The sequence below is a fragment of the Podarcis liolepis genome (genome assembly GCF_965112155.1).
Source record: "Podarcis liolepis genome assembly, chromosome: 11".
NCBI classification, from domain to species: domain Eukaryota; kingdom Metazoa; phylum Chordata; class Lepidosauria; order Squamata; family Lacertidae; genus Podarcis; species Podarcis liolepis.
Window position 1 is genome coordinate 23,746,243 of NC_139565.1, and position 72,089 is coordinate 23,818,331.

Sequence of the window (72,089 nt, forward strand, 5' to 3'; positions counted from 1 at the left end):
CGCGTCCAGCCTCTGCCTCTTCCCTGGCACCGTCCAGAACTTGGCGCTCTGTGCCACTAGCCTCTATGAGTAAGACGCCCCTGGTGTAATAATAATAATAATAATAATAATAATAATAATAATAATAATAATAATAATATATTTATACCCCGCCCATCTGGCTGAGATATAGATAAGATAGCTACTTATTTCCTTCACATCTGAAGGGAGGGCGTTCCACAGGGCGGGCGCCACTACCAAGAAGGCCCTCTGCCTGGTTCCCTGTAACCTCACTTCTCGCAATGAGGGAACCACCAGAAGACCATGTGCTGGATCTCAGTGTCCAGGCTGAACGATGGGGGTGGAGACACTCCTTCAGGTATATGCTCCAACATATCCAACAATATCCTTATGCTCCAACAGGGTCCAAGAGCCCACCTGGCTTTGGGAACTAGGCAGCAGGGCTCCAGCATCCTGTCAGAGGTTTGGTGCTTCCTTCCCAAAGCCCCAAAAGCTTCTGCCCATGTTAGGGAGGCATGAGGCTCACACGTGCAATGTCAGGACATCACGCATGCAACGTCAAAATACCCCCCCCCCCATTGCCCTTCTAAGCTGGCGCTTCTGGCCCTAGCTGTTCCCCTACGAAAAAGTTCCTCACACACCGCTGTCTGTATGGGAGCTTCACTCAACAGCTGAGTCAGAATTGGGGAAACAGGAACCAGTGACACAACTATGCCTAGACAACAAGTCGCAGGTCTGGGGTCCTACAGCCCAAACTCCTCAAGCAGCTACAACCTATCAGTGGCAATTGCTTGCAATTTCTTTCCTTTAAAAGAAAGAAGGGGGAAAGAGGAGTCACACTGCCCTGTCGCAAAACACCAGGGCTGGGTATAGCAGCATGAAAACCCTTTAAAAGCAACATAGAACAGCCAATAAAATGGCTGTCTTTCTTCTCAAAAAGAAAACAATTCACAACTGCATGGACCTGTCAACATAAAAAATTATTCAGGAGACGTGTTGTTAGGGACTGGGCAGAGGAGGAATGGTGGAGAGAGCCTCCCCATCCTGACCCTTCCAGGGAGGAGGAAGAGGAAGACAGAATAGATTTACAACAGGAGTTTGAGGGAGGTGGAAGCTCAGAGGCAGATGTGGGGGAAAGTTGGGAAATCATGGGAGAGCTAGAGCAACAGCTGCCTGACACAGTGTCTTTAGAAAGCATTCCAAACCCACCATCTCCCAGAACCCGGAGAGCCTTAAAAGTAGGAGAGCAAAGAGCTCAAAGAGGAGGTGATGAGGTTGATGAATGAGGAAGTGGGAGAGAAGTGGGGTGGAGATTCACTCAGGACAATGCTATTATCCAAGAGGCTGGGTTCTATAGCCTCCCTCTGTAAAGTCTGAAAGAAAAAAGGACTGTAAGAAACTTTTCCTAGTCTTTATACTTTCCTGTGCAACCAGTCAGGAGCTGCTGACAGCATCCTGACACGTGTGGAAATCAAAAGTGAGGGTGCCTGTTGAATCTTTGCTGGAGGCGTGTTCCACAGCACATGACCAGCAACACTAAATGCTAGCTTTCTGGTTGAGGCCATTCGAGGCTCTGTAACATGGGGAACAAAGCACAGCATTCTCCAAGAATATTTGGCCACCCCCTCATTTTACTGCCTACAAAGAGCTTGGAGAATTCTAGGAGGGCATTTTCACCAAGCCCTGGTCTTAATGGCCGCTTACCTCCCTTGCAGGTGAGCAGTGGTTGTGGTCCAAGACGACACCTCTTCTGTTGGCCTGGGCGCAGCATGTCATTTTCTCTGTGTGCGTCCCCCTCAGCCGCCACAAAGGCTCACAAGTTCCCACCAAACCCAGATTCAAATTGGCCAATCCGCTGCAGCCTTGGGGGGCGTGGCTTGGCGAGCAGACCTGAGTCAGGTAGGCTTCACTCAGGTCCACCTGCCTACTGTATATCCAGTCGGCCAGGAGCATCACCCACCCTTCCCCTCCCTCCTTTATTTTTTTGCTGCTTTAACCATTTTCTTCTAGGAGGGCTTTGCTTTGGTCTGATGACGGTTGCTGTATTTGGGGCCAGCAAGGAATGTTCCCTGCTCTGCTCTGCAGGTTTCGCCTTCCCCTTAGCACTAGTCATAACTTGGTGGTTTGGGCCTTGGGCAGAATCCTTTAGTCTTTATCCAATTGGGGTGCGGTGAAGCGGTGACTCACCCACCCCCTGTTCTCTGTGGCGGCCATAACAGGGTACCCCATTAAAGGGGTTTGGAGGGAAGTCTCTGCCCAAAGAGCTAGTTGCCTAGGGCCAGTGGGCCATAGAGCTTCCCTAGGCGTTTGGGAGCCATCTGTGTAAACCTGAATTTTGCGATGGAGCCACCCCGAATAGACCCTGTCATGTCTCAGTTCCCCCTCCCCAGTGTGTGGGGTGGGGCTGAGAGGGATAGACGCCCAGCGCCTGTGCCAAGGCTTCCTACATCTGAAATCAATAAGATTGCGGCCATTTTAAATCCCAGACTGTTGTTGTGTCCATTCATTTCCCCGCTTTAGCAGTTAGGAGCACCGGGAAGGTAGACTCTGCGGCTGGGCACGCAATTCCTTCCTAATTCCTGGTACAGAGGTCGCTGCCTTGGCGTAGCAAATTGGACTGGAAGAAGTGACTGAAAATATTCTCCAAGGATGAACAAATGGAGATGACAGGAAGCTTGGCTTCTTATCAGCCTCAAATGGTGCTGCTTATTTCCCACAGATGGGAGAACAGGCCTATCTTTTCAGTCGCGAAAACATGCACAGAACACATGACTGCTTCCTGAATTAAGTGAGGGAGTTCAAAAAGCACCAGCTCACCGTTTCTTCAGAAAGACAACTTCAGCGTTAATGCAATTGCTCAGGAATTGCTTAAGTCTTCTGGAAGGCTTTTGCCACAAGTTTCAGAGAAAAGCAGGCCTCAAATAAACTTGTAAAATTACAGCTACACACTCCACTGCAAATTATAGTATAGCAAAAATTCAAGGAGTGCGTATAATTTTTATATCTGTATATATTATCCTCTCCCTCCTTCATTAAAAATAAATAGAATTTTTATTACTGAGCTAGCCTGCTGTCACAAAACATAAATTACTGCAGAGGACTGCAGAAGATCCCCCCTCCCCACCCAGCCACCCCCAGATCCACATGCTCAACGCAGACTGATATATGACAGTGATGGATACACGCAGTTGAGGCTGGTTAGAAGCTGTACAGGTTAGCAATAGCCTGGGATGCAATTCCTCTTTTTTGTCAACAGAACTGTTGCCACGGAAGGGATCATAAAACCTACAGAACGGCTCATTGATCTTCTGCTTTATGAATCACACCATGAAAAATATGACAATTAAGCATGCTTAGTGTCAATCTATTATTAATTGGAAATCAAAATCACCTTGTCTTCAACCCAAAGGGACAGGCGGGAGCATTTGTACTTCCATAAAACTGACAGTAGGAATCAGGAAGCTGTAAAAGACTACGGGGGCATTTAACATATAATTCCCCAAGCATGAGAATTCACGTGTGGCCATTATTATTATTATTATTATTATTATTATTATTATTATTATTAAAACCCACCCCACCTCACTTGATTATCTCCTCTACCTGCCTTGAGGATGTTCTGAGTTGTTTAAGCTGAAGCGTTCAAAATGAAGAAGCGCTTAACCAGGCATTTTGGTGCGTTTGCTTGCTCAGTGAAATGCAATCGAGTTACAGTAGGCAATGCTTTGTGCGCTTCCTGTAATGGTTTTTATGAATCCTAAGTGCCCTTTCTAGTTGAGCTTTTCCTGCTTTGTCCTTGCAGTCTCCCGGGGCTGGTGCTGTGCGCGTGGCGGGGGGAGAGAACCCTACACACACAGCTCTGGAAATTATGCTGCTGCAGCAGATACGTGTTAGATTTCCCCGACAAGCCAGGACTCTGTGTCCCCTCCTCTCTCTTCCCCCCTCCTCGCCCCGCCGATCCCATTGACCTTTTTGATGACTGGGTTGACTAACACTTCGCTTTGGCGGAAGACGGATGCAGCACACAGAAGAGGAGCGTGAAGGGACTGAGGCGAGAGTGGCCAAAGAGGTGGAGAGAGAGAGAAATGGAAGGCCGCCCGGGCACCGATGCCAATTCCCTTTCTTTCCATAAAGCTGTCTGATGAGATTTTTCAGGCACAAAATTAATTTTCGCCCCATTCTGCCAGCTTCTGGGAAAGAAAGGATTTATTTACAATATTGTCAGATTTTATTTATATTTGCAATAAAGGGAACTAGAGCCGTAATGAAGGCTTTTATTAGTAATAATGGGAAGCAGACGCGTGCACACAAGCCCCCTAGACAGATGCCTGCTGCTGCCTGCGGTGATAAATTAAACATGAGATATTATCCCAAGAAAGGCAGCCAAGCCAATCAAACTGAAAAATGCACCCCTCAAAGACCTATATTTTATCGCCTGTCTGATATGTCACTGCAATGGGTGAGAGTCTCAAAAGGAACACTGTTAATATGTAGGCCCAATAATTGCAAGCTACAATGGCAGCTTTCCTTGACTGTGCGTTGAGTAATTACTATTTACAACTTCGCCAGCCATTTAGCTTGTACCCGATGTGTTCCTCAAACAGAAAGGGAGAGCGTCTCCATTGCCATCGTTCGTGGATTCAAACCAATTGAGAATGTGATAATGGTTCTGGAGTGCAGCAGCAGTTGCTGCAGAACACACTGCAGAACTCATCATAGAGTTGTAAAGTTACCTAGCTTATAAGTAAGGATGGGGAACTAGATTAGGCCAGAGGGTTGGATCCAGAAGTCGCCAGTCCTCTGCAGGCCACTTTGACAGGTGGGCAGGGCTGTCCACCTGTCAAACACATGGCATCATATAAGATGTCAGGTGACTGAAAGTTCAAGCTGCAACTGCAAAAGAAGATCCTCAGCTTGAATTTGGCACTATTTGAATTTCTCACCTTTTTCTATTGCCATGAGAGGAAAAGGTGCCAAAGTTAAATGCAGTTTGAACTTTGCTGGCAGAAAGCAACTGTCAGGGCTTCTTACTGATATATTTTAACCATCATCTCCTGGCTGCTTTGGGTTTTCCTTTGAAAAATGTGTGGGAGAACCAGCCACATATAACCAACATGTTTATGTCTAATTAATGCATGAAGGGGTTAATGTCATAGAGTAAGCTGACCTGCCAGCTTTGACTATGTCCACTTCCCCTCACCTTTGAAGGAACTAGATAATCAAACCAAATGTAGGTTCTTCCCAGCCTACATAAGAAGTTCAGTCTATATTTGAACTTTGGTGTGTGAACTCTGAGCTGTTCTCTCCACCCACATGGCTTTAACAAGCCTCCTTTGCATTCTTATACTAATAATCTAGGAACTTTCTCCACTTTGTAACTAAACCAAGTTTTACTGCCTGTGCAACTATTCTGAAGCACATGAATCTGACATGTGGTCTTTTTCCTATGCTGGGGTGGGGGGAGAGTGAAACTTTGGAAAGAAATCTTTTAAGGGGACATTTTGGAATTCACTTTAAAGGGCACATCTTAATGTTTTACAGCCTATATTTCCATGCTTTGCTTTGCTGCATATTTTGTGATTTTAAATCTCTCACAAAACCTGGATCTTGGCATCTGGGAATTCTCCTTTCTATTGTATTGTATTGTATTGTATTGTATTGTATTGTATTGTATTGTATTGTATTGTATTGTACTGCATTGCATTGTATTTTGTATTGTATTTATTTTATTTTATTTTCACATCAACATGAAGGCAGAATATAAAAATATGATTTTTATAAGTGTCATAAGGATTGCAATATCCCCAGATACCAATTTACTTCTCGTTATTGTTGTTATTGCTTTGAAAAGACATTCCAAATAAGCAAGTCATACAGCATTTTCACAGAATGTTCAAGTGTGAGCTCATCGTCAGAGTAAGCATGTTATCATTGTGAAGCAGACCCCAGTTGTTTGCCAGGCTGATAATCCATTGGTGGTCACTTGCAAGCAGCTCAGGAAACCTGTGATCCCCCAGATGTTGTTGGACTCCAACTCCCTTCTGTCGTCCAAGAATATCTGGAGGATCACAGGTTAGCGACCCCTGCCTTAATCACTTAATTCTCATCATGCTGCAGTATTATTATGCTGCTGGCTGAGTAACACACACACACAAGCACACACGTGTAGAGACCTGGGGCGGAGAGGGCTTGTATTTGACTCCCAGGCCTGAGGTTCCCCACCCCAATCTATAACAGTTCCTTGCACTTACTGTATGCAAAAATCATTGGTAGGAAATAAAACCTACCCACCCTGATGTTGAATTGTTAGTGGCTCTTAGATGTCTCATAAAAGGTAAAGGGACCCCTGACCATTAGGTCTAGTCGTGACCAACTCTGGTGTTGCGGCGCTCATCTCGGTTTACTGGCTGAGGGAGCTTCTGGGTCATGTGGCCAGCATGACTAAGCCGCTTCTGGTGAACCAAAGCAGCGCACGGAAATGCCGTTTACCTTCCTGCTGGAGCGGTACCTATTTTATCTACTTGCACTTTGACGTCCTTTTGAACTGCTAGGTTGGCAGGAGCAGGGACCAAGCAACGGGAACTCACCCCGTCACAGGGATTCGAACCACCGACCTTCTGATCAGCAAGTCCTAGGCTCTGTGGTTTGACCCACAGCACCACCCGCGTCCCATAGGTGTCTCATACCTGCATATAAATGTGGAGAGAGGCAGGGCTGGTGTACAACGGAGTGGGAGGAAGTATACAGAGTTGCTCTGATGAGGCGGAGCAAAGGGAGCCATGTCATGTGAGCCATTCATTCTTTTCATTGGTATGACGCTTTTCCACCAAAAGAAGCCTTCCTCAAAGCGGCTTACGACAAAGTAACAGGGGTGTATTTCAAACAAATGCTACAGAAGCAATTCGATGATAACACAGGGCAGATCTACACTCATGGTTTATAACGTTTAAAATGTGTTATTGAAATGTGACACCAGAGGGCAAAGGGAAAATGGATTCGAATGTTATAGAATGCTATACCTAATATCGTTAATGCAAATCAATGTAGATCCAGCCGTAGCCAAACAAAAATATAATAGCATACAAAAAATCACCACATTTCAATGCTTTGAATATAACAAGAATATTTAAGCAACATACAGCATCCAAAAGCAAAAGTAACAAGTAACAAGGGAGCCTAGTCCTAGAAACACCCATTCCTTGATGTTGCTCAATATCCCTCTCCTGCAGCAGCATCTTATAAGGCTTCCAAGGGCAAAGGGTGGTGGGATATCTGGAAACTATCCTACTTAATATTACTCTACTGACCGGGGCTGGATTAACCATAAAGCAAAATATGTGCTTAGGGCATCAAGCAAAAATGGATACCACCAAAGTGTTCCATTGACCATGGAACAGCAACTGCACTTTTCAGTTTACAAATTCTGAGACAAAATCTTTATTAATTAAAGCACGAACGCACAAGATTCAGCTGTAAGCTGGTAATTAAATTGTTCGTGTCATGGAATAAAGTGGAAATATACAAAAGTAAACATCATTTTCCATCTTACTATAGGTTTTGTTTCATTTTGAAAAACAAAATTTAATTTTATGTTTTATTATAGATTATATTTTGAATTAGATATATATGGGGGCACCAAAATCTTTCAAGTGCTTAGGGCCTCTAACGGTCTTAATCCGGCCCTGTTCCTGACTTCTTCCACCTGCCACTCTGTTCAATCTTAAACACTCTCAAACATTAAACAGCAGCAAAGTATCAGATGTCAATTACTGCCACATATCAAACCCTGATGGTCAACTATCAAATCCTACCAAATAGCAGATACCTTTGGATGTCAAATATTGACATCAGACATATCGTGTCCTCCCTAAAAGAGGGCACGTGTTGCAGTGAGACCTGGAGACTGACCTCCTGGTTGTGGGTGGGTCTATTGGGTAGCCACAACACCTGATTGGTAGGTCCCTTATTGGTGGGTGCAATCTGTCCAATGGGGCGCAGTCTAAATGGATTGAGGGACCTATTTATACCCACGCACGTGACCCAGAGCTTCCTCTTTCGGCTCGTGCATTGGAACACCCGCCCACCTCTCCGTAATTTTAGGGCATTTTGTGATTGACCTTGCTATGCCGCTGTGTGTCGTCTGTCGTTGAGACAGGGGCACGGCAGGAATTTTCCCCACTTGGCTGATTGGCTGTGGCCATTTGGGTTTCGCCTGCCGCATAGCAAATCGTCACAACTTGTAAGGTTGAGGATAGGCACTGGTTCATGTGATAGGGATGGGAGAATGGTCTCGCAATCCCTATGTAAAGGGTATTCTGTTAAAGGAATCCAGGGACTCAACTTGGTTTGGTCAACCCCCGAAAGGGGTTGTGTCTGTGCCTGAGTCCAGGGGAGCATCTGGGGAGTGAACAGAGTCTGTTCCCAGGCTTTTCACCTGCCTCAGGTGTTCACCCTTGGTTGACCTATGATAGAGCTCTGGGTCAGCGCTACCTGCAAGGGTGTAGGGAGCTAGTCAAACCAGAGCCTATGCAACCACTCACTTTTCTGTAATCATTAAAGTTGTGGCCGAAATTCTGCCAAAAACCCAAATCTAAAATTTGAGTCAAATGTGTCTTTATTTAAGGCGGAGGTCTCCGGGTCTGCATACGCATCAACATTCACACAGGGAATTGATTTTTAGAAGGGTTTAGGAGAGCAAATTTGCTATTCCCTGAAGGAGAACTACTTGAAAATGATTTATAGGTGCTATTTAACTCTGAGTAGACTTGCTAAGATGTATAAAACTGAATCAGATAAGTGCCGGAGATACAATGAGGTCGAGGGTACGTTCTTTCAAATGTGGTGGACCTGTAAAAGGGTAAAAGAGTATTGGGAAATAATTTATAATGAATTGAAAAAAATGTTTAAAAGTACCTTTCCAAAAAGAAAACAGAGTCCTTTTTGCTGGGGATAACTCAGATGGAAATTTCCAGGTGTCAAAAAAGGCTATTTATGTATGCCACTACAGTGGCCTGTGTTTTGTTAGCCCCAAAATGGAAAATGAGCGAGGTCCCAACCAAAGAAGAATGGCAACTTAAACTGATGGAATATGTGCAGCTTGTGGACCTAACGTCTAGAATAAGAGAACAAGAAGAACATTCATTTAAAGAAGATTGGAAAATGTTTACTGAATATATGGGGGGGGGAATTGTGTACACTTGAAAACGTTGGCAGCATTAAGATACTGTATATTCAACAGTGTAAATAGGTTTTGATGGAAATAATAATGGAATACTGGATGGTTTGGTTTATATAAAATACGCAGGGATTTATGCTATGCAAAATGAACCACGGAAAGAGAAAAAGGGAAGTCGCTGATATTTTAAGGTTGTGTAAATGAATATTCTAAACTGTAAAACAGAAATTTAATAAAATTATATTTTAAAATCGGAGAGCAAATTTGTTTCGGCTGTAAAAAGAGAACATACAGTTCTGTAGAAAAGAGCCATCTCGGTGTACCTTCGTCATATACTGTTTATAAGCAGCTGGAGACAGAAAATGGTTCAGATCCATCCCTCAAGCTGAAAATGGGGAACGGGAATGGATACACTAGAATGCCCTAACATAACTGCTCTTCTGGCCACTAGGGCAGTCATTGACCAGCTATCCATGCATCACACAGTCTCTTCCTAGAATTTAATGAGCTCCATTCTATCACACAACAGGGACTCCAAGTATCATTCCTTGCCTGCTCCTCTCCATTTCTTTCCCAGCTCTACCCAGGGAGAGATTCCATTCCATTGCTGCAGCTCCGTTTCTCTGCACCTCCTGCTATGATTAGGTGGATTCTATCCATTATGAATGAATGAATATATTTGGAACCAATAGAGAATCAGGTACCTAAAAAGTACAAATAGCATCCAATTTTCAAAAGCTCATTTGGAGAAAATTACAAGCAAATTATTGCAAAAAGGGGGGGGGGGAGAGAAGAAGAGATGATTAAAAGCAGATGGGATTTTCTGCTGTTATCTTTGCTAGATAAAATAGGAACAATTAAAACGAGGTCTCCCAAGAATTCTCTATCTGTGCAAATACGTTTCACGGCCAATTCCCTGGAACCAGAGAGAATTAATTGATAAACACATTTCCAGATTTGTTGGGAGCAGCGATGATGAGAAAATAATACGTGAATCAGCGTAGTTTTTGAAGATTTGTGACCCTATTAATAGGCTGCACCACTGAGTAAGCTAATTTCAATGTAGTTTGGATTGGGTCAAAGAGAGAAAAAGGAACTAACAGATACAAAGTGAGGGGAAAGGTGGTGAATTTCATTAGGATCAGTAGATGAAGCAGCTCCCCCTGGTTAGCTAACAAATAAGGTTTCGTCTATTTGGGACACATCCTGTAGTCCCCATGTAGGCAAGATGCTTACTAGAGCACTAATAGATTTCATAGGTTCCTAGAAGGTACAGGGGAAAAATTTGCTCTCAATATTGCTAGCAATCTAATCAATGGTGTTGTTCTCTAAAAAAGGAAACTGGTAAAGGCAAGTAGTGGTTTTGTTCATGGGTGCCCTGCCTTAAGGCTTTGGTTATGAGTAGGTCCTTGGTTTACCAGGGAGATAAAGGAGCTTAAATCTTCTAGATGGGTTGCTAGAATGTAGGCAGAATCATGGCAAGAAAAATTGATGGGCTATGCAGAACTGGCAAAACTGACACATAAGCTACGGGACAAGGATAACTCTGATTTTAAAGATGAATGGGAACCCTTTACAAAGTATTTGAAGACGCAACAAAGTGAACTGGACTCTTTGGCTGGCTTTGAATAAACATTCACAAACTTTTTATTGATAATAATCAGCTAAATAGTTTGAAGATCTATACAACTGTGTAACATGCAGAAAACAGCATTTTCAGAGAAATCAAAGACTGGAACTGAGGGAAGCCGGGGTGGGTGGGTTTTGTGTGGGAGGGTGGGGGGAAGGAGGAAAAATGGGGGAAAAAATAAGGATGATATGTTTCTGGGTAATATGTTTTGTTTTAATTTTGAATAAAAATGTTTTTTAAAAAAATAATAGAATGTAGGCAGTTGCATGAGCATAGCCAGTGGGGGTGGGGCAGCTCCCCCCTCCCCGATCAAGTAAAACAGTAGAAATTCTTAACTAACTGACCAATCACATAGGTTCTGCGCCCGCCCCCCCCCGCAACAAAAATCCTGGCTACACCCAAGGGCGGTTGGAAACGTGGGGCAAATTTGATGAAGGGTGGCACAGAGGACATGTATATACCAAGGAAGTCTATACTTCTTATACCCAGCTAAATCTTCAAAATACCATCCAAGGAAGCTGTTTTGGATTATTAGGGGACCATGGCAACGTACCAAGTCTCCTGGTATATGTACTGTAAGAAAGAGGATTCTGTTGCCCACTATGGGCTTGGCCACGCTTTCTATTGTCCCTTCTGCTTTCCCTCGAGGAAGACCACTCTTTCACACTCATTTGGAGCAAATGGCAATTCCAGTTCCCCCCGGATTGCAATTTGTTCTGCTTTATTGCTAAAGAGTGGGATTTCCCTTGGAAAAGGATGTCAGTGTTTGTAAAAAGCAAAAAAAAAAAAAAAAAAAAAAAAAAGGTTCTGGCCTCCCTTTGTCGCCTCAGCCTGGTCCTCGGACCCTTGTCGGCACAAAAGAGTCCATGAGAAAAATATCCTTGCAGAGTACTTTCTGCCTTTATTATTAAAAGTCTTTCTGCAAAAGCGACTGACCAACTATACACATCAACACTACCAGCTTTCACTAACCAACCAACCAACCCAACCTTTCTCACTCTATATATACAACTCGGTGCAGGCCGCTGACTCATGCTGACCCAGCTTTTTTAAGCATTAAAGAAACAGCGGCCATTTTAGCCATGACAAAGGAGTGGGGCAAGGGGGAAACTGCTTGGACAGGGCCCAGGAAGTGTGGGCCAAGCAGAAAACCGTGCCTTCTAGGCAGAAATGGGGATGAGCCCTAAAACAAAATGGCTAAAGGTCAACCCTGACATGGATTGGTAATTTCTTGCAGAGTCGGAGCTTAACATTCGTCGCTCAGTGGCAGAGCACGCGCATTGTGTGCAAAAGGTCTCAGGTTCAAGTTCCAGCATTCCCTTGGAGGGCTGCGAATGCCCTCTACCCTGGAGAGATGCTCCTGGTCAGAATAGGTGTTACTGAGTTAGGCAGACTAATGGTCTGACTCAGCGTGAGGCTGCTTCCTTGGTTCCTGTGCCCACGGCTACTGCTTACATCAGTTGCTCAGATGGACCACCTTTGCTCGCTATCGCCTGCTGATACAGATATGATATTTGGAAAAATTCAGTCAGCTTGCAGGCTCAGCCCATCTAAATCCAGCTTGAAGAGGCTACTTGGCACTTCTGGAAGTTGTGTCAGCTAACAGGGTCCTCCAGCACTGAAAGAAAGCTCCATTATTGTAAAGGTTATAACTGGACCCAGAGGAGTTGAAAAACTACAGGCTTCTTTCCAATTAACATTTACTGGGCAAAGCAATTAACGAGGTGGTTATTCTGGGGTTTTTTTGGGGGTGGGGAACAGATTTTTTGAAAAATTGTACTAATTCATACCAATGAACTGTGGGAGTGTGACCCTTTTAGTGGCTTTTGATATTTATATTTTATAGGAAGGACATAAATATACCCCACCCTTTCTCTGAGGTAGCATACACAGTTCCTATTTTAACCTAACAGCACTTCTGGGAAATAGCTTAGGCTGAGAAATAGTGACTGATCCATTGTTTCCGAAACAAATCACTACACCACCCTGGCTGGATCAAATCCTCCTGAAGGGTTGAGAGTTGAGTACAGATTTGCAGTGGCATTTCTGCAGGGCTCCATCTCATTTATATTTATGTAAAGCTACTGTGGAAGTTCACATCGCAGCATAATGTCCTCAGTGCGCTGAGCGGCATTGACATCCAACAATCTTTATCAAATCCAGAATCGGGTGCAAATTCTTTGATCTTCTGCCTAGGCACATTCTTACAGAATCGGTGAGGGATAACAATTTTGAAACTAACTATGAAAATGGTGTACAGGTGGTACATGACCCCAGTCAAGTTAGCAAAAATTTATCATTTGCCTGATAATAAGTGTTGGAAATGCAAAGAAACTGAAGGTACCTTCTATCACCTTTGGTGGACATGCCCGAAGATTAAGGCCTTCTGGGAAATGATTTATAATGAAATGAAAAAGGTACTTAAATGTACTTTCCCTAAAAAACCAGAGGCCTTCCTCTTGGGCATTGTCGGTCAAATGGTGTCAAGGAAGGACAGAACTTTTTTTATGTACGCCACAACAGCAGCAAGAATACTCATCGCAAAGTATTGGAAGACACAAGATCTACCCACTCTGGAAGAATGGCAGATGAAGGTGATGGACTATATGACATTGGCTGAGATGACAAGCAGAATCCGTGATCAGGGAAAAGAGACGGCGGAAGAAGAATGGAGAAAATTTAAAAGTTATCTTAAGGACCATCATAAACTCGATGAATGCTAGAATGTTGAGATTTTCATGAAGAAAGGGATACAGTGTTACGAGATAAGATTATAGAAAAGATTAAGACGACAGAGGTTGGAAAGGAATATTTAGAAGTTGCTAAAAAAAGTATTTTGGACATTGGGATGCAGAAAGGGGGGGTATGGGGGAGTCCCAGAAAAGAAGTTTATGAAAAAATATTATGAAATTATGTGTGTTTGTATGTCTTTTTATGTGTGTGTTTGTCTTTAAAAATTTTGTAAAACCAATAAAAATTTTATAAAAAAAAAAAAATTTTTGAAACTAACAGACGCAATGAATCACTCTTGTGATTCAGGAAAGTGGCATTCATTTGCTTTGGATGAGGCTGAACACATCTCTGAAATACAAGTTCCCAAAATTTGGGTGCTTCTGGGCTGAGCTTGCCTCCTGGATGTTCAAATGATGGCTGTGGACAGGAATGCAAACTGTATGACCTGGTAAACTCCTAAATAGATAACTGAAATGCATGGGAATGACAAAATAAAAATGGTCTTGCTTTAGGAAACAATGTCCTCTGCTTCCCGTGGAACAGATAAATGGAAAAGATGAATGGTAAAACTCTAGAACAGGGATAAAGAACCTGTGGGCCTCCAGGTCTCATCACCCCAATCAAGGATGCTGGATGCTATAGTGAGTTCCAACAACATCTGAGGGCAACAAGTTCCCCATCTCAGTCCTAGAATGCATCCATGGAAATAGTATTTTCTCTGTTTTGAAATGTAAGAAAAGGCAAGCTGCACAAAAGTGGTTAACCTATGCTATTTCTAGTTACAGGTAGGTGACCGTGTTGGTCTGCCATAGTCGAAACAAAATTAAAAAATTCCTTCCAGTAGCACCTTGTTGTTGTTTAGTCATTTAGTCGTGTCTGAATCCTTGTGACCCCCTGGACCAGAGCATGTCAGGCACTCCTGTCTTCCACTGCCTCCCGCAGTTTGGTCAAATTCATGCTGGTAGCTTCGAGAACACTGTCCAACCATCTCGTCCTCTGCCGTCCCCTTCTCCTTGTGCCATCAATCTTTCCCAACATCAGGGTCTTTTCCAGGGAGTCTTCTCTTCTCATGAGGTGGCCAAAATATTGGAGCCTCAGCTTCACAATCTGTCCTTCCAGTAAGCACTCAGGGCTGATTTCCTTCAGAATGGATAGGTTTGATCTTCTTGCAGTTAACGGGACTCTCATGAGTCTCCTCCAACACCATAATTCAAAAGCACCAATTCTTTGGCGATCAGCCTTCTTTATGGTCCAGCTCTCACTTCCATACATCACTACTGGGATAACCATAGCTTTAACTATACAGACCTTTGTTGGCAAGGTGATGTCTCTGCTTTTTAAGATGCTAGTAGTACCTTAGAGACCAATTAAGTTTGTTATTGGTATGAGGTTTCGTGTGCATGCACACTTCTTCAGGTAAGCTCATACCAATAACAAACTTAGTTGGTCTCTAAGGTGCTACTGGAAGGATTTTTTTATTTTGTTTCGACTATGCTATTTCTGTTCTTCACCCTTACCCCAACTCACCTTAAATAATCGCAAGAAAGTCTGAAATTATGAACTCTCTAGTTTCCCCCTCCCTTAGCCACTCAGATAACATTAATTAATTAGATAAATGCCTGTGCAAATATTAATTGCAAAATGCAAAGCATTCAGACAGCAAATTTACATTGGAAGTTAACATAGGATATCTAGATGCATCGGTAATTAACACCTGGAAATCTTTGTGATATCTTTTACCAGCAATGGGTGAGAGAAATAGAACATCTAAAGGGAGCACAATGGATTATCTGAACCTTAGAAATGAAGTCCCAGGAAACATTTACAACCTGTGCAACGATTTGCCTTCGACATACTTAGTCCAGCCCTGGGAGCCTCACACAACTGACATTATTCATATTCATGCCTTTGTGGATTTGGGAAAAGGTAACTGTTATAAATCAGTTACTTCTGTTGCTTAGAAGGGAAGAGGCAACAACTGAATATTGTCCTCACAGATACAATTCCAATTTCTTTTTAGTTCCTTCCTGGCAGAGCCGGTTCACCCATTAGGCAAGGTGAGGCGACTACCTCAGGCGACACAACCCACAGGGGCAACAGATCCCAGTGTAGATGTTTACTTACCCCCTTCTTCCCTGGTGAAGAGGGGGACGCCATTTTGTGGTTTGCCACAGGTGCCAAAATGTCTTGCACTGGCCCTGCTTCCTGGATTTTACAGAATATGCTGCCTTATTCTGAGTCAGGCACTAGTCCACCTACCTGAGAATTTCCTACGGTGACTGGCCACTCCTCTCCAGGGGTTCAGAAACTCAGATGTCTTTGATTGAGCCCAGGACCTCTTGCATGCAAATCATGTCCTCTGCTACAGCTCCTCACTTTAGTTAACGTTGGCTCTCGCACTGTTGACAAAACAGGAATAGTCACTTTTCAACATTAGATGTCAGTAGCAAGTGGTCTGGTGGGGAACCACCAGTTGCCTGACCTACAGTAGGTCATGTTGCTGTTGCTTGCCTGGAGGTAGAAAGGGAGGGACAGAGTGTTGGGTTGTTTAGCATGGTGCAAATGCACAGGCAGGAAGGACAGATTGACTCCACCAGTGCCATTTTCACCATGCTGACCGTGACACTGTGCCATTCCTCCCTCTCTAGCTCCTGGGATGCAAGAGCAACACAATTGGCCAGAGGCCAGTTAAGCAGTACTGCCCAACCATGCCATCTGCTGCTATTAGATCTCCAGTACCATTAATAGGAGGGACACGGGTGGCGCTGTTGGTTAAACCACAGAGCCTAGGGCTTGCTGATCAGAAGGTTGGCGGTTCGAATCCCCGCAACAGGGTGAGCTCCCCTTGCTCGGTCCCTGCTCCTGCCAACCTAGCAGTTTGAAAGCATGTCAAAAGTGCAAGTAGATAAATAGGTACTGCTCCGGCGGGAAGGTAAATGGCATTTCCATGCGCTGCTCTGGTTCGCTAGAAGCAGCTTAGTCATGTTGGCCACACGACCCGGAAGCTGTACACCAGCTCCCTCAGCCAATAAAGCGAGATGAGCGCTGCAACCCCAGAGTTGGCCATGACTGGACCTAATGGTCACGGGTCCCTTTACCTTTACTTTTCTTACTTTTAATAGTAGTGCAAAAGTGGGATGGGGAGAGGATATGGTTATTGTTTTCCAGGCCCCTACAGCACCAAGTTGACCTGATGAACTCCCTTGGCTACCATTAAAGGTGAAGGAACCCCACTACTGAAAGGTTAGTTATCCCTGCACCAGGCAAAGCATGCTATTTGTCTTTCTACCATGATTAACTTCACACACTAAGTGATAATGCAGGCTATTTATCAAACTCGTGAAAACTAAAATTTAACTGCAGGGCCAGAAACATTACCTTGTTAACCTGACTTGCAATTTTTTTTATTAAAAATAAAAATCTCTGATTTAAGTATTATGTCCCTAGAGAAGAGAGGGCATTGCTTTCCAAAAAGGTTAATAAAGTATGCTAATAGATTGCTTCAGACTGCTAGAGAGGTTTAGGCTGATTAGCATCAATCAGGACAAGCTGAGATTTGGACAGATGCCTGTTTTTTCTTTAAGTAATTGCTAATACTATCATGATCTGCTCAGATGGGATCAAAGGCACATAATCCAAACATGCTTATTCTGGAGACAAGCATGGTTGTGTCATTCCAGCATGCGTGCATTCTGGGGTGGGGTTGGAAAGAAAGAGACAGAGAATTCATTACTGATAAGAGGACTCAGAGAGTGACTCATCCCGAAAATAGATAATTGTCATCTAAATATAGAGACAGACGTTATTTAGCACCCTTTCTGTTGATGGGTAAAGGGGATCAAAACTCTCACAACTAGGAAGCGCTTAATTAAATAAATGTATCTCCTTAATTAAACCAAGGGAAAAATTTGACAGCCAAGGTCAGATGGCATATTCGGGGCCAAATGAGATATGATGTTAAATGCATCTTTGCATATAATGTATTTTGATATTCAAGTGCCATCAGCTGCGGGGGCTTAATAATGATCATGATCACAAGGGGCAGACTTTATCTAGCTAATCCTTGCCCTGTGCTAGATTGCTTTGGGCATGGCACCAAATATGTAAATATGTTCCTCCATTGACACATGGAAGAGGGTTATAAGCTCAGTGGTAGAACATCTGATTTGTATGCAGAAGGTCCCAGATTTAATCCCTAGCATTTCTTATACTGAGCTTGATGTACCAACAGTCTGACTATGGTCCTATGGCAACAAGCGAGCACACTGGCATCTGTCTGTTTAGGGAGACAATGGAGGAGCACGCCTGGAAGCTGCTGGAAGGCTGCAGTGTTTAGTAATTTAATTCACTGAAATTGTAAGTGTTTGTATGCATTAGGTGAAGGGACCCCTGACCATTAGGTCCAGTCTTGACCGACTCTGGGGTTGCGGCCCTCATCTCGCTTTATTGGCCAAGGGAGCCAGCATACAGCTTCCGCGTCATGTGGCCAGCATGACTAAGCCGCTTCTGGCGAACCAGAGCAGCGCACAGAAACGCCGTTTACCTTCCCGCCAGAGCTGTACCTATTTATCTACTTCCACTTTGACGTGCTTTTGAACTGCTAGGTTGGCAGGAGCAGGGACCGAGCAATGGGAGCTCACCCCGTCACAGGGATTCGAACCGCCGACCTTCTGATCGGCAAGCCCTAGGCTCTGTGGTTTAACCCAGAGTTCTCTAGTAGTTCTCATGTGATTGGCTAACGCTGGTCACATGGCAGGTATCTAGTGAATGAGAGACTCCATTTTATGTGAAGCAAGATGACTGTGTTTTAGAATCCACTGTGAACTTTCACAGGGAAACCAAAATGCTTGTTTACAAAGCTATTGTACTACCAACCTGAATGGATGCTTGTGAAACATGGACCACTTATAAACCCCATCTCCAGCTCCTTGAAAGATTCCATCAACGGTGTCTCCAAAAATTTTTACACATCACTTGGGAAGACAGGCAAACTAATGGCAATGTACTGGAAGAAGCAAAGATCACCAGTGTAAAAGCGATGATTCTTCAACATCCACTTCGTTGGACTAGTCATGTTGTTCGGATGCCTGATTATTGCCTTCCAAAGCAACTACTCTATTCCGAACTTAAAAATGGAAAGTGTAATGCTGGTGGTCAATGACAGAGGTTTAAAGACTCTCTCAAGGCAAATCTACAAAAATGTAGTATAAACACCGACTGGGAAACTGGGAAACACTGGCCTGCGAGTGCTCCAATTGGAGAACAGCCTTTATCAAAGGCGTCATGGGCTTTGAAGACACTCGAATTCAGGACAAAAGGGAGAAGAAGAAGAAGAAGAAGAAGAAGGGGAGGAGGAGGAGGAGTTTGGATTTGATATCCCGCTTTATCATTACCCTAAGGAGTCTCAAAGCGACTAACAATCTCCTTTTCCCTTCCTCCCCCACAACAAACACTCTGTGAGGTGAGTGGGGCTGAGACATTTCAAAGAAGTGTGACTAGCCCAAGGTCACCCAGCAGCTGCATGTGGAGGAGTGGAGACATGAGCCCGGTTCACCAGATTACGAGTACACCACACTGGCTAAGAGGAAGGCACACTTGGCAAACCATCACCATGATGAGCTCTTGCCCGGAAACCTATGTCCCCGCTGTGGAAGGACGTGGAGATCCAGAATTGGCCTCCACAGTCACTTACGGACTCAGTGTTAAGACCGTGCTGATGGAAGACAATCTTACTCGGCTATGAGTGATCGCCAAAGAAGAAAGAAGAAGAACACTGCTAAGTTGAATAGAGTGTTGGAGTGCTTCTTCTCTGCTTGAAATAAAGAGAGCAAAGCTGCAGGAGAAGGTAAAAGGGGAAACCTCTCTTAGGAGCTGCAAGGCATGGCCTAACTAAGATACAGAAGGCTGAATGCTGAGCTCTGGAAAGAGAGGAAAATACAGTCATTTGGAAGTTGGAAGAAGAGACTGTAAACCCCTGCTTGAAAAAGCATGTGACCGTAAATATTATATTTTAATTCATCTATAAAGTTTATCACCATAAAGAAGGCTGATCGCTGAAGAATTGATGCTTTTGAATTATGGTGCTGGAGGAGACTCTTGAGAGTCCCATGGACTGCAAGAAGATCAAACCTATCCATTCTGAAGGAAATCAGCCCTGAATGCTCACTGGAAGGACAGATCCTGAAGCTGAGGCTCCAATACTTTGGCCACCTCATGAGAAGAGAAGACTCCCTGGAAAAGACCCTGATGCTGGGAAAGATGGAGGGCACAAGGAGAAGGGGATGACAGAGGACGAGATGGTTGGACAGTGTTCTCGAAGCTACCAGCATGAGTTTGACCAAACTGCGGGAGGTAGTGGAAGACAGGAGTGCCTGGCGTGCTCTGGTCCATGGGGTCGCGAAGAGTCGGACATGACTAAACGACTAAACAACAACAACAAGATAAAGTTTATGAATGTCAAAGTCTACACATTGGTTTAATTTCCAAAGTAGAGTGTCAGAGAGAGAGAGAGAGAGAGAGAGAGCTTCTTTGCTGTGTTTCTGCTATTCTTACTTCAACATGCAGTGCCTGTTGTGGCTTTTGGGACCTATGTAGAAGAGACATGTTTTGTTGCAGCTGGGGCAGACGAAGGCATCTTGTTGTGCTGCTACAGGTACACCATGGCATACTTTCTCTCTATGCTCTTTCTAACAGTCATTTCTGCTCTAGTCACTGCTATGGATGCACAACTTGGCTGCCCATCTCCAGGCACTGCGGTCGTCTGTGAGGGAAGACATTTACATTTATTTAGGATATTTCTTGTTAATGCACTTTCTCCAAGCAAGACACTATATGGCGAGAACCAGCTCTTCCTTTATCAGCCCAAGCAAGGGCGTTGACTGGTCGCAAGCATGATCTGTGAGCAGCATGGATAGCATTAACCTAGTCAATATTGCTTGAGGTGGGGAAAGATAAAGCATGGCTGGAAGGGTCAGGTGACACCATAAAATTTTGAAAATCAGCTACGGTGCATTTCTCCCTAGCGGCCACAACTGCTCAATTGAGCAGCATTGGACGGCAAAAGGAGAAGAAATAATTGGACTTTTTTTTTTTTTTTTTTTAAAAGTATTTATAAGGCTGTAAATCTGGAGTGACTTCCTTGAGTACAGAGAAGTTATTCCAGATTAATCTGGACAAAATGGACTTAAATTTGATTTGCAGTTTCTCTTAATAGAATACTTAGTGCCAGTGATAAGAATGGAAAGGCAGGGTAATGAACTCAAAATCTCACATCTTCACAGTGCCTATGTTATATTTTGTTGGAAGCCGCCCAGAGTGGCTGGGGAAACGCAGCCGGGTGGGCGGGGTATAAATAATAATAATAATAAATAATAAAAAAAATTATTTATACCCCACCCTCCCCAGCCAAGACCGGGCTCGGGGTGGCTAACAACTAATAATAAAAACAAGTTGATTAAAATACAATTAAAAAAAACAGGATTAAAATACAACATTAAAACAATATTATTATTATTATTATTATTATTATTATTATTATTATTATTATTATTATTATATTCTGAACAGAACTGTATGAAAAGATGTGTACTATGGAAGTGTAAAATTAAAAAGCAAGGCCGAGAAAGGAAGAGACTGGAGGTTCTTGGCTTCGCAACTGAGATGCAATTGAAAGGCTTCAACCGGCATATCAGATAAACAGGAATAATCCAGTGTCTGCCTGAAGAATCAGAACAAAAGCTGCTTCTAGGGCAGATGCATCGGTGCCCCCTCTTACAGTTTTGGACTTCTTAAAAAACAAAGCAATGGGCAGTAAAATTAAGAGGGTCTTAAAAGAAAGAGGAAGAAGCTGACAGAAGACTGCATATTTATCCCATGAAAAACCTGAGGAGCTTCAAAGAGCAATAATAACAATAACAACAATAATATTTTTATTATTTATAGGCTGCCATCTGACTGGGTTGCCCCAGCCAGTCTGGAAGGCTCCCAACAAAATATTAAAAACACAGTAAAACAGAAAGCAGAGTGGTTCTTTTTATCAAAAGTTACCTCACAGTATATCCACTGGGGTAAATATGATTTTTCCTCCTACCGCACCCAAAGGGTATCGTTTTGGTACCAACTTTTTATATATATATCAGAGTTCTGTCAAGTTTGAAACTGTCGACTTGACATTACAACCTGCATTTCACAGAGTTTGAAACTCTCAAGTTGACATTATAACCTGCATTTCCACATCTGAAGGAGCTTTACCCGCCCTTCCCTGCCACCCAACACTCCTCGATTGTGTCTATTTTGGGAATAGCATCGATAAAGTGGTTCAGACAATAAGTACAGCTTTCTCTTGCCCTTGCAGTTTGCTTTCTGGGTCAGAAACTGGCAATCTCACCTACTTGACTTCCCTTGCAGTGTGAGTGGATGTCATTATTTTAATTCATTGCAGCAGATGGAGAAAGAACAATAACAGCAATCTAGTCAGCCTTGTGAACTAACCCGACAAGGTGCAGAAAACCGAACAGCACCTTCTTCTTTTTTAAACTAATTCTCCCCCCCCCCATTCGTACATACTTGAAATTCATAGCATGGAACTTGAGGGGAGCAGAACTGTGTCCTTTGGGTCCTCTGGCTTGGATAGCCACCCAGAATATGAGCGCTTCTCCCTCACATCTCCCCCTTCAGGACATGAGAAGTTTATGATGTTCTATCTAAATGCTAATATTTTGAAATTAATAAATCACTGCAATGAGAATAGCAGAAAGCCATTAAAGAAAAGGAGAGGAAACCCAGGAAGGTTTTATGTCCAAAATTTCATTCCCCAGAGAAGCAACAGGAAAATATAGAACTGAATCATTTACCAGAAATTTAGTTATTGCAACCATCCCTGTTGCAACCCCCAATATAAGAGAATTTCTCCATTCTAATGAGTGTGTCTGTGAAGCCTCTGACGCATGCACAGAGTTCCTTCACTTGCAGGGCCTAGTCCTCTCTTTTCATGTGGAACTGATCTATGTGTATATTCCTTTGGGTGTGTATCAGATTTCTCCTCTGAAATGGATACTGTGCACATGAGGGGAGATAGTCAACTCTGGAATAACTCAGGGACCTGCAGCAAATGATTTGCTTGGGAGAATTGCCAAATGTAAAAGGAAGGAACCACCCTGAGCTTATGCAATGTGACTTACAGTGGATTGCTGTACACGTTTCTCAGAAGCAACTTTCACCATAGCCACTGGGGCTCGCTCCTGGTAAGTATTGCAGCTGTAAACTGCTTGGTGAAAAGACACCAAGTGTCAATTGTGCTCTTAACCTGTGTTGAATTGGCTTGGGAGCCAGTGTGGTGTAGTGGTTAAGAGCGGTGGACTCGTAATCTGGTGAACCGGGTTCGCGTCTCCACTCCTCCACATGCAGATGCTGGGTGACCTTGGGCTAGTCACACTTCTTTGAAGTCTCTCAGCCCCACTCACCTCACAGAGTGTTTGTTGTGGGGGAGGAAGGGAAAGGAGAATGTTAGCCGCTTTGAGACTCCTTCGGGTAGTGATAAAGCGGGATATCAAATCCAAACTCCTCGTCCTCCTCCTCTTCTTCTTCTTCTTCTTCTTCTTCTTCTTCTTCTTCTTCTTCTACTTCTTCTTCTTCTTCTTCTTCTTTTGCTGCAAGTTTTATACTACTTGCACTTCAGCTGGCCTGCTTCATTGTCTGGAGCTGACTGGCAAACTAAGGTGAGTTATAAGCTCCGCAGAGGCAGAGAGGTCACATAATCAAAGAATCACAGAGTTGCAAGGGACCCCGAGGGTCATCTAGTCCAACCGCCTGCAATGCAGGAATCTCAACTAAAGCATCCATGACAGATGGCCATCCGACCTCTGCTGAAAAACCTCCAAGAGCCAGTGTGGTGTAGTGGTTAAGAGCGGTGGACTCGTAATCTGGTGAACCAGGTTCGATTCCCCGCTCCTCCACATGCAGCTGCTGAGTGACCTTGGGCTAGTCACACTTCTCTGAAGTCTCTCAGCCCCACGCACCTCACAGAATGCACCCGATTACCAAGTGAAGCAGTTTTGAACCAAAGCACTGCCTCATAGAACCGAGAAGCTGAAAATACAAGGAATCATGGGAAATGTAGCCTAGAAACCTTTGATAGTTAACCACCCTGATTTAGTTAGATTTATTACATTTTCACACAGTTTTGTTGCATTTGATAAATGATAAATTTAATAAATGACAATAACCACCCGATTACCAAGTGGAACAATGCACACGACAGTCAGTTGCCATTTGGTTATCTCTGTTCACCCTGCTAATGACCAAATTCAGGTACTGCAACTGCTCAAGAAAACTATTATAATGAAAACTTATATTTCTGATTCCTCCTTTAAATGTTGAATGTTCCTAGCATTTAATATGTATGTAAATTTTAAAAATTGATAGAATTTTCACTGCCTTAATTAATTCTGCTTTTCTCTTTCTTCTTTTGCAACTGATTAATCTTGTTTATATTCAAGAGCAGCTCTTTGTTGCACTCTGTGAACAGGGATGGGAAAATCTGACTATTTCACTTTCTTCCCATTTCTTGTTTTTACCACCTTAAACTCAGTTAATTACATTTCTGCATCAGTTTGTGGTTGTTGTTTTTTTAAAAAACTGACACAAAAATTTGCCAGCATTTTTATGGTATTTCTCCTAACATGCAATGTCTTGGAGGCAATTTCCACTAATATATACATCTTTGGAAGCTAGGTCCCCTGACATAATATATATTTTTTGTATGCTATTTCACCAATATGTTTGTTTTTATGCACATACAATAGAATTGTACAGATATTTTTGCTGCACAACTACATTGCAAAATTCGGAGGCATGTGAATTTCAAAGGACAACTGCATTTTAGTTTGCGGATGGTTTCGGGAAGGGCAGATTAGGCAGGTTTGCATTAAAATATGAATCAACCCTATTCCTTCTCCCATCCCTTGTTGCGACTCTGTGCCCCAAATTTGAAATGACCCCTAGACTGTAAGAGCAGTGGCCTATTTTATTACAGCCAACATGCATTTTCTAGTAAGCCAAAGCAAAATATATGAAATTTGACCCAGCTAAGGCCCCAAGCCAACCAATCAATCAAACTCAGTTCCTTATAACCCTGACAACATCCTCTCACATCCGCATGACAACACTGAAAAGGCTTTAGATCAGAAATATGTGGATGCCAATAATTTATTACAGAAGTAGACACATCGTATCATAAAGTGATGGCTTATTGCTCTTCCTAGGTGTATGCATTGTGCAAGAACTCTTTTAACAGTTCCAAATCCTTTGCCAGGGAACTTGGATAATATAATGTGATCTGTCAGAAGAGTCAAATTAAATTTTTAGGGGGGAAAAACCCAGTAGGAACAATGTGTAGTTAAATCATCTGTCTGGAAGTACGTAAACGTCCCCACAATCCAGCATGTCAGATCCTTTTACATAAATGTCGTCTTCTTATGAGGGCGTTTCATTTATTATTATTTTTAATTTATTTTTTGCTGAGCTTCCAGAACTGGTGAAGCACAGGTCAATCGAAGGCAGCAAGCGCTACCTTTCATCAGATACAAATGGGGACTCTTTTTCGGTGTGACAAACGAATTGAACTCCAAGCAGTATTCATTGGAATAGATGTGCCATAGAAAACACCTGTCAGAACACATCCAGTCCCTGGCAGGCTGCAAACATTTAGCTGCACACAAGCAGAGCAGCACATAGTTTAAATAGAAAACGATGACAAAAGGAATATTTGGTGGGGAATTTGCCGTCCATCCCCATGACAAAGTGAACCGCAGCATAAAGTGTGGCCTCAGGCCACTGCAAAGGTTCAGTCTCAATTGGCTTGAACTCAGCTCATGTCTTTTGTGACCTTGAGAGAAGAACAGAATCTGCTTCAGCTTAAGAGGGATATGTGAGACACAAACAGCTTCATGTTCATGCCTTTAAACCAGCGGTGCTTAGCCTTCCCTTCACTCACTATTCTAATTTCAGTCATGGTGAGCCAAAGTTCCCTTCCTACTTTTGCAGATCCATTCGCCCCCCTCCAGCCCTTTTGTGGTGCACCTGCTTTCTAAGATGTTTTAGAGGTGTTTTGGGCTTATGTCAGGGACTGGCTGGACAATGATAGATAGATAGATAGATGATAGATAGATAGATAGATGATAGATAGATAGATAGATAGATATAGATAGATAGACAAATAAACTTTATTCACATTAGCCAACGGCCATAGCAACATAAAACAAGCAATATATACAAATAAAAGATATACAAATAAAAAAGACAGCAATGGGTAAAAAGGGCAATCAAATGACCAATCGTTCAGATAGTGGCCCTTAATCTCATTGCACCCTCGATAAACCTAGCAACCTTCGCTGTTGTCTGATCATTTTGATCCGATAAAAGAAAGAACAATGTGGCCTCAGATGGGCGGTCTGGGATGGTAAGTAAGAGTGGGGTAATGATCTCGGCTGGACAATGAGGAGTGGTGAGACGCTCCAGCCAGAGAACCCGCGAGGGAAGCCTCAGAAGAGGAAGGTTCAGAGCTAGGGGAGTGGTGGTGGGACACTGAAAACAGGTCAGAGGATGAAGGGGTGGGAGAGACAGAATGGTTGTATGTTGAACAAGCAACAGGCCTGAGCATGAGAGAGGAACCAGAGGCAGAAAGCCAGACACAGACTCTGCTGTGTTGTTATTTTCTGTTCATAAAAAGCTAATTGTATTCCGTGCCTCCTGTCCTTTCCTGCCCTGTGGATGACCTGGGCTTGCCTGACAGCTCCTTGACAGGTGATCACAAGTTGCACACTGTCCTGCTCCTAGTGAAAATGGAGTAATCAAATCTTTCCTTTCACCTTGTAGCTTTGGATCAGCAACCTAGCCCCATATGGCTTTCCAATTTGACTGGGATGGGAGCAAATTGGACAAGGCTGGGAGGACTCAGGATAAAACTTGTGCCTCATGATGAAAAAGTCTGCCCTCTTTCTGAATGATGATTCTAGATTCTGGAGAAGTAAATTGTGTCAGTCCATTGGAGCCAAGCCAATGAAGAGCTCTGGGGACCTCAAAGATGACCCAACTTATTGTGGCATTAGGTTAGAGCCTACACTGTCAGATTTGACCAAATGTCCTCTGGCCCATGAAAGCTTACACCCCAATGAATCTGTTAGTCTCCAGGGTGCCACAAACCTTACTGTTGTTTATAAATCTGCATATCCCCATAACCCGAAAACATTGTGAGACCAAATACAAAATGTGTGAGAAAGAGGAAAATGTACTGCAACTCTTCTTATTTACTGGTCCTGACATAATTGGAGGTAGACTCTATTTATAAACTAGGAGGAAGCCTGTGTCTGAGAACAAGCTCATAAGTGGTGAAAATAATGACTGTTTGGTATGAACGAAGACATAGAAGGTAGTCATATTCATTCATGCCATTTATTTTTTCAACATTCAAAAGCTTGCCAGCTATCATCAACAGAACTAATTTAAAAATTGCTATTTCCTTTCCCCCTTTGTTTCACTGAAATTGTGTACATGAAGAATTATACTACCTGCCTATCTCTTTAGAGCTATGGTCTGCCTAGTCTTCCTAAGGAACTATAGATCTCCATTCTTTAAATCAGTAAAATGCTGAATGAAAATGCACTTGAGTTTCATATTTAAGAAGTATATAATGTCACACAGCTTTTATCTCTTCCAAGGACTGTTAATGTGAAAAAGGCACGCTTAATATTCATTTGCAGATATAGACTGGTATTCAGAGAGGAGTCACCGGTAAGTATTTGAGTTACAATACTAAGTTCCATTTTTGGCACTAATAATATGGACAGATGGGAAAGGATTCAGAAGAGAATCCACAAGGCTAAGTCAAGGTGTAAGATGTCTGTTCCAAACATTATGGCCCTACCGAGGAAAGTAATACGAGTCCACTTCTGAAGAAGAAAGCAGACTCCCAGCAATAGCCAATATGGGTAGAAGGAGAGAGTAGCCATTTTCACATTTCATAGCACCCAACCCATTCACTTTTGAGCCAGTGTGGTTTACTGGTTAAGAGTGGTAGTCTCGTAATCTGGGGAACCGGGTTCGCGTCTCCGCTCCTCCACATGCAGCTGCTGGGTGACCTTGGGCTAGTCACACTTTTTTGAAGTCTCTCAGCCCCACTCACCTCACAGAGTGTTTGTTGTGGGGGAGGAAGGGAAAGGAGAACGTTAGCCGCTTTGAGACTCCTTTGGGTAGTGATAAATCGGGATATCAAATCCAAACTCTTCTTCTTCATTGGCACTGTTTAAGTAATAACCATGTTACTATCCATTTAGATGAAAGTGATGTAATGAAAACCTTTAGAATTAGAGAATTATTATTATTTTTTGCAACCCCCCAAAGAAAGAAAACAAATATTAATTATGACTTTACCATCTTCCTTTTGTTTTGTTTTGTTTTGTGCACCCTTTGCATATGCTCTAATGCACATGTATTTGGGAGTCGTTCCAGCTGGAAATGTGTGGATTCACTTCTGAGTAAACATGCATAATACTAGATTGTTTTTCCGGCATATCTTGCATCACTTTCCCAATCCTTGCCTTTCGATTCCAGTCTAAGTTTCCCTTCATCTGAAGAGCAGTTTTGAAATATACTTGGAGTCGAGAGTGGATTTCATGCTCTTTATTCAGCTCATAGTGGTGAAGAGGAATGGAAGTTCCCCCCAAAAGGTCTGCTTTATATACATTATTTACACAATGGGCCCCACGTGATTGGCTAATTCCGGGATTCACCTGTAGGCCAATCAGGTTGCGGATTCACTTCCACCTGGAGCTGGATTGGGTGGCTCCTGTGGACCAATCAGACTGCTGCATTCTGGACCCTATTGTTCTAGGACCAATCAGACTTCTGTCCTTTGGATCCTATTCAACTGAGTACATAAAAAGTTTTTTTTTTTTTTGTTTTTTTGCAGGGGAGAGCATGAGATTGCACCTGGCTACACTATCTTAGTACAAGATGCATTCAGAGGCACCTGAGACACATGCACACACAGTTGTTTGCTTCATGACCCACAAAAGACACCTGATAGTCCTATGTAGGGCTGCCATACATCCGGGATTACTGGGATTTCAAAGGTGAATTTGACATCTGGAGGGAATTTCTGAAAGGCGGCGCTTTGTCCTGGATCTTAGGCAAGTCAATTGGAAAATCCCCCCCCCCTTCTTTTTTTGCGTTTTTGTAGTAAAAAAGCTCACCAACTTTAGGGTTTGTCTTTAAAAAAGCTCAAGAACTTTTGGGTTTTCCTTTAAAAAAACTTTCTGGGTGTCCTGGTTTTTACTTTTTGAAATATGGCTGCCCTATGAATCCTATGTATTTTAAAGAGACAAGTGGCAAAATTTATACTTATGCAGAATTCATAACTGACACATTATGCATGTATTTTGTACACAAATAATATAATAGTGCTTTCACACACTTAAGCAAAAGGGCTCCAATCCAAGTCAATATTCTAGTTCTAGTTTGTTCTATTCCTGTTAAGTTGTGGGTGAACATATCAGACGACACAGCGATTCTTCAAACAGCTCTTCTTTATTCAGAAGCAGAACAGAACTAACTGAGGAGCTCAGTCAGCCTGCTTATATAGAGCTCCAGAACAATGTAACTGTTGCCATTTTCTAAAACTATCCAATCACTGAATGTCACTTTCGATCCTTCATTTGCATAACAAACTATCCAATCACTGAACGTCACTTTCGATCCTTCATTTGCATAACTATCTACAGTATCCCCCTGCTGGCCCAGTACATAACAATTCCATTTCATGTGAGTTCCTGGCTGGGCCAGCAATACTCTTCACATTTCCCATAAACACAGACATTGGTGCTCAGCTGTCTCAGAAAAGGCTTTGCATAAGAAAGAAACTCAAATTGTGTTCCCTCCTTGCTTGAATTTCAGTCATATCTCATGTGCATAGAAGCACTGGGGTGGACGCCTTCCAAAAGACAGCATTTTGGCCCTGTTGCAAATGAACTAAAATGTAATTCCATAAAACATATGACAAAATCCATTACTTTATCTCTGCCCTACAACTACCTCTCTGCTTCCAAAAAAGAAACACATTTCTCAGAGCGAGGAGCAATGATGCTAAGGTCTGAAGTAGATCAACACCTTGTCATGGCAGGAGCTAACAAGTACATTTGCAGAGCTCGCATTGCAGAGAAACATTAGCAGATTAAAAGGACCTGGCTGGGCCTTGTGAATTTCATTTCAGGTGCATTTTAAAAAAAATTAAAGGAACAGCAAGGTGCATTTTCATGCAATTGTGTCCAAACAGTCTAAACTCGGTTATATATTTTCCCTCTCTCTCCCTGTGATAACAACCAACTGGATTGTGATAAGCAATTCTTTGGCATTCTTTACCTCCTGCATTTCCTGCCAATAGAGGAACGATGGTCTTTGTAATGAGGTTTTCCCCTCCCACCAGCCCTCTGTGGTGTCCAGGGAAAGCAGTAAATTAAAGGTTGTTCTTCTGAATTACTGAGCATTTCCAACCTGGCTAAAGCAAAAAGATTTATGCTATGAAACCCACCGCTCTCTGCAGCTTGTCTGCACTGTGTATATTGTCTGGCACAATGAGATACATCTCTCTCACTTTCCCTCCCTGTTAGATAGCATATAAAGGTCACAAAAGCTAAATCCAACTATAATGGCATTGCAAAATGTTTCCATTGCTGCATGACTACTAGCTGGTTATAATAGCATCAATTTATTAATACAAACTAACATCGCTCAGAGCATAAAGCCTATCTTGTGCGTTCCAACAGGAGGCATATAAATAAAGTCTAAAATTAGATTCTATTTGGCGAGTGAGATAAGCTGGCCTGAATTTAAAATGAGGTAAAGTAGCCAGCTTAAGCTTTGAATTCTTCCCCCCCCTTTTTTTTAGGCCAAAGAGAAAAATACTAATATGAAACTTCATATCATAAGCTCTAAAGTTAAATCCTTCTGGAAGGACAGAAGTTTCGGACCCCTATGGATTGTGTCATTATGTCATGGCATAATCCGAAATTCATACTCTGAAATACAAGCATGGGTCACTGTGTCCTTCCAGATGCAGTTGGATTCCAATTCCTGTCAGCCCCAGCCAACATGGCTGGTGGGTAAGAATGCTGGGAATTGTGCAGTAATAATAGAATCATAGAATTGTAGAGTTGGAAGGGACCACAGGGGTCAACTAGTCCAACCACCTGCAAAGAAGGAATTGTTGTCCAACGTGGGCTCGACCCTAAGCTTAAGAGCCTCATACTCTACCAACTGCGCTCTCCCAGCTATCTGGTTAGCCATCTCTGCTACAAGGGGAGATCTGCTGGATCATCACTAATTGCAACTGTAGATGTACATACTCAGAAAAAGAAATCAGCATAATTTAGGCGGGTGTTCCATGTCTTCTCTCTCCTCCCTGCTTTCTCAGCAGGCCAGTCTGCATGTTCATGTCATTAAAAAGTACAAATGCTGCAATGTCCGCTATGACTTCCCTGGAAACCATTCAGGTTCGTATCAAATTTTCGTTCACAGACTTCAAACAGAGAAGCCATTTAAGACTAGCCCAAGACATTTTGCTGCCTGAAGAAGGACCTAAAGGCATACCTTCCAACATTTCTCTGGTGAAAATAGAGACTTACTAATCAATAATAATAATAATAATAATAATAATAATAATAATAATAATAATTTGTTTAGTCATTTAGTCGTGTCCGACTCTTCGTGACCCCATGGACCAGAGCACACCAGGCACTCCTGTCTTCCACTGCCTCCCGCAGTTTGGTCAAACTCATGCTGGTAGCTTTGAGAACACTATCCAACCATCCCGTCCTCTGTTGTCCCCTACTCCTTGCACCCTCCATCTTTCCCAACAAAAGGGTCTTTTCCAGGGAGTCTTCTCTTCTCATGAGGTGGCCAAAGTACTGGAGCCTCAGCTTCTGGATCTGTTCTTCCAGTAAGCACTCAGGGCGGATTTCCTTCGGAATGGATAGGTTTGATCTTCTTGCAGTCCGTGGGACTCTCAAGAGTCTCCTCCAGCACCATAATTCAAAAGCATCAATTCTTCGGCGACCAGCCTTCTTTATGGTCCAGCTCTCACTTCCATACATCAATACTGGGAAAACCATAGCTTTAACTATATGGACCTTTGTTGGCAAGGTGATGTCTCTGCTTTTTAAGATGCTGCCTAGGTTTGAAAACATAATAAAGCATTAAACATTAAACAACATCCCTATACAGGGCTACCTTCAGATGTCTTCTAAAAGTTATACCATTATCTCTTTGGCTCAGCGGTGGCATAACTCCATTCTCTCCAACATTTCTCCGATGAAAATAGAGGCATCCTAAGGAAAAGTGGGACATTCCAAGATCTAACCAGAAACCAGAGCGGCTTCTGCTAATCTGGGACTGTCCCTGGAACATAGGGACACTTGGAGGGTCTGTAAATGCAGAGCCAGCCCAAGACATTCTGGCGTCTGAGGCAAACCACAAACCAATGCGCCCCTGCCAGGAAAGAAGGGGAGATGAAGACCTACATCAGGAACGGGGATGGGATAAAGATCTGCATCAGGAACATGGGTGGGAGGAGACCAGCAGTACCTACTATTTGCTGAGAGGCCACTGTGGGGCGGCTTTGGGGAGGCTGTTGAGGAGGCGGCAGATTCAGCCTACAAGGGGCATGTCGAAGCTTTCATTGCCACTTCTGCAGCTTCAGGTGAAGCATTCCTGGGAGGCTGCTGCCTTAGGCAGTTGCTGCACCTTGCCTCACAGGTGAAAAAAAGGGAGACCAGGTTTCATCAAAGGTATTTTCCTTTATAACCCTGTTTGCAACTCTTCTAAGCCCAGTTAGTTCTTCTTCTAAGCCCAGTTAGTTCTTCTCCATGGGTCCTATTGATACTATTTCCCACCGCATATCAATACTTCTCCAGTTTTTAGTCTTCCTAAGTTATCTGTACATTCTGTTACATTACAAGTGTGCATAAAATCCTGCCAGTGTTTTAACCTGCTTACAGTGATCTTGTATATAAATTATAAACTTTCCCCATTCTTTTTTAAAGTTCTTGTCTTTTTGTTTCCTGAGCTTCCCAGTTAATTTCGCCATTTGGGCATAGTCCATCGACTTGCTTTGCCATTCTTCTCTGGTCAGGCTTATCTCTTCCTTCCATCTCTGGGCTAGTAACATCCGTGCGGCCGTTGTCATGTACATAAACAGTCTCTTCTGGGCCTTCGGAAGAAAAAGAATTAAATCTTTATGCTGGACAGTAAGGTTGCAATCTGGATTTAGGATGATGATTTTAAAGAAGGCAAATTCAGTCGTACATATGGTCAATATGTGAAGCAGACTACCATACAAAAGTAATAACTAAACAATATTATTTGTCATAAAAATAAATAAGATACAATAAAACTATATCAACCAGGGGGAACTAAATACAGCGACACACCGTGTGCCACTGGGACGTGCTCTTATCTTTCAGTCCGCAGAGATACTGAGTGAGGCTGCAGTCTTTGAACCTTCTAGCAGCAATTCTCATGCAATTGCCTTTCACACACGGTGGGAGGTAAAATTAAGAGTCCTGCTGATCACCGCAGGTAGAGAAAAGCGTAAGTGTTGGAGCCATAGGGTGTAAAGTACAGCAACTGCAGCCTTGCATATACAGCAGAGCATTGGAAAGGATGGACCCCATTTCTGGGTAAGATCCTGGCGGTCTAATCCTCTTATGCTACCGTGGCTGCTAATCCTTACCCTGACAGCTGGGACAGAAACATCCTTCTTTGCCTCACTGGCCTTTAATAACTTAGAGCCAAGGTAGGGTGATGTTAAATGTGAATTGGCATTTAATGTGCTTGTACTTTTAAAAACAAAAAGCAGACCCTGTGTGTGTGTGTCGATAATTATCGGCATTACAGGAGGCAAGCAGGGTAAATTTAAGCATTCCCTCCCTTGCTGCGGTCCTGAAGCTACTATTTGAACTGGGAGGAAAGCTTCCACTGGCCCCAGGGAGAGATTTTTCTCCTAATGGAAACTTCAGAGGCTGGAGTTTCTTCTGGACCTTGTGGGGTAGGAAAGGGTTAAAATTCCTGCTGTGGTCCTGATCAAAATAACTGGGTAATAACTGTGTGCTCTTTGCATTTAAAAACCACACACATTCATCTGAAATGCAAAGATGCATCTAATACCATCTTTTGGTTGACCAGTTGTAATATGGATCAGCAATGAAGAATCAAAGGGCGGTATTCAGTGAAGGGTTACTCAGATTTATGGCCATTACCGTAGGACACACTTTTTCCCCTCCAAAAATTAAGTGGAAATGTGTGTGTGTCCTATGGAGCGAATGCAGGCTCCTTGGCTTCAGCGATAGCAACGAGAAGCCTCCAAAGCGCAGAGGGAGCGCTCCCTCCGCGCTCTGGAGGCTACGCCTTGCTTTCGCTGAAGCCTGGAGACTCTCCTGGCTTCAGCGAAAGGAACCCGAAGCCTTTGGAGCGCAGCGCAAGGTCCCGCTGCGCTCCAAAGGCTTCAACAGAGAGGGAGAGCTGCGCGGCGCCCCTTCAGCGAAGCGGGAGGAGAAATGGAAGGGGCTCCGTTTCTCCTGCCGCTTTGCTGAAGGGGCGCTGAGCGGAGAGGGGGAGATTTTTTTTTACTTGTTTTCCCCCTCTAAAACAAGGTGCGTCCTATGGTCAGGTGCATCCTATAGAGCGAAAAATACGATAATTTCAATGGGCCTGCTCTGAATAAACCTTCACTGAATACTACTCTTTGATTCTTCATTGTTAATCAAATGATTATCAAATGCTAATGATTAGGATCACAGAGCATGGGCAGTAGGAATTTTTTTTATATATATAATATTTTATTAGGTTTTATCAACAGAAAAGTTCGAAAAAATACAAAAACAGAAAAATACAAATTTTTTGAATTACAAAATTCAAAAATACAAACATTAAACACACAAAAAAGAAGAAGAAAAAACACATATACAAGAAAACAAAGCTCCCTCTTTCTTGATTTCTCATCTGTAGCTAACTTATTTTCCTGACTTCCTCACGTCTCCCTTTTTTGTATCCCTTTTAAAAATTGGTTCAGCAAATTCATGTCCTATTAGTTTATCTATTATCAATCCCATCTTACATTTTACCTTATTGCTAGAGCCCCTTCAATGGGCAGTAGGAATTTTAACACATCTGAAGCTGCTATCTCTATTAGGAGATTTAGTCCTGAGCTCCAGCACCAATTAACAGAATGCCATCAAGAGGTCAACCCATCTCTCTCTCTCTCTCTCTCGTTTGGTCAACTCTGTTGTTAATAGACACAAACTTACGCAAAACAAAATGATACCCAGCATAGCAGAACAGTGAAGAGAAATGCAAATGTGGTCTTCAGTAGAGGCACGATGGATGGTGGCCAAAGCTCAGAAATTCCCCACAAATAAATTGAATTTGATGTGACTGCTGTCATGAGAAGACACCAAGTGTCCATTGCTGCAGAAGTCTTCCAGTGTCACTATACCCTGTTAAAACTATTTCCTATAAGCATGAGAATTCTGCAGCCGTTTTTACCTGTGAATCATGGAATGCTATGAACATCTCAAGCTCCCTCTTTTTCCTTTACAGTCAGAATGTCTGTGATAGCACTGAAAAGCCCTTGTTTTCTTTCAGAGTTCAGAGCTCTACCCACCCATCTGATTTAATGGCTTTGTAAAACGGAGATGGCTGAACGCTGCACAAATAACAGTGGGATTCCTTCTGAGAAACAACTTGACACTGAGGTTCCTGACAAAAAATGCATTCACAAGGCACAGCCAGGAAGAGAATTTGTCCTAGAAAGAAACTGCAGATCTGAGGTCACCGAATCCCCAAATTAACTGAAGCATGACTTCAACTCCCCATAATATTTTGAGAAGATCACATAATGTTAAACGACACAGGTTATGTATGCATTGTGTCACATACAATCAGCCCAGAGGCTTCCTTCTCTCTCTCTCTCTCTCTCTCTCTCTCTCTCTCTCTCTCTCTCTCTCTCTCCTCGTCGGTTTCCCAAGGAGAAATAACAATGTCATGATCAATGTAAAGCACAGGGAATACAATTTCTTAATTGTTATTCTCAGGAAATATTTTTTTTTTCTGGTCCACATAGCATTGATTGCATTGGTTGGCATCTGTCTGCCTCAAGAGACAATGGAAGAATGTGCCTTTTGGGGGTCAAACTGTTGGAGGGTTATAGCATCTGCTGTGGCTGTAGAGACGGATACAGGAGAGAGATAATAGAATCATAGAATCATAGAGTTGGAAGAGACCACAAGGGCCATCGAGTCCAACCCCCTGCAAGCAGGAAACCCCCTGCCAAGATGTTTTCTTGAAGCTTAGGGAATGCTTTTCAGCCCCATGGAACCTTCAATGTGGGGTTCCGCAGGGCTCAGTCCTACCCCCCATGTTGTTTAACATCTACATGAAACTGCTAGGTGGGGTTATCCGAAGGTTTGAAGTACCTTGTCAGCAGTATTCTGGTGACACTCAGCTCTATTTCTCCTTTACATCTGCAGGTGAGGCAGTGGAAGTGCTGGACCAGTGTCTTGCCTTGGTAATGGACTGGATGAGAGACAACAGACTGAAACTCAATCCACACAAAGGCACTCTTAGTAGGTGGTTCCCTAGACCAGATGGGTGGGAGATCACCTGCTCTTGATGGAGTTACACTTCCTCTAAAGGAGCAGATTCGTAGCTTGTGGGTCCTCCTGGATCCTTTGCTGTCGCTTGAGGCTCAGGTGGACTCAGTGGCCCGGAGTGCCTTCCATCAGCTTCAGCTGGTGGCCCAGCTATGTCCCTATCTGGACAGGGATAGCCTAACTACTGTTGTCTATGCTCTGGTAACCTCAAGGATAGATTACTGCAATGCATAATATGTAGGGCTGCCTCTGAAGATGGTTCAGAAACTAGTGCAGAATTCAGTGGCCAGGTTGCTTATTGGAGCAAGATGGTTTAAGCATATTGCACCGATCCTGGTTCGACTGCACTGGTTACCAATTAGTTTCCGAGCCCAGTTCAATGTGCTGGTTTTGACCTATAAAGTTTTAATTGGCTCAGGACCGCAGTACCTCAAGGACAGCCTCTTTCCATGTGAACCTACCTGAACCCTGAGATCATCTTCTGAGGCCTTTCTTCGTGAGGGCCTTCTCTGCAGTGGCTCCCTGTCTGTGGAATGCTTTCTCCAGGGAAGTTCGCCTGGTGCCTTCATTATACACCTTTAGGTGCCAGGCAAAAATGTTCCTTTTTAACCAGGGCTTTGGTTGATTTGATTGACATCCTATGCCCTTTAAAATGTGGGTGTGGTTTTTTTTGGGGGGGGACTATTGGGTTGTTAAAGGTTTATTTTGATTGTGTAATTTTTGGTTGTGTATTTTTTGGTTTTATATTTTGATTTTATTCTGTGAACTGCCCTGAGACCGCCGGGTATAGAGCGGTATATAAATTCAATCAAACTGTGGCTTGCTTCAGGTATAGGGGACCTTTGGCCCTCCAGAGATGTTTCTTAACTCAAACTCTCATCAGCCCCTGCAAGCATGCAGGGATGATGGCACTTTTCTAATAACTGAGGTAAAATCATAATACAATTGGAAAACCAAACCAAGCCTTATTCTGTGCACTCACACATGCTACCTGGGCAGGTATTCTGAATTTAACGATCGGTTGTTGACCCCCCCCCCCCAAAAAAAAAATTCCTCTCAGATGCTCTCCTATATGGTCTAAATAAGTACATATTATCTTTTGCTATTACACTACACTGGCCTTGCCTCTGAGGTTCAGGGGCCACTAATGAGTAACATTTTCTTGTCTTCTCTTTGGCAACAGGGACACAAAATTTTGAAAGCTTATCTACTGAATGTTTACTTAGACACAGTAATCTGCTTCGATTGCTGAAAAGCGCTAAGAGAAGTTGACCATAGAGACCTTCTGGAGATGAGATACAACGCATAGTTCACAGTAGCCCACTCTGGAGAATCACCACTTCTTATTGTTCATAGTTTGTGGGTTTCCCATGGCTGATACTGACAGAAACAGGACTGTGTCCATTTTGGGATGATGGTGGTTGGCAACATGACATTCAATAACTGTGGAAGTACTGTATGTTTTATATATGTTGGAAGCTGCCCAGAGCGGCTGGGGCAACCCAGTCAGATGGGCAGGGTATTATTATTATTATTATTATTATTATTATTATTATTACGCAGTATCACATCTGCCTCGCATGCAAAGGGCCTCAGGTTCAATCCCTGGTGTCTCTGCTTAGGATCTGCTGAAGATCTGCTGAAGATCTTAGAGAGCCACTGCCACTCAGAGTCAGGGAGCTGTGCCCCATTTTGCCGCTTGAGGCAAACGTCGCCCAGTGGTGTGCAGTGAAACCTTCCTTATTTTTTTTTTATAAAGATTTTTATTGCGTTCCTTTTCATAGGTTCACAAATTAGTTTACATAGCAACGTACAAGAAACATTTTTTTTTATATATGAAGAAAAATAAAGAAAAAAGAAAAAAAAAAAATTGAATATGTTACACATCCTGTTTCATAAATTTACTTTCTATTGGACCTCCCCACATCTTCCCAACATTGCATTCATTGTTCTAACCTGATCAGCAATTTGTTACCTTGTTTCACAACTTATTGTATCTTTGACTTTATTATGTTACCAATTTCGAGAGTTTGTAGTTTACTTTTGGTACCTTCACAATAAACATAATATATTGTTTCAAATTTGTTTCTTTTTCTTTTTTTATCTAAGCTTATTTTATCCTTTGCTTAAATAGGTTGCGGAAGCGTGACGTTTCCTAATCATGCACAATCTTAACATTCAAACAACTTATAATATTTTTGCAAATAATCCTTGAATTTTTTCCAGTCCTCCTCTATTGTTTCTTCGGTCAGATCTCGAATTCTGCCAGTCATTTCTGCCAGCTCCATGTAGTCCAACAACTGTGTCTGCCAGTCCTCCAGTGTGGGTAAATCTGGTGTCTTCCAGTACTTTGCGATAAGAATCCTTGCTGCTGTTGTCGCATACATAAACAGAGTTCTGTCCTTCTTTGGCACCTTCCGGTCCACCATGCCCAGCAGAAAGGCCTCTGGTTTCTTAAGAAAGGTATATTTAAATACCTTTTTCAACTCATTGTATATCATTTCCCAGAAGGCCTTTACTTTCGGGCAGGTCCACCAGAGGTGAAAGAATGTCCCTTCTTCCTCCTTACATTTCCAACACTTATTATCAGACAGGTGGTATATTTTAGCCAACTTGACTGGGGTCATGTACCACCGGTATACCATTTTCATAATGTTCTCTTTCAAGGCACTACATGCCGTGAATTTCATACCGGTGTTCCATAACCTTTCCCAGTCCTCAGACATAATGTTATGTCCTACATCCTGTGCCCATTTTATCATAGCCGATTTAACTGTCTCATCCTGTGTATTCCATTTAAGCAGCAAGTTATACATTCTCGAAAGTACCTTAGTTTTGGGTTCTAATAACTCCGTCTCTAGTTTCGATTTCTCCACCTGGAAACCAACTTTTTTATCCATTTTGAAAACCTCTTGCATTTGAGCATAATGTAGCCAGTCTCGCACCTTATTTTTTAATTTGTCTTGGCTTTGGAGCTTCCAGTTGTCTCCAACTCTTTCAATTAATTCCCAATATTTTGGCCAGTAGGCCTCCATATTGGGCCTTTTTTTGGAAACTTTGGCTTCCACTGGTGATAACCACCTCGGGGTTTTACTTTCTAGTAAATCCTTGTACTTCATCCATACAGCAAATATTGATTTTCTGACAATATGGTTTTTGAACAATTTATGAACCTTTGCCTTGTCATACCACAAGTATGCATGCCAACCATAAACATTGTCAAACCCTTCCAGGTCTAGGACATCAGTGTTTTCCAACAAGAACCAATCCTTCAACCAGCAGAAGGCTGCAGCTTCATAGTACAACCTTAAGTCCGGCAGGGCAAACCCCCCTCTTTCTTTTGAGTCAGTTAGTATTTTAAATTTTATTCGGGGCTTTTTGCCCTGCCAGACAAACTTAGATATATCCTTCTGCCACTTTCCAAAACATTCCATTCTGTCCACGACCTGTAGGGTTTGAAATAAAAATAACATTTTTGGCAAAACACACATCTTTATAGCTGCGATTCGGCCTGACAAGGTAAGTTTCAATCTTGCCCATATATCCAGATCCTTTTTGATTTCCAACCAGCATTTTTCATAATTATCTTTAAATAAATTTAAATTTTTGGTGGACAAAAATACCCCCAGGTACTTCACTTTTTTCACCACACTTAACTCTGTTTCTTTCTGATACCCCTCTGTCTCTGTAGGTGTCAGGTTTTTAACCAAAACCTTGGTTTTTTGTTTATTAAGCTTGAATCCCGCCACCCGACCAAACTCCGAGATAAGTTCAAGAACTTTTTTTGTGCTAGATTCTGGCTCCTGTAATGTCAAGACTAGGTCATCTGCGAAAGCTTTCAGTTTGTATTGTTTCGCTCCGACCACTATACCCTGCACCAACCGGTCCTCTCTAATCATATTCAGCAATACCTCCAGGACAGAAATAAATAACAGAGGAGATAGGGGGCACCCCTGTCGTGTCCCTTTTTCAATTTTGAGTTCCTCCGACACCACATTGTTCACTATCAGTTTGGCTTTTTGTTCTGAGTAGATTGCTTCTACTCCATTTTCAAACCCCCTTCCCACTCCCATCCCTTTCAGGTTTTTCTTCATAAACCTCCAAGAAATGTTGTCAAATGCTTTCTCCGCATCAATAAAAATTAAAGCGGCCCTTGTGTTCCTAATTCTCAAAAGCTCCAATATGTCAATAATGTTCCTGGTATTGTCCGACATATGTCTGCCAGGGAGAAAACCTGCTTGGTCCTTATGAATTACTTCATTTAATACTTTTTTAAGTCTATTTGCTAAAATGTCTGCAAATATTTTGTAATCCACATTCAGGAGTGAGATGGGACGATAGTTCTTAAGCTGGGTCTTTTCCATTTCCGACTTTGGAATCAATGTGATGAATGCTTCTTTCCACGTTTCCGGTGCCCTCTTCCCCTCCATAATCTGGTTGCAAACCTCCAATAATGGTTGTATCAAAAAGTCCTTCAAAGTCTTATAATATTTGGAGGTGAGCCCGTCCGGGCCTGGAGATTTGCCGAGTTGCATATTTCGAATGGCACCTTCAATTTCCTGTTGGGTTATTTTACTGTTGAGAATTACTCTTTGGTCTTGACTTATTTTAGTTAGACCATTTGTTCTCAAAAATTGGTCTATTTCCGATTCTTGCTGAGGCCCCTGTGCATAAAGATCTTTAAAGTATCTGTGGAAGCACTTCCTTATTTCTTCTGGTTTCTGCACTATTTTTCCTTGAATCTCTAAATTTGTAACTGTATTTAACTTTTGTCTTTTTTTCAACTGCCAAGCTAACAATTTTCCACATTTATTTGCTGATTCAAACGATCTCTGCTTCATTTGTTTAATTTTCCATTCAATTTCTTGATTAATCAATTTCGAATATTGTGCTTGGTGGAATTTGATTTCTCTTAATACCTCTTTTGATTTTGGTTTGGTCCTCAGCTTTTTCTCTCCTTCACTTATTTTCTCTAAGATTTTTTCCTTTTTTCCATTCCAAAATTTTCTTTTTATTGTGTTCTGTTGTATCAGAAACCCTCTCATTACAGCTTTACTTGCGTCCCAGACTGTTCTCTTCTCGACCGTAGTGTTCAAATTTATTTCAAAATAGTCCTTTAAAGTTTTTTGGGCCTTCTTAACGATCTCTTGATCTCTTAGCAAGGTGTCATTCATCCTCCATCTAAAGGATCCGGTTGGGATAAGTCTCAATTCCATTTTTAAGGCATTATGGTCGGAGCAGGTTTTTGGGCAGATTTCCACCTTTCTTGTTTTAGGTGCCAGCCCTCTAGATATCCAAATTTGGTCGATTCGTGTCCATGACAAATGGGCCTCAGAAAAGAAGGTTCCTTCTTTACCCAAGGGATTCCTTGTCCTCCAGATGTCAATCAAGTCCATATTGTCTGTCATTTCAAAAAATGTTTTGGGGAGTCTGCCGTCTGTTGTTAAATTTTGATTTTGGGATTTATCCATATTTGTTGAGACCACCCCATTCATGTCTCCCATCACGATAATATTAGAATAGTCCAGGTAGTCGAGCAGTGTCTCGTGCAGCTTCTTATAAAATTCTGATTTTCCATCGTTTGGTGCATAAATTCCTAGTATCAGAATCTTCTCCCCTTGTGTTTGAATTTCAATTGCGAGAATTCTTCCATGGTCATCTTTGAATAAGAATTTTGGTGTCAGATTCTCCTTTGCATATATTACAACGCCTCTCTTTTTAACTTTGTCTGATGAGATAAATTCTTGGCCTAATCTTTTATTGATTAATACTTTCCTGTGGAGCCTGGTCACATGTGTTTCTTGAAGACATATTAAGTCCAATTGTTCTTTTTTTAGGATATGAAATATCCTCCTTCTTTTTTCCGGAGAATTCCCGCCATTTATATTCCAACTAAGTAGCTGCAGGGACATCCTGTTCTAGTTGAGATGTTCTTAAGATGAGGTGTCTTCCTTTTGCTCCGATCCCGAGGGGGCAGGCGTTGGCCCGCTTCCAGGCAGAATTGGTGTTGGTAAAGGTGGAAGCCAATCTGCTCCTTTTTGGAGATCTTCACCGTGATCGTGAAGGAACTTTTGGTTGTCTTCAGGTGTTCTAATTTTAACCTTCCTTTCTTTGTATGTAAAGGATAATCCTTGTGGGAACTCCCACCTGTAGGGAATTGCGTTGTGTCTCAGTAATTTTGCTAGTTCTGTATAGGTGGCTCTAAGGTCCAACAGCTGTCTTGGGATATCTCTATAAATTTCCACCCTTTTGTCTTGTATTTGAATTGCTTTTTTGAAATGAAGGCCTAGGATCTTGTCTCTCTCTTCCCTTGATCTTAGAATTATCAAACAGTCCCTGGATCTGTCTTTCCTTACCAGTCTTCCCAGTCTGTATGCCGAGACAATTTTAAAGTCTGTATCTTCTGTTATACCCCAGAACTTTGAAAATTCTCGTGTCAGATATCCAATCAAGTCTCCTTGCTCAAGTTCTGGAATGCCTCTCAATTTAATGTTGTTCTCACGATTTTTCAATTCCACCATTGACATGTAGGTTTGTTGTTCACCCACCTGTTTGTGCAGAGGCTTGACTTCTCCTTTTATTTCTTCAACTTCTTTTTGTAAGGCTCCCACTTTTTGAATTGCTTCTCCAGCTAGTTCACGGTTTTCCGCTGTTGCTCCTTGCAAGTTCTCTATTGCTTGCGTATGCTGGGAAACTTGATCAGTCAATTTTTGTATCGAAGAAGTCGCTTTGTCTATTTTCAGAGACTGGTCATCCACCTTCTGGTTTAAGCTTGATAACTGCTCCAATATTTGTTTTAATAGTGTGTCTGACCCACCTGCTGCCATATCTTCCTCAGTGGGCTTCTCTGTTATTTCAGCTTGCTCCCTCTGTGTCACCAGTACAGCTGGAACCGACGATCGACGTCCTTGGGTCAGTGTTGTTTGTACAAATTGTACTGGTTTTCTTTCCTTTTCTTTTTCTTTTTCCTTAGCCTCTTTAGTTTCCTTAGCTTTAGATGCTCTTGTTCTCCCTGCACCACTCATTACACATCTGTCAGTGTTCAAGGTCAAATTGTCTATTGTTCCATGGGAAAGACAGAACCAGTTATAAACAATCAGTAGAATGAAAGCCAAAACAAAAATCAGTTCCCAGGATTTTATAATCCGAAAGCCCTGTAGGGGGAGTGCCACCTAGTTTCAAAGACAAAGAAGGAAGTATTCCGCCATTAAAGTTCCAAGTTGTTTCTGCTCAGTAAATCCAATAATCCAACAGTCCCTTCACCGGCCAAAAAATTCCCCAAAGCACCTCTTAAAGTTCAGCAAAGTTCCATCAACGGTGCTTGCAACAAAGTCTCATACAGTCTTTTCTGCTCAAATGTATCAGTTGCACTCCAAAAAAGTTTTTGCAACTGTTTCCGCAGTTATCGCAACCTCTCTCCCCGGCAGTCCGACGTCTGACTCTTTAGAAGTACAAACCAAAAGAGGCAGGAAATAGGAGGAAAGTCCACATTTACAGCTTAATTTAGTCAATATCCATTCCTTCCTTCCGTAAAATAAAGAATAGATCTAGTAGCGCAAGAAAGTTAAAGCTTCCCAAAGTCCCGTTTCAAGCGCTTCCGCTTCTTAAGACTTTGCTTTGATCTTGTCAGCAATGTCGGGAGACGGACTTCCCTTTTCTCATCTCCCGATTTCAGCCAAATCCAACAATTTCTTTACCAAATTTAAATCCCTTTACTCACGGGTATGTTGCTTGCAGTTTAGTGTTGATTTTAGGAAGAAAGGTCAGCGCTCATCTGCAACAGCCGCGCGGCTTCACTTCCGCGGAAAGAGCGATGAACTCACAGCACCGCTACCCCTCCTTCACTCCGGGTCTCCTTACGGGGTCCCTTCTGTGTTTTCAGGGCAGCTTCTGGTGCCCGCCGAGTCCCACGGCCACGGGCTCACTCTACCCGTGGTTTATCTTAATGGGTCGTCGCTATGCCGCAGCGAACGACCCTTTTCCGCGGAGCCCCTCTTCAGAGAACGAAGAGGACCGCCATTACAGTTTCGCGCCGCCTCCGGAAGTCCAGTGAAACCTTCCTTAGAGGAACAGTTGGAGCCAGAGGCACCAGCTTGTGAGGGTGATGTTGCGCGCATGACCTCGTAACGCCCTGATATTCTGTGTGTGACCATTGTGCCTCCATCCCTAAGCTGGGCAGAAGCTTCCCAAGCTTTGGCAATGAAGTGTCATGGAATTCTACCCAGCCCTGATCAGAGTAGGCAGTACTGCGCTGGATGGGACTTGCTACAAGGCAGCTCCCAATGTGTCCTCATATCCTGCCCCCTCCATATAGTTGTGTTGCCGCTGTTGTTGTAGCTGCGGCAACAGTGGCTCCTAACCTCCGCCTCTAAGCTTGTGGAGCGGGGTCAAACAAGCAGCCAAATGGATATGGTGCCTAGGCGACAATGATGCTGAGGGAGACTTCCTTTCCAAGGAAATTAATAGCTTTGGGAGTGGCAGGAGGCCATTTTCATCAGGACCACAGTGAGGGGTGAGGGTTAAGCTCCCTTTCGCCACCCTAGCAGTCCTGATGCTGCTCTGCCTCCCCAGCTGCTGCAGTTGCAAACCCTCCAAGTGTCCCTGTTTTCCAGGGACAGTCCCAGACTTACAGAAGCCATCCCCGTTTCTGATTTGATTCCAGAATGTCTCACTTTTCCTTAGGACGTCCCAAAATGTTGGCGGGTATGGCAAGGAGATAAGTAACTATACAGTGGTACCTCAGGTTACATACGCTTCAGGTTACATACACTTCAGGTTACAGACTCCGCTAACCCAGAAAAATTACCTTGGGTTAAGAACTTTGCTTCAGGATGAGAACAGAAATCGTGCTCCAGCAGCGCAGTGGCAGCAGGAGGCCCCATTAGCTAAAGCGGTGCTTCAGGTTAATAACAGTTTCAGGTTAAGAATGGACCTCCGGAACAAATTAAGTACTTAACCCGAGGTACCACTGTACAACCTTTAGAAGACATCTGAAGGCAGCCCTGTATAGGGAATATTTAAATGTTTTATGTTTTATTATGTTTTTATATGTGTTGGAAGCCGCCCAGAGTGGCTGGGACAACCCAGACAAATGTGCGGAGTATAAATAATAAAACTGTTATTGTTGTTATTGTCCTTATCATTATTGTGGAATAGGACACCCCTATTTTCATCGGAGAAATGTTGGAAGTATGCAGTTGCTATTCACCTCACACACAAAACATCATGCATGGTAACTGCACCTCTGCAATCAGTGCCTAGGTCTATGTTTAACCAGTGTCAATGCTAGTAGAGTCCTACACTAACCTCCTTAGTCCTATTTCCTTGAATTCATTTAATTTTTGTTTTGTCCTAGAAATCAGAGATTGCTGTTCACAACAGTGGACTCCTCTTTTTCAGCTTTCCCTGGGGAGCTGGAGGCTTTTCAGAGAGTCATCATTGCAACTCCTTTTCTTTCTCCCCCCCCCACTCTTCCTTATTCCACTGTGCACTCAGTGTTGATTCAGCTGTGCCGCTGGCATGAATGTCTCGATCAGTTTGGGGTCCCCTTTCTTCATTTCCCTGGGACGCTTCTTAAAAACACCGCCTGTGTGCGTATGTATATGTGGCGCCTTATTGAAGGCAGTGCCTGCCTTTGTCTCCCTTCCCCAATGGACTGCTGCTGAGCAAACAGGCAGCTCATTTTCTCTCTGCCTCCATAGCAGGAGGGCAGTCGAATCACACTTTCCCCCGCTCCATCTCCTCTTTGCTTTCCGTGGCGACAGCAGACCCACAGTAAAATTCTGCATTTTCACAAGGAAAGCAATAATCTAAGTGTCTGCCTCCCACATGGGAGGAAGGTATTTTGTACATTTATGCCTCATAGTCATTATAATGGATGGGGGAGAAGACACAATTTTGCTTACACGTTCCTCAGCCCTGGGTTAAACCACCCTAATGGCACTGCAGACTGTTGAGTATTCTGCGGCTGTCTCATCCTATCTTCACTGTAGCAGGAGACAGAACGAAAAGGTAACTTTCCAGTTGAACAGGCTGCCTTAAGGAAATATATATTCCTCCGCAAACTCAGTCTAGCGACGCGCTTTCTCCAAAACCGGGTATCTTTTATGTCTGGCTGTTCCATTGTGAGTTCTTTCTACTTCCACTCCTAGTCTGTACCCTTTTATCTCTGGAGGTATTGTTTAAGCAATGCAAACACAAAGGGCCACACAATTATCTTGCAGTGCCTTGAATTTGGGAAAAGAAACACTTGGCCTCTTTCCTTAAAACAGTACATGATCACAAGGCTCTTCCCTGCGATTGCAGGAAGCGACGGAACTGCCTTTTAAGTTAAAAATAAAACGTATATGGTGTAAGATCAGAGAGCCAGAGGAGATAAAAAGGAGCAAGAGCAGAGTTCTGTCTTTTCGTAGAGCTGTCAGCTTGTGTAAGGGCTGTGTGTTCAAAAACGGTGCTGGAAATTATATGGGACCCAACTCATCAGATGGCAATGGCAGTGTAAGCCGGAATAGTGAAGTGTCTAGGGTGTCAGACTAGGAGTTGGGAGGCCAAGATTCAGTTCCCCACTTGGGCAGGAAGTTGTGTCTCTGCCTTTCCTACTTCACAGGGTTGTTTTGGTGATAAAATGGGGAGAGGGAAAACTATGCAGCTACCTTAAATTTCTTGGAAGAAAGGTGGAAATTAAATGTAAGAAAGAAAGAAAGAAAGAAAGTGGGGGAGTGTCCTCCAGAACATAATTTCAGATTTTCTTACTTGTTCTTTAAAACGTTCTCTTTCCTGAACACCTTATTTTTTTAATTGATTACATCACAGATAAAAACACAGCCAAAACGTAACAAGTAAACAATACATAATGCCATCCATGCGATCGCTCTTTCTGTTCTTTTCTCTGACTTCAGCTATAAACACATTCCATCTCATCTGTAACTGTCCACTGATAGAAGTTCAGTATCTAATCATAAGCAGAAAAGAAGAAGAAGAAGAAGAGTTTGGACTTGATATCCCGCTTTATCACTACCCTAAGGAGTCTCAAAGCGGCTAGCATTCTCCTTTCTCTTCCTCCCCCACAACAAACACTCTGTGAGGTGAGTGGGGCTGAGAGACTTCAGAGAAGTGTGACTAGCCCAAGGTCACCCAGCAGCTGCATGTGGAGGAGCGGAGACACGAACCCGGTTCACCAGATTACAAGACTAGTGCTTTTAACCACTACACCACACTGGCTCTCCCCACACCACACTGGCCCTGCTAAAAACACAATACAATATATTGCATGTTGTCACATGTTGTTTCACTTCTCCCCAACCAGGTGACCGGATCTGAGAATTAGCTCATATCTCTACTTTTCTGTGGCGCTCTAGGATGTAGCCATTCACTCTCTGTGATTCTCACTGTAAGGTGAGAGTGGGAAACCTGTGGCCCAATTTCATGTGGCCCTCAATCTAATTTCATGTAGGTGGCAAGGAGAGAAAAATGGTAGAAAAGTGGACAGCAGAAAGAGAGAGAGGAAGGTGGGTAGCCTGCCAATCACTATCATGCTGATCCCATCAGATTATCCCTGAGGGAATGTGACTCTCAACAGAAAATAGGTTTCCCAGCCTTGCTCTACAAAGGGGAAAGATTAAGAAGAAAAGGTAACATCATCTTGCCTCATCAAATATGAATGTGCACCTCAGGTTCTACCCTTTATTGTCATTCTATTGATCAAGTTCGCTGACAGTACAAGGTACACAAACATAACCCGAAGACAGGGCTTGTTAGTCATCTGTAGGTCAGCTGAAAGAGCCTCCATATGGCATAGTATTTCATTCCGCCCTGTATTCATCACATGCAGCACTGTTTCCATTCCTCTACAATTCGCCTTCTGCCAAAAGCTACCTTACTCATCCACATTGCCTATGTGAGGCAACAGAACTAACTTAGTGATTCGTTATGTAAATTATGTATGCTCTCAAGCAGAGTTCCACTCACACAATAGGGCTTCCTCTTCTATCTTTGTGCACCCTCAAAACCTGTTCTGGAAGGTTCCCTTGGTTCAAGGCTAAATCAGAGAATGGAGTGTGAAGCCATCCTGTGCAGGTTCAAGTATTGGCAAAGTCTTCTACTCTGCTTTGCCTGGAAAACCCCCCGCCAGTACGTACATTAATTAGAGGCAAGACATAGTCAGGCGAGCTGACAGGTATGTATACAGTCTGGAGGTGCAGAGTGTTAGCCTTGCAGACTCCCATAGTGACAATCTGTTGGATTGATATAGGGCAAACCATACTACACAATCCAGACACCTTGTGGAGGAGGAGTTGCCCTGCTAGCTTCTATTTGCAGTTGCGAATGTGGAAAGGAGAACTATAGCTTTTGGGGAAATTGTATGAGTGTCTGGTAGAGAAAACGTTTTCCCTCAACAGCTTTTCCTTTGCGTTTTGCCATAGTGATTAGATGACATTCCTATTTTAGTAGTCTTTGCAGAGGTTTTTACAGTTGTAGCTTGATGTAGAAATAACTTCCAGCTAATCTTGTGGGACTTTTCATTGACGTCTGATACTGTTACCCTGCTACAGAAATGACTTGAGGAACTGGTTGAGGTGTTTGTGCTGCCTTTTCTGTGGTTCTACTTTTTGTCTGTCTACACTCAGAGAGCGATTATGAGTGCTACCAGCTCATTTCTATTCCATGATATGCCCTCAACATCATGAGGTTAGGGCTCTGGTTGAAAGCTGCAGGACCTTCGCTGCAGTAGCCCTGAGGCTATGGAACGACCTCCCTGATTAGGTCAGATACTGTTTCTTGACCGTTGCCTTTCTCAAGGCTGCAATACTTTACTGTCCCTGTTAGACGGCAGTTGGACGCCTACTCTGTAACACTACAACACAAGCCAGCAGCCACTCTGACCACTCTTTAACAATAGCATAGTTAGCATGATCGTTAATTCAGCATTGAGCAGGGAAATGCATACAGGCATCAGATACTAACTGCATGCCCTGTTCCTTGTTGTTCATTGATCTATCATCAATCTAGGGTTCACAAGAGCCTAGGAAGATCTATCCTCTTATTACTCTGGCTAATAGCTGTTGATGCTCCTATTTACCAGGTTTAACACCAGACCCCTGTTTTGTATTTGAAGAAGAAGAAGAAGAGTTTGGATTTGATATCCCGCTTTATCACTACCCGAAGGAATCTCAAAGCAGCTAACATTCTCCTTTCCCTTCCTCCCCCACAACAAACACTCTGTGAGGTGAGTGAGGCTGAGAGACTTCAGAGAAGTGTGAATAGCCCAAGGTCGCCCAGCAGCTGTATGTGTAGGAGCGGGGAATCGAACCCGGTTCACCAGATTACAAGTCCACTGCTCTTAACCACTACACCACACTGGCTCACAGGAAGTCCAGTAATCGTCACCCTTACTTTCACAGAGAAAGGTACTTGAAGTATGAGTAAGGAGATCATAACCTGCCCTACACAAATCAGAATAATTTATATATATATATATTTAGAGAAGCTTCAGAGAGTGTTAAAACGACACCCCTGCTACAACATTGTCCCAGCCATCTGAGGTCTTCCTATCACTAGGTAAATGGCTTGCCGTTTATTATCTACATTTCTTGACTTTTAGTACCACAGATGCTCCTCATTTAGCTATAAACATTTTTTTCCCTGTGAGATTTTGTAGATTACCTGCCAAAATCAAGACTAACAACGGGTGCTCATGGAGGCACATAGCTCTCTCGGTCTGAATGCAGCAATTTGCATTCAGCATAAAGCACAAACATCTCCAAGGTCAAAGGAAGGATTGCTGAAGCTTATGCACTTAAGCTGGCTGGAAGTAAAGATTGTTAGAAGCATGTATGGCAGGGGAAATGACAGGATGTCAATTAGAAAACAAAGGCCAAAATTAGAGAGTATTTTAGGCAGGGGAAATTCCCCCCCTAACAAAAAGCAATCAGCTTTTGTACTGATGAAGAAGACAAATCTGGGAAGGGATTTGTAAGAAATGGCTACTGAGATTTCTAAGCTGACACTGTTTCATAATAAGAGTTGCCTATTTTGTGTGTAATAAAGACATCATTACAATAAAAGGATTATCTGTTTTATTGACAGTAACACTGAGGATTTTCTTCTCAGGCAAAAAGAAAAACAAAGTGAGCTGGAAAATTTGCTAATTTGGGTTGCTTTCATTTTGGGATGTCCAGCCTGAAACCTTTAGGGGTCTCATAAAGAGATACGTCGAATAGTTCCAGCACAATGGGTAATGTGGTGATGCTGTGAAAGTCCGTGATTTCCTTATTTAAGAATATAAACCTGGGTTTACTAATGCTAGTCATTGTGATAGGAATTTTGAGGTCTTAGATATATGGTAATGTTCATAAGCGTACCAAGACTGACCAGGAACAATTTTGATTCCTAAACTGAGCAAATGTTTTCTCTGCAAGGTCCAAGTGGAAAGCCTCCCCATAGTCTCTTTCCTCACAAATCCTGTCTCAAGGGCACATTTAAGATATGAATTCCTGCCAACCTAGCAGTTCGAAAGCACGTCAAAGTGCAAGTAGATAAAAAGGTACCGCTCTGGCGGGAAGGTAAACGACGTTTCCGTGCGCTGCTCTGGTTTGGCAGAAGCGGCTTAGTCATGCTGGCAAGATGACCTGGAAGCTGTACACCAGCTCCCTCGGCCAATAAAGCGAGATGAGCGCCGCAACCCCAGAGTTGGTCATGACTGGACCTAATAGTCAGGCAGTGGCGTAGCGTGGGTTGTCAGCACCTGGGGCAAGGCAAGTAATTTGCGCCCCCTAACCTGTGGATTTTGCGCCCCCTAACCCGTGGAGCGCCCCCCCAGATGTTGTGCCCGGTGTGGCCGGCCCCCCTGCACCCCCCACGATACGCCACTGTAGCACAGAACACCATCCCTAATCGTGCAACTGCAAAAAGTTCTGCAACACAGCACAACAGACCGTGCAAAAGGATCGTTGTTGATGCTTTTATAAAAAAAATGTAAACAACAGCCATCTTTATTTACACTATGAGCTAACTGTCTGAGATGGGTAAACCAATCCCAAAGGGCCCTTACAAACAGTAGATTATGCTACATTTTCCTTGTTTAAATCCACAATGTTTTGGTTTTTTAAAATGCACTCTACCTCCCCACCCTTATACCCTTTCCACCCAATACGGTAGACGTACACCTGATGCCTTTGTCACACATTACATGCACCCAACCCCTTCCCTGCAGACAGCTAGATTTCCCTCGCAATAAACGTGGGTGGGTAGGTAGGAGGGGGGGACAGTTATGCAGCGGGGGTGCTATGCGGCGGTTCTCCCGTCCAGTTTGGCAGGGCAGTCAGATGTGCAAGCCTGCCTTGCAATGGAGTCGGTGCCCCGTCCCTCCAGCCTCGTGCTGGGAAGGCACTCTGCGTATGCCCCGATGCCCCCTTCCCCTTTCTTAACCGCCCATTCTCTTCCTACCCAGAGCTGGAATTCAGGGTTGCAAGCAAGTGGGGGCGCAAGCGAGGCCCGCCTCCCGCAAAACTTCCAAGAGGTCGCCCTACGAAGCCCCTCCGGAACGCAGCCTGGAGACTAGAGCAACGAACGACGACCCCACCGGCCCAGGCAGGCGGCGGCTTCGATGGCGCTTTTCCCGCCCAGCGATGCCGACGCACCTTGAGGCTCCCCCGGGCGGCCACGTGGCCCTTGCCCGGCCCGGCGTGCTCCGCCGGTGGCGGCGGGCTACCGCTGCCTCCCGCTCCTCCGCCGCCCGCCTCCGCCTCGTCGGCGTCGTCGTCCTCCTCCACGTCGACTACCACGTCTTCCTCTTCGTCCTCCTCCTCCAGGGCGGCCGCTGAGCCCTCCCGCCAGGGCGGCCTCCACGAGTTGTCGAGCTTGGGCAACGGCTGCGCGGCTGACGGCGAGGCGCTAAGGCGCCGGCTCCCCAGGCTGGAGCGCTTGGCCAGGCGCCGCGCTTGCATGGCTGGCCGCGCCCAGCTTGCCTCAGCGCGGCGCGTGGGAAACAGAAGCAGTGGCGGAGACGACGACCCCCACCCCAACCAAGCCTCGATTGCTTGTCCCTTCCCTCTGGACTCACGCCCCCCCAAATGTTGCGCCCGGTGCGGCCGGCACCCCTGGCACCCCCCACGCTACGCCACTGTGGTCAGGGGTCCCTTTACCTTTACCTAAGATATGAATAGGGTGTGAGCCTGTGACTTGGACCAGGAACTAAGTATTTATCATTAAAAAAAGACTGGCCAGGCTCCCCAGGCAACCCAATCAAGTAACCTGCCAGACAGGAGATAAACAACGACAGGAGAAAAACAACATTCAAATTTCTGTTTTAGACCACCATTTTTGTGATGTAGGTGTATCTGGAGGGTCGTCTTAGGTTACACCCCTTCTGTGATGTATGTATGCATCTCCAATCCAATGTGAAGTTTAGGCCCCAAGACTTCCTTAGTCCAGATTATAATCCAAATGCAAACCAAGTCCTCCCTTCTTCTTGACTGTTGCCAGAAACTATAAGGGCAGTAGAGGTCTCTCTTGTCTGCCCCCCTCCTTCCTAACGTCTGATGGAATACTACAGCTGTGTCCCAGGCACCAGGAAGGCTGGGAAACATAGTTTCCAGAGCTCCTGATATCCAGACAAGGATGTCCGATAAACTAAAGATCCCAGATTCCTTGGTACCTGGGACACTGTTGCAGAAGCATGTCAGCAAGCACCTGAGAGAAGAAAGGTCTCCAGCGATGCCTTCCTGCTGCTGCTGCTGCTGCTGCTGCTGCTGTCACTTTTACCACCATGCTGGTCATCATCTAACCACCAGTTGATAAAGGTTGGGGCTCATGGCTGTGTGTGTTGGAGAGTTCTGCCATCCTCATTTGATGGAATGGGACCCAATTTGGATTCAGAACAAAATGTATTATATTGCAACTGTATTGTAACTTTTTAATAAATGTGTTCAAGTTTTTAAAAAAGAACACACTGAATTACTTTCTGCTTAGTTTGTGGGTGTGGAAAGCAGTTCACTCTTCCAGGCCCAATTTGAAATCGAAACCAGATGTGTCTGGTTATGTTTAGTGCAGTCTTCCACAACCTGTTACTCTCCTGTGTTTGGGGCTACAACTTCCATCAACCCCTCCCCACTGCACTGGGCACCAGGTTGGGGAAGGCAGATTTAGGTCATGACTAGTGTAGCTGATAAAGGGACGCGGGTGGCGCTGTGGGTTAAACCATAGAGCCTAGGGCTTGCCGATCGGAAGGTTGGCGGTTCGAATCCCTGCGACGGGGTGAGCTCGGTCCTTGCTCCTGCCAACCTAGCAGTTCGAAAGCATGTCAAAGTGCAAGTAGATAAATAGGTACCGCTCCGGTGGGAAGGTAAACGGCGTTTCCGTGTGCTGCTCTGGTTCGGCAGAAGCGGCTTAGTCATGCTGGCCACATGAGCTGTACGCCGGCTCCCTCGGCCAATAAAGCAAGATGAGCACCACAACCCCAGAGTCAGTCACAACTGGACCTCATGGTCAGGGGTCCCTTTACCTTTACTAGTGTAGCTGATACAACAGATAGCTAAAGTATTTGTTTTTCCTGAATTTAAAGTTGGACATGCCCTTCAAAGTCAAAAATGAATGTGCAACAGAAAAAATAGTCTGCGTACCTGCAGAAGAGCCATCCATGGACCCATAGAACTATACAGGGTTTAAAGCCAGGTTCACGTAACAGGCTGAAGCAAGTCAGGTTGTGGGTGGATGGCGAGGCGTTAATGTGGCCAACCCACGTCAGTCTTGCAGCATCTGGTTTCTAGGTTGTGATGTCCATCTGACATCATTCAGCTAGCTCCATCTTTTCGCTCGGAAGGGATCACAGAAAGATCAGCTGCAAATGCGATCAACACAAAAGAGATTTTTTATTATTAACCTGCTACCCACAGAATTTGTCTAAGATTACAGGCCTTTGTATGTGGCTTTTAGAATAGAATACAGGTTGTCAGTCTGAGCCTTATGAAGCCATCTGCTAGGTTAAGCGGGTTCATTCATATACAAACAATTTTGAGTCGATTTAGCCTAATTCCTTGCCCTGGTGCTCCTGCTGTTTTGATGCTCCTGCTATACTTCTGCGTCTGACAGTGTTTTCTTCCATTGTCCCCTCTAGTGCCAAACTGCTCAATTATCCTTTTGTTGTTCTTGTTAATGTTGCACAATTCATTTCGTCCGATGTCCACCCCCAATCTATTTTCCCTCTGAACACATCCGACTAGTGACACTTCCTAAAAGACAAGTCTGCTCTGCGTGCATTCATTTAAAAGCCAGCTTCATTTTAACTTAGCCTTATCTATCTATCTCTATCTCTATCTATCTATCTATCTATCATCTCACACGAACCCTAAGACAGATGTCTTTATATATCCTGTAGCTTATTGATTTAAGCTCAGAGAAAAACACTGCATTTCCACAAACAGCTTGCCTGTGGAAATGCTTTGTGTAACATTAAGCACAGAGCAGGAGGAACCACTGAGGTTTTCCCATAAATTTGGGCACCAAGGTTCGCCCAAATCTGGGGGGCCCTGGAGTGTGTGTGTGTGACATCACATGTTGGGAGGCTACCTGACGGGGCCCACCACAACCCTGGGATGGCCCAATGGCTGTGGGTAGGCACCAAGAGGCCCGTTGTGGCCACAGGTAGACCTGATGGGGCCTGCTGCATAATATAAAAGGTAAAGGTAAAGGAGCCCTGGATGGTTAAGTCCAGTCAAAGGCGACTATGGGGTTGTGGCACTCATCTCAATTTCAGGCCAAGGGAGCCAGCATTTGTCCACAGACAGCTTTCCGGGTCATGTGGCCAGCATGACTAAAACACTTCTGGCACAATGGAACACCATGATGGAAACCAGAGAGCAGGGAAATGCTGTTTACCTTCCCGCCACAGTGGTACCTATTTATCTACTTGTACAGTGGTGCCTCGCAAGACGAAAATAATTCATTCCGCGAGTCTTTTCGTCTTGCGATGCTTTTCGTCTTGCGAAGCACGGTCCGTCGCAACTGCGCCTCTTCAAGCGGCTTTAAGAAAAAAGCGCAAGATGTTTTCGTCTTGCGAAGCAAGCCCATAGGGAAATTCGTCTAGCGAAGCAACGCAAAACCGAAAAACCCTTTCGTATAGCGAGTTTTTCGTCTTGCGAGGTATTCATCTTGCGGGGCACCACTGTACTTGCATGTTTTTGAACTGCTAGGTTGGAAGGAGCTGGGAAAGAGCAACGGGAGCTCAACCCGTTGCAGGGATTTGAACCACTAACCTTCTGATCGGCAAGCCCAAGAGGCTCAGTGGTTTAGGCCATAGCCACCACCCGCGTCCCATAATCTGCAGAATATTGAGGGGGTCTTTGTTTATCCTGTATTATTGCCATTTCTTCAAGGCTGATGCCCTTATTCATAGCTAATGATTTATTGTTAGTTTGTGTTTATGCTTTTCTGATTCATGATCTGTAGTTTCACTTTGAAACCCACCCACCCCCGCTACGTTCATCAATATACCAATACTTTCTATTGTTCCATTGGTAACAGAAGAGGGGAAATGACTATTCCTCATACTTAATCTAAGCACACGTACAAGGGCTACTGACTGGGTGTTCAGCTGTGCATTGTTGAATGTTATCTGCTAACTCTGTTCTATTCTGCTTTCCCCTTTGTTTTTGTTCAAACCAATTCACAAACAAAGGATCTATACATTGGCCACTAATAATGCAACATATGTTATAGATATTACTGCAAATTTTTATGCTATTTTTGTGATATACAAATGACATGAGAAGGCCTGGTCTTATTTACTTGTCTCATTTATTATTCCAATGATGCTTGTTTATAAAACTCAAAAAAAAAGTTATCCAAAAAAAAATAAAAATAGGGTAGGCAGATTTTGGGCTGGTGTTTTGATGCCCGTGGTATCAAGCGGATGCTGCAAAAATCTTGCATGTGTGAGGAACACTCATACTACAATAACCATCCATCTGGAAGCCACTTTGGTCACAGCAATCTTGGGAGTGCCTAGCTTAGTACAGAAAATAAACTGTGCCCTCTTTAGATGGATATTTATACTAATGATTCTGCTGTGCCTATTTATTGCTAACAGCTGCAAACTGGGGGTGGGTCACACCCACACTGATTGGAACTTGCATTTATTTGATTGGATTCTGTATTCTTTTGTGTTTGGCATAACACAGCAGATACCTGCAGCTATTTCTCTCGTTGCTTGGCATTTTAGCTTCATTTTGTTTTTAAAAAAGCAACTCTTTCTTCTCTCTGTTTTGAGACTGTAGATCAGCCTTCTACACCAACCTGGTGTTTTGGACCACAATCCCCCACAGCCTCAGCTAGCACTGTGTCCGTTGGCCTGGTGGGCATTGTAGACAGGAATGTTTGGGGGACACCAGGATTATCATCATTTTTATATCCCACCTTTCTTCCAAGGAGCTCAAGACAGTGTACAGTGGTACCTCGGGTTACAGACGCATCAGGTTACAGATGCTTCAGGTTACAGGCTCTACTAACTCAGAAATACTACCTCAGGTTAAGAACTTTGCTTCAGGATGAGAACAAAAATCATGCAGCGGCAGCAGCGGGAGGCCCCATTAGCTAAAGTGGTACCTCAGGTTAAGAACACTTTCAGGTGAAGAAGAAGAAGAAGAAGAAGAAGAAGAAGAAGAAGAAGAAGAAGAGGAGGAGTTTGGATTTGATATCCCGCCTTTCACTCCCTTTAAGGAGTCTCAAAGCGGCTAACATTCTCCTTTCCCTTCCTCCCCCACAACAAACACTCTGTGAGGTGAGTGGGGCTGAGAGACTTCAGAGAAGTGTGACTGGCCCAAGGTCACCCAGCAGCTGCACGTGGAGGAGCGGAGACACAAACCCGGTTCCCCAGATTACGAGACTACCGCTCTTAACCACTACACCACACTGGCTCTCTTAACCACACTGGTTAAGAATGAACCCCAGAACGGCTTAATGGTAAGGATTTGCTGAACTAACAAATTGAAGTGGAATACAAAGAAGGGAGGTATGAGGAGGTCTGGGGAAATAAGTGTAAGGAAGATATGTTATGGAAAATTATTTGGTTTTTTTAACTGTTTTTATGTTGTATTTTGTTTCTTTTTATTTTTCATTTTCATTGTTATATTTTAAAAAACTTTAATAAATATCTTTTTTAAAAAAGAATGAACCCCCAGAACGAATTACCGGTAAGTTCTTAACCCGAGGTACCACTGTACATGATTCCCTCTCTCCTCATTTCATTCTCACAACCACCCAGTGAGGTAGGTAAGGCTGAGAGATGGCTCAAGGTCACCCAGTGACCTTTATGGCTGAGTGGGGATTTGAACCCCAGACTCCCAAGTCTTAGTCCAGCACTCTAACCATTACGCCACACTGGCATTCTTTGGCAAAGGCTGCTGTATCTATACCCAACCACTTTGTGCACCTGACAAAATGGGCTCTGGACCATGAAATACCACGATAAATGTATTCATCTTTAAGGCGCCACCGGATTCCTTGTTGCAATTGCTGTACTGTCACTCAAGCCTCACTTTCCCCTTTCCGTCATTTTCATTGCCGCAGTTTGTGCTCAGCTAAAGTGCTGTCCTTTACTTTGCACCGCCAGAATGTTCCGGAGGGGCTGTATCAAGCTCGATAATAATCAGACACACAGGCCCCCAGAAAGCTCCTGTGGAAATTCCACTGCATGATTTGCTCGCCAAAAATAGCAAGAGCCCTCCTGTCATGAAAGATACGGCGCAACGCACCCCAGAGCCTTGTCGTGCATTTAATAATATTATAATAAGCAGAACTACAAAGGCCACCCGAAATATAATCGTATCTGTACATTGAAGATTTCCATGTTACAGGACTGGTAACTGATGGGTATTCACAGGATGCAGACTTTGCTGTGCAGTGTCTGCTGTTGGACAGTGCATGTTTTCATTAAAAAATACATCTCACACAGAGTAGATTCCACACAGGTGATTATCTTGATACTGGCTGCAGATCTATTTGCTACGTTACACCCACAGCTTATGCATACTAAGCAGGTGGAGTGATCCAAGCTAAAAGCTGGCTCCTGCTGGCTTGTAGCAAGCCCTTTTGTTTGACAACCGAGCCACTGCTGTACAGTATACGTCCCACTTTCATGCCCCGAGCCACGGAGCGCGCAATTACTGAGCAACTGCAGTGCTACTTGCTGATACCTTGGACCGCTAGCTGAGTGTAACTATGTCAGACATATAGCATCATTTCTTCTGGATTCCTTCAGGGGTTTTTGCCAACAAAAAGAAAAGGTTTTGAAGTTTTCTCTTTCACCTGCCTGCTTGCAGGAGGCTCATAATAGAGCCCATGCTGTTAACCCATGTTGGAGCTCAAGTTGCAAGCTGTGAGCCAACAGAGATCATAAACGGAAAGAGCCGTGGAGAGCAAGCAGTTTGTTCCCAAGCTGCATATATTAATACTGCTGCATGCCACCCCAATCTCAGAGCGGGGCAAGATTCCAGGGGTCCGAGGTGCTTACTGGGCCTAGGCGATGTATCAATACATTTCCTGAAACCAGTTTAAAGTTAAACATACAGTCATACCTTGTGTTACATACCTTTGGGTTGCGTGATTTCGGGTTGAGCACTGTGCCAAACCCAGAAGTTACTTCCAGGTTTCGACGCTTGCACATGTGCAGAAGCTCTAAATCACGCTTTGCGCATGTGCAGAAGCTCCAAATTGCAACCTGTGCGTGCCCTGTGGGTTGCGGATGCTGCAGGTTGTGAACATGCTTCCCGCATGGATCATGTTCACAACCCGAGCATCCACTGTATTGTGAATCCCCGCTTGCCCCGACTGCAACCAGCATTGCACACTTGAATTCTGGAGCCAGGTGCTCGGCTACTTCATTTTTTTTTCTTACTGAGTCAGTGCTGGCAGGCTGCCTCCTACCTCACTTCCTCCTCGTGCCAATCGCAGAGCAGAACGGTGCTGCCTCCATGCCTCGCTGCTTGCATGGCACCAGTGAGAGGCTATCATTTGGGTGGTACGCCCTGTTAAAACTCTGAAGCCTGGGAACACTTTCTGAAGTCCTTTCGCATGCTGCTAGGACCAGTCTCTTCACCTCTGAACTTCTTCAATGATGCACAACTTAGCAGAGTAGTGCAGCTTTTCCTTGGCAACGATCGAGACTGCTCAGTCAGGACGACGATCAGGAACAAAGCTGATGACTAGTATCTTGATTTTGTAGTTTATTATATAGGGCAGTAAACTCAGAAGCTATATGTTGTTGTTGTGTTGTTTAGTCATGTCCAACTCTTCGTGACCCAATGGACCAGAGCACACCAGACAGACTCTTCATGACCCAATGGACCAGAGCACACCAGGCACTCCTGCCTTCCACTGCCTCCCACAGTTTTGTCAAACTCAAGTTGGTAGCTTCGAGAACACGGTCAGACCATCTCATCCTCTGTTGTCCCCTTCTCCTTGTGCCCTCAATCTTTCCCAACATCAGGGTCTTTTCCAGGGAGTCTTCTCTTCTCATGATTTGGCCAAAGTATCGGAGCCTCAGCTTTAGGATCTGTCCAAGCTACTATATACAGACACGAACTTAATCACTCTCCAAGCACTCCAGAATACTCCTAACTAGCCAAACAGTGTCATAGGTCATGCTGCCTATATGAGAGACCTCAGCCAATCACTGAGCTGTTACTAGATCATCATCTCCAGGCAAATTTCTCGCGTGCTCTGTCTCCCTAGCCTGTAGTCAAAACACTAATTGCTCACTTGCCAAGCTGCACATAGACTATGAACTCCAACATGCCCAGGGGTTCTGCATTTGCGTACGCCATGCCATGTGGCACTCCAGCGGACATGCTCTGCCCAGGGCAGCTGTGCCTGCCTGGCCTCATCAGGAAGAGGCAAAAACTGTGTGTGGTGGCGCTGACTGTCTGCATGGCTGGTAACTGCCTCCTTTCCGACATCGCAATGTATCAGGATATTGCGCAGTCTAGCTGGCGCTATATTACGATGTTGGATAGCAGATATCGCCCAGACCTAGCACTTACCCAGGACTTTTGGATATGAGACACAGTGGAGACTGCAGTGTCTTTAGGATATATGGTTTATTTACACATATATAGAGCCTGAGATGTCGGGGTGCACAGCATTAACACTGCAGAAGGGTCTTGTTTCTCCCATAGTTGCAGCTTGGATTCAAACAGAAATCAAATATTGCCCTCAAATGCTGCTCTGACTCTCTCTCCAGCTTGCTGCTTTGCCCCTAGGGCACATTGCTCTCCCAAACTCTCTAAGCTCTGGCTTTACCTGTTGAGGGAGGGGGTCCCACCCATTTGCCTTCTTGCACTGAGCTCCTTAATCCCCCTTAATGGCTCTTCATCCAGGTTATCATCTAACCCAGAGGGTAGCCTGGCTTTTCCAAGAATTTGAAGCCTTGATTAAATTCTAACACTTGCTGGGTCCAGGGATTAGATGGGACTAGCACCCATTTTAACACCCCAAACTCATGGCAATACCTATGCAGTATTAACCCTATAAAAGCTGGAATGTGTGGACAGCATAAAATAATAGTGGTTCTCAAACCTTAGCAAATCAAGGCCCTCTTTGGCACAGCTATTCCGGAACATAGATTCCCCCACAAACAGTAGCAAGACTGCACAACAGGTTTTAAATCACCTTTCAAAATGTGTTTACTGGGGTGGTGTTTTTATAGATACAATGTTTGCTGTGTGTGTTGGGATATGTGAAGAGTTAAATTTGAAATACTAAGAATCCATTAGTGGCTAGAAGTTGGCTAATACTTCATTGCAGAATACTATTCTGGGGAAAAGTTGGGTTCTTTTTATGCCGAGTTAGAAGATTGTAAAATTTCACTTCTGGTTGGCTTGCTGGATATAAATTATTGGACACTCATTGGATGGGAGAAGTGGTCTGATGAGGGAAGAGAATTCTGTGCGTCTCAAATCTTGTTCGTTGAAGGGTAGGCTTGCTGGAACATAAACAGACAAGTCCTATCACTGTTCACTAAGGGTATGTGACTTTCTGAGACTATGGACGAGAGGAGGAAGAAACTGGAAGAGAAACCTGGTCTAAAGGCTGGAGTTGAGGCAGGAAAGAATGAGCAAGAGGTTATTGTGCTAGAGAAAGGCTGGAAGTATAACCTGCTCCAAAAGAGCTTAAACTGAAGATTGGCAGAGAGGCCTTCAAAGGGCAGTGAGCAGTAGGTGAGATTTAAGCAAGGAGTTTCTGGAGCAGACCAGAGAAAACTGCCTGAAATCCTGGCTCATAAGAAAACCAGTGGAAGTCTTCTGTACCTGGTAGTGGTGATAATTGGCTGGCTGGGAAAGACACATGATAGGTAACTGGCAAATAATTGGTTAGGGAAAGAAACTGCGCTTTACACATCAGTCTTACGTAAGTTTTTTTTGAAAACAGCTGACACTTATAATAACAATAACCTCGCAAAAGCAAGCATAAGCCCTAAAGAATCAGTAATCAATTTAAGCACAGCATTTACCTTATTCTAAAGTTATAGCTTTAAATAAATAAATAAATAAATAAATAAATAAATAAATAAATAAAACATCTTGTTGTTTTTAGCAGCTGCTGGGGCGTATCCAACTGGTTTTGTAAAATGTCTGAAGAGCCACAACTACTGGATTGCAGTAGGACATGGGTTGGCAAACTAAGGCCCGTGGGCTGGATCAGGCCCAATTGCCTTCTGGATCCAGATGGTATGGGAATTGCTGTGTGGATCGCCAGTGCACGCATGCGTTCTTTCCCTCTCCCTTCCTCTCCCTCACATGGCGGTGGCGGTGGTGGCGCCTCCTCCCTCCCTCCTCCTGGCTCCTCCCCGCCCTGCCTAGAGGAGGAAGGGGGCTGGGCTTTGTTGGTACCACCACCACCACCACCACCAGCAGCAGCAGCAGCAGCAGCAGCACTCAAGCGGCCACCATTTTAAGCAGTCCCTCTCCAGAGTCCTTTTGTGCGCCACTCAACATCCCGCCGCCACCGCCACCCCCTGCTGCTCGCAAGACACAGGTAAGCAGCCACCGGGGCTCGTGGTGCTCTTGCATCATTATCTTTCCTCCCCAAAATATAGTTCGCTCCCCCCCCCAAGGTCTGAGGGACAGTGGACCGGCCCCCTTCTGAAAAAGTTTTCTGACCTCTGCAGTAGGAGAAGTTGGAGGACAGCAGTGGTTAGGTGGTTTTTGAAATGCAAGACAATGGTAGGAGTAAGGGTAAAATACACACATTCAATGCCTTAGTAATGTTAAACAGAAGCTAAAGTGGGGTAATTCTCCACAGTGGGAAATGTCAGGAAGTTACACTGTTAAAGGGTGCTGAAAGCCAAATCCTGAATGTGGAGTCAGGTGCATATGACAGGCTTGGCCCTCATTTACTTGTCCAATAGTGGGAAGAAGCAAACGAGCTCCAATCTGCACACCCCTTCTCTGGATTCCATTTTTGGTCACTCTAGATTGTGACAAAGAGACAGAATCTCAGCTATCAATATCTGCTATATAACTTAAAAAACATAGCCTGGCTAAGGGGAAGTGACATTTCACAACACAATTATTTGGTAAGGTTGACTTGGTTTCTCAGTGATGGCTGATAGAAGGCGAGGTTTGTTTCTTCCATGGTAAGACTTCCAGCGCTTTCAATGTAGCTACCAGCTGAGATGTGACCTTGAAAGACTATGCTTCATTGAGCAATGATAATCAGCTGCACTTGGAGGCTCACCTGATGGACCTGAGGAATCGTGCGAGACTACTGCCCAGGCATATTAAACTGGAACCCCTGGGCCACTGCATTTCAGTTCTGGACCTGTCTTTTTACAACTTTCTAACTTCTTGTAACCTTGTTTCATCTGTGCTATATGGGACAGCAGCTCAGATAATCCCCTGAAAGTCATACGAACATCTCAGAATCTCCTTAGACTGCAGTTGTAGACCCACTTTCCTGTAAGAAAGCCTCACTGAGTGCAGTTGGACTTGCTTCTGAGTAGACACATATAGGAGTTATTAATTTAAAGGCATTTCTAAGCCACTTATTGTTTTTAAAAAATCTCTGAGTAGTGTACATAACAAGATAACAACACAACACAATGTAAAACCAATAAAAGTAGTTTTATGCTTAAGATAAGGGATGCGGGTGGCACTGTGGGTTAAACCACAAAGCCTAGGGCTTGCCGATCAGAAGGTTGGCAGTTCGAATCCCTGCGACAGGGTGAGCTCCTGTTGCTCGGTCCCTGCTCCTGCCAACCTAGCAGTTCGAAAGAATGTCAAAGTGCAAGTAGAAAAATAGGTACCACTCCGGTGGGAAGGTAAACGGCATTTCCGTGTGCTGCTCTGGTTCGCCAGAAGCGGCTTAGTCATGCTGGCCACATGACCTGGAAGCTGTACGCCTGCTCCCTCGATCAATAAAGCCGCTACCCCAGAGTCGTTTGTGACTGGACCTAATGGTCAAAGATCCCGTTACCTTTACCTATGCTTAAGATAATATTTTATTCTCTTGCTAATTATGCTGTTTTAAATGTGCATTTTATTATTTCCTTTAGTAATGTTTTGGAATATTAATATTTTCTGTGTTAGCTGTGTTAGCTGTGCTTCCGTACTTGACCTTTGTAATTAAAAAAAACCCCATTTTAGATAATATTTTAGTTTCCTGTTAATTATGTGGCTTTGAATGTATACAGTATATTTGGCTTTCTTCTGTAATGTTTTATTCTGGCTTCGTTTATTTGACGTTTTAATGTAGGTTGGATGTTTGTGTGTGATAATAATAGTAATAATAATAACACCACCTAAAAGATAATAATAATAATAATAATAATAATAATAATAATAATAATAATAATAATAGTAATAGTAATTTATTTATACCCCACCCATGGGTGGCTTCCAACAAAATATTAAAATACAATGGTCTGTTAAACATTAAAAGCTTCCCTAAACAGGGCTGCCTTCAGATGTCTTCTAACTGAATAAGACAGAAAGTCAGAGGATTCCAACACATGAAACTCTTATGGGTCGGGGAAAGCCTAGACAAAAAAGGGAAGTCTTCACAAGATGTCTGAAGCAACTCTTGGCTGCTGCTTCACATAATGCCACAAAGAAGGACATTCAGTGTTACAGGAGCATCAGCAGAAAACGCCTGTTTTGGGGTCACCTCCCTGCAGGGGTGTCAACTTGAATATAATATTGGAAAGTGGCAAGTAAGCCCTACCCTGCGTAATCAATCACAAAACATGGCGCGCGCACACCATTTGAATGGCAATGCTCAACAACTTTGGATGGGCCTGGCCCCCTCAAATATTTTATGGGAGGGGTGAAGGGATGCCAGCCCACAGGAGCTGTATTCTGTGGGCTCCCTGTGATTATTGTACTGTTCATCTAAGGAAGAATTGAACTCACTTTTTGCATGTCGCTCTGGAGTTGGGTTGTTACAAATGCAAACCATGCAAACCGGAGACTGCATAAAAACATAAAGGCAGCAAATCTTGGCTCCACCAGTTTATAATTGCTTGGTTTTGTGGTGTGGACTCATTAAATATCAATTGATTGTTTAAAGGAGCATGGATGGAATATTGAACTCAGTGCACTAATAGCTAATTGCATTTCCATTTGTCTTGCTCAGAATTCAAAAGGTAAAGGTAAAGGATCACTGACAGTTAAGTCCAGTTGCAAATGACTCTGGGGTTGCAGCGCTCATCTCGCTTTACTGGCCGAGGGAGCTGACGTTTGTCCGCAGACAGTTTTTCCGGGTCATGCGGCCAGCATGACTAAGCCGCTTCTGGCGAAACCTGAGCAGCCCACAGAAATGCCATTTACCTTCCTGGCAGAGTGGTACCTATTTATCTACTTGCACTTTGACATGCTTTCAACCTGCTAGGTTGGCAGGAGCAGGGACTGAGCAACAGGAGTTCACCCCATCACAGGGATTCAAACCGTTGACCTTCCAATCGGCAAGCCCTAGGCTCAGTGGTTTAGACCACAGTGCCACCCGTGTCCCTGGATGTTCAGAATTACATACCCAATAAATATGCAATTATGTTCTTGTCAGGCAGTGGGCTCCCATCCACCATAACATGTTGTTGAATAGCTGGACATGAAAATGACAAAAAGATGAGCCTTAGCTGCTTCCTGAATCTTAGAGTTAAATCCTGCAGGCTATTGTTCTCAGGTATCGGTGAAGCTTCTTTCTGCCTTTCATTCTCCACCACCACATCTACTGCTGTGATAATGAGAGAAGGAAATTGACCATGGAGTACAAAGGTGCCCAGTGGTGGGACTGGCCAGCCTGCAAATCTGGATCGTGTGGGCAGGGCCCCTCAGGTGGGCAGGTGGCAGAGTCAGCAGAGCTGTCAGGGGCTGTGCCTTCATAGCTCACCTGAACTGTCCATCCATCACTTCTTGTCACATTGTATTTTACATTGCTGTCTCCCTGTGCCCAAGTGAATTGCAGCATGATGAAAGCAAATATATGTAGGTCTCACTATCCAAACACAATGTGTTCTCAGGAAATCGTTTGTTAGGCAAGCATTCGCATAACGAATCCACAATTTCCATTGATTCCTATGAGGAAATTTCTAATGCGTTCCCAACCACAGAATTTTGACCCCCAAATGACAAAGGAAACCTGGGAAAACAAAGGAAACCCCTCTGAAATGTTGGCAAAAGGCAAACATGAAAGGGGGGAAATGCTCTCTTATTTGTCAGATCTCTCCCCCACCGTCCCCTGCCGCCATGATTTCTGGCAAACCAGCCACTGCAGATCAGCAAAACACACAAAAGTCAAGCTTGTTTAAGGCTGCTTATTTGTTAACAGTATTACACACAGGTCTGGCTGTTTGGATCTATGTTGCGTATAGCAAGGTTTGGGTACCAATTCGTCATGTTTTGATAAGTGAATATTCTTATAACAAGTATTTGGAGAGCAGGACCACATTTATATTTGTGGTTTTAAAATTGTTTTTATATATGCAATTGTTTTAACTGTTTTTATGTATGTAACTGTTTTATGAACCATATGAACCAACCTGGACCCTCATCATTTGAGGCCCTTCTTTGCCTGCCTTTTCCATGAGAGGTCTTGAGGGCAACAGCATAACAACGGGCCTTTTCTGTGGTGGCTCCCCACTTGTGGAATGCTCTCCCAGGGAGACTATCCTGGTGTCTTTGTTCATTCCAACTCTATGATTCTATGATTCTATGTCTTTAGGCACAAGGCAAAAAAAAAAAAAAAAAAAAAAAGAGCCTCTTCTCCAAAGCCTTTTAATGTATGGCCTTTTAAACATGGGGGCAGGTGGTTGTTATTGGGGTTTTTTTTTGTTACAATTTTTGTGTTTTTATATTGTAAACTACCTTGTGATCCTAGGATGAAGGGCAATATAGAAATTTAATCAATAATAATAATAATACATTTTATAGATGTTTTTATTATATTGCAAATTACTTCGGAATGCTTCTGGAAAGCGATTCATAAATGAAATAATATAATACACATTTAACCCAAAAGAAGACCTTCGATGAACATAATAACACTTTGGAGTATTTTAACCGCTGGTATTTAATTGATTCAAGAGCCACATGAAATGTACAGAAAATGGAAACATGCCAATCTGGTCTTTAAAGATTTCAATTCACCCTCAGTATCTGTGAATGAACTACAAACTGTCCTTGAATTTGAGCAGGGCATATGCCCCAGTGTCCAATTTAAATCAATTTAGAAATACCATTTTATTTGTGTGTGTGTGTTTTCTCACTATAGTCCTGTTGAAGCTTGTACTCTGTTATTAAATGTGAACACTTATTGGGGCATTAATTGAAATCTAACATCCAGTTACTAATTGCATTTGGACTGCGTGTTCATAAGAGGCACTTAAACATCTAACTCATGGATAATTGATAATGTGAAGTGTGAGTTGCCCGTTTTCTTTAACAACGAGAACAATGAGTTCACTTCCCCTCGTTCCTTCCCATTCACCATCCCACTCCCAGGAAGGAAGGCATTCTTCCATTTTGCAGAGTGCCGGTACGGGTCTTTTTAAAGGCCATTTCCACTCTGTTTCTCTGAGATACAAAAACACCACAGGAGTCTGCCGTCGCTGCGACAGCCCCATGGCTTTCTTACAGCAGACATTTGAGCGGCATGGGAGAAATGTCTAAAGGTTTGGCTACTGTACTGGGTCATTAAGCCTCTGAGGCACCTAAGGAAAACACAACCAGACTGTCAATGTCAGGGCCGAAGAAGAAGAAGAAGAAGAAACAAGTCTGAAATATAGGAGTGGATAAAAAGAAAAGCCTGCACAGAGATGACATTCCTGGCTAGATAAAAATACTAGCAGAATGGAGGATAAAGGTGAGATTTGAAAAGCAGCTGTCCTGGACAAAAAACCCCACTGCTGTATTTTAACTAAAGCCCCGATGAATAATTTTGCTGCATCCCGAGGTCTTAAGAGCCCATGATGGCTACAAGCTGAGCAATGAGAAAACAAGATGCACAGAAGTGGCAGGCTAAATGAGGTCTCCAGGTGCTTGTTTTATGTAAGCACAGCTCAGTGTAAATCGGGGAGGAAGGCAACACATTTCGCCCAAGTTGCTTATCAAAAAATTGCAACTTTCTGTTTGTCCTAGAGAGGATACCAGCGGAGAGAAGACGTGAGCACAAATAAGGTCACTGATGAAGCGATTCCATGTTTATTAGGTTTTTGAGCTGGTTCCCGGGGAATATTTATAATAGGAATGTCTTTTTGAGAAGATAGATGTGGCTGGAACTGATAGCTGGGCTTCCTCCCTCCTTCCTGGTCCCAGATATCTTTATTAAGGCAAAGCTCTCCCACACACAGCTCTTCGTGTTCTCAATTTAACTTGTTTTCCCTATAAAAATGTATCAGCCACAGCAATTTCCAAGAAAGACCTGGTTTTCTTAATGCCTCCTGCTTTTTGTTGTGTCATCGTGATTTACACATGGCTTTTGAACATAAATATGCATAGACACTACAGAATCCCTCCACATGGGGCAAACCGTATACTGGAAGTAAAACAAAATAAAAATGACTATAATTATGTTTTCTGCCCTGCCTCCTGTATATATTTAAAGTGCTTACTGTAAGTAATTAAAAGGCACCGTGAACACAGATGTAGCAGGCCTTGGGAGGATGTTCCAAGGTCAAATATCCAAGGGATCATGAACGCCGATAGACATGCAAAAGTACATGCATTTATTTAGCAGCTTTCTACCCTGCCTTTCAGCTATGCTTTCACTATGGGGTACAGCAAAAAGGTTTTGTTTTTGTTTAAAAAAATGCAAATTCAAAAATGGGGGTGGGGGGGTCCCAGATGAAACAGCCTAGCAGCAGCTTAAAACAGCAAAAAGACTGTTCAAAATTGCATTTACTGGTGTAAATTGACACCTTCAGGAAGGCAGGAGTATCTGGAGAGAGGCCTCTGCAGAAGAACTGTTGCTTAAGTCAACCTTATTATTATTATTATTATTATTATTATTATTATTATTATTATTATTATTATTAATATCTGCACATCTGGATGAGTTTCCCCAGCCACTCTGGGCGGCTCCCAATCGAGTGTTACAAACAATACAGCATTAAATATTAAAAACTTGCCAAAACAGGGCTGCCTTCAGATGTCTTTAAAATAGGATAGCTGCTTATTTCCTTGACATCTGATGGGAGGGCGTTCCACAGGGCAGGTGCCACTACCAAGAAGGCCTTCTGCCTGATTCCCTGTAACCTCACTTCTTGCAATGAGGGAACCGCCAGAAGGCCCTCGATGCTGGATCTCAGTGTCCAGGCTGAACGATGGAGGTGGAGACGCTCCTTCAGGTATACAGGACCGAGGCTGTTTAGGGCTTTAAAGGTCAGCACCAACACTTTGAATTGTGCTGGGAAACGTACTGGGAGCCAATGCAGGTCTTTCAGGACTGGTGTTATGTGGTCCTGGCAGCCACTCCCAGTCACCAGTCTAGCTACCGCATTCTAGATTAATTGTAGTTTCCGAGTCGCCTTCAAAGGTAGCCCCACATAAAGTGCATTGCAGTAGTCCAAGCGGGAGATAACTGGAGCATGCGCCACTCTGGCAAGACAGTCCGCAGGCAGGTAGGGTCTCAGCCTGCATACCAGATGGAGCTGGTAGACAGCCACCCCAGACACAGAATTGACATGCGCCTCCATGGACAGCTGTGAGTCCAAAATGACTCCCAGGCTGCGCACCTGGTTCTTCAGGTGCACTGTTACTCCATTCAGGACCAGGGAGTCCCCCACTTTTATGGCTTCATATGGGCGAAACCATACTGTGAACATAGGAGCTGACTCCTAGAGACCAAGGTCCCTTCAGCCCACCCAATAAAATATTTTGGACAATAACTCTGTCCAAAGTTGATGGGCATTGCCATTCAAATGGTCTTGTGGTTGATTCTGCAACAACAACAACAACAACAACAACAACAACAACAACAACAACAACAACAACAACTTTATTATTTATACCCCACCTATCTGGCTGGGTTTATCTGGGCTCCCCCAATATTTTATCCAAGTTGGCACCCCTGACTGTAAACTCTTGCTTGAACTTTGCTCTGATTCACTCACATAGCTATATTAGCAAATGCTTGATTACTTAGTGACACACGCGTATCTGAACCTGTGAGCTGCCTCCACTTAAAAGTGGTGAATTTGAGGTAGGATGAGCTAAGAGGAAAGCTCTGTTTATGGTCAGTGCGATGTCTGCTTCACTGCTGCAAGTCGTCACTTGATGTTACCATCATGAAATGATAAACACGTTAGATGTCATGTCTCAGCTTGACATAGGGTTCCTGTAGATGAGCATTCATCCTGATTCGTTTGCAGGGATATTATACAATGTTGGCTATTTAATGAACATTCGCTGTGATCTGTTTGCAAAGGATCTAGACAACATCACATCAAAGCAAGTGTTGTCCTATGCTTTCCAGTGCATTTTGCCATCACTTTCTTATTGCAAAAAGTCAGGTTTTGGGGGGAAGCGGGTTTCTTGGACCAGGACTCCCAACCAACTATAATAGGGCAACCTGAATTTGCCGGTTCCTCCTCCAGGTGGATCACATTTGGTCAAAACTCTCCACTATGACCTGTCCATCTTGGGTGCCCTGCTCTGCATAGTTCATAGCTTCTCTGAGTTATTCAAGCCCCTTTGCCACGGCAAGGCAGTGATCCATGAAGGGGTGCTGGAGGAGACTCTTGAGAGTCCCATGGACTGCAAGATCAAACCTATCCATTCTTAAGGAAATCAGCCCTGAGTGCTCACTGGAAGGACAGGTCCTGAAGCTGAGACTCCAGTACTTTGGCCACCTCATGAAAAGAAAAGACTCCCTGGAAAAGACCCTGATGTTGGGAAAGATGGAGGGCACAAGGAGAAGGGGACAACAGAGGACGAGATGGTTGGACAGTGTTCTCAAAGCTACCAGCATGAGTTTGACTAAACTGCGGGAGGCAGTGGAAGACAGGAGTGCCTGGCGTGCTCTGGTCCATGGGGTCACGAAGAGTTGGACACGACTAAACGACTAAACAATTGAATCCCACCCCAAAATAGCAGAATAGTGTGGAAGTACCAGTGGACTGTTTTGACTACAGACTGATCTTTCTTGAAAATAAAAACACAGATGAGAAATATATTTGTACCCTCTTCAAAATCTGCATACAACAGGACTTTCCAAAGAGAGCAAGTGCATTTTGTGATTTTGTGGTGCTATAGGGCCATTTCCAAGAGAGATTTGCTTGAGATATGGTTTCCTGCTCAAAGGGGAGTATGTCATCAGATATTTCCTAGAAATAATGGCTTCAGTGTGAGCCTCATTTCCCTTTCTTTCAGGGATCGCCATACAAAGGCTATTAGGAAATTACGCCGCCGCTTGAAAGATACACACTGTTGCACCCCAGAATCTCTGAAGAGGACCAAATGTGCTTTCCTCTTTTCTAATCTCAACTTTGTTTCAGCAGCTGGGATGCTGAATAAGATAATAAGATATAGAGCTCTAAAAACAGCTCTGTTCTATCTTTATGTCATTTGATATCCCCAAAGGGGAACTGCTGGATGATATGCAGGTAACCATCTCTAACTGCTTCACAAGCCAGGAGCTTCTAAAAATTGAATTTCAGCTTATGAAAGATGTGAGATTTATACTCCGGGGAACGGATGGTCTCTCTTTGCTGAAAATGCGGATCACAAATGGAACGTAAAGCAAATTGTTGCACTGCAGACTATTCCCATTTAGCATTCCATCCGGGGAACTAGTTGTGCCTCTTTCAAGGTACTCCATTCCGTTCCATTGCATCCCCCACTCCATGTCTGGTTTCCTTCCTTCCAACCATTAGCAAGCAGTTACAGAAACACTGAGCATGTGAGGTCTTCATTTAACTGTTTTGGGGTTTGTTTTAAGCCCCTTAGAGCCCCTCTACCTTATATTTACTTCTGCAAACTTTGGGGTTCTCTTGAACCTGCTAGTAGTTCCCACTTGTGCATTAATGGTGCATTTGGGCTATATAAGAATTGGCACTTGGGGGATTGCTTTTTCTATTAGTACAGTGGTACCTCGGGTTAAGAACTTAATTCGTTCTGGAGGTCTGTTCTTAACCTGAAACTGTTCTTAACCTGAGGTACCACTTTAGCTAATGGGGCCTCCCGCCGCCGTCGTGCGATTTCTGTTCTCATCCTGAAGCAAAGTTCTTAACCCGAGGTACTATTTCTGGGTTAGAGGAGTCTGTAACCTGAAGCATCTGTAACCTGAGGTACCACTGTATATACAAGCAAGAGCCCACAAGAAAATGTTGCCATTTTCCTGGTGTGGGTGTGTGTAAGAAAGAGGATTAAAA